The sequence below is a fragment of the Adiantum capillus-veneris genome, chromosome 3, assembly GCF_014529385.1.
Source record: "Adiantum capillus-veneris isolate H3 chromosome 3, ASM1452938v2, whole genome shotgun sequence".
Lineage (NCBI taxonomy): Eukaryota > Viridiplantae > Streptophyta > Polypodiopsida > Polypodiales > Pteridaceae > Adiantum > Adiantum capillus-veneris.
Window position 1 is genome coordinate 172,057,821 of NC_140933.1, and position 72,089 is coordinate 172,129,909.

Genomic DNA, 72,089 nt, shown 5'->3' on the forward strand with positions numbered 1-72,089 from the left:
CTCTTGGCTGGATTTGCATCCACAAGCCAAGAGTGTGTCGATGTAGGCTTCTATCTCACAAGCTTGGAGTAGGTGATGAGCTCTCCATTAAAGCTTGGGAAGAGATAGTCTTCTCTTTCTTCACACATGAGATTGTGTGAGTGTGTGTGTGATAATGCCTTGAAAAAATCATCCCTCTCTCTCTCTCTTGGGTGAGCCCTCTTGCTATTTGCTCTTGCAGGCTCCCCGTTGGACCTCCCCAAGTCAAGTCAATGGCTATTAAGCAGCATAAGTGATAGCCTTCTGACATGTGTCCCCCTTTCCCCTTTTGTGAGATCTTAATCAATTAAACTTAATTGATTTAAATGAATTAAATCCCCATTGGACCTTTCCCCATTTTGAGCAATAGTAATTAAGTAGCCCATTGGGCTGCTCAATTCCTATTGGACCCCTTCACAGGCTGTCCAATAATCATCCAAGAGACTTAATTTTAATTGGTTCTTTTTAATAAGTGTTTTAAAATTAATTAGGCTAAATTTACTCTAGCCTAATTCTCATTGGTCCACTTCAAGGGTCATCCAATAGGAATTGGGTACACCTTGTGGGCATCTGGCCTAGGGAGCTGACATGTGTCCCTCATTCCCTTTGTGTAAAGGGAGTTTGTGTGTGTGTGTGTGGCCTTCTCTCTCATCCCTACATGCTAGGATCGTCCCCTCCTATGTAGGGATATTCAATGACTTTTTTGGTCACACACAAAGCATCCAATTTCCCTAGGGTTGACCTTTGGACACAACCTTTGAATTTTGGAACCTTAGCATTTTGGAAGTCTTAATGGGCTGAACCTTAGGGTCTTTTTAGCCCATTGTTTCACATGGCTCTTTTGCAGATGGCCCCCCCTTTGGATCTCTAATGTGGTCGGTCTGCTAGCTTAACCAATATTCTAGCTTTTTCTCCCTTGGCACTTCCCCATATTAAACGATCAGTTTAACATGAGAAAATCATTTAGGAGAATTAGATATTGATTATTATGACATTACCTCTCTCTTGAAATCATAGTCGTCCTCGACTATGGTGTAGAGAAGATAAAGCATATTCATGAGTCCTTTTTTTAGCGGTAGAGGATCCCTATGTTACCCTACAACATCATTCCACAATGGATGACTTATCCATTTGGCTCTTGAGAGCCTGAGACTGCCGCAAGCATGTCTGCACATTAGTCCTATCAGTCTTCCATAGTAGAGTGACAAGCTCTACTTGGTGTTTGGGAGACGTCGTCTCCGCAAACTTGATCTAAGCATGCATACTACTTCATTTTTGTGCACAATAAAGAAAAAGAGAGTCTTATAAGACAAAAAAACTTTATTCATTTTTAACATTTTGTACATTTGCTTACTCTTGTTACCATATACATGTGGTAGTGATGTGTGTGAACACACTAGGACCGCCGGGGCATTTTTTCCCTCTTTAGGAGGTTTTTTCCCCTGTGCATTGTATATACGCCCATCACTCTAGGGCTATCTATCTTTCCATTGCACACTAAGTAACACACTCTCTATTGTGTGCCTTGAGCTTCCTTCGTCTTCTCCAAACTGTGTGTGTTTCTTTGCAACCCTAATTCCAACAATTGGTATCAGAGCAGGTCACGTCCTCCCGGGCTTAGTCGCCAACTGCTCCAGCACACGCCTGCTCACTTTCTCCGATTTGGGCTCATTTTGGCCTCCGTTTCCACTATAGGCAGTACTGCACAGGCTATTTCGTCATTTTGTGCAGATTTTCTGTCAGTGCCGTTTTCTGCATAACAGGTGCCTTATAGTCTTCTACAGTTTGTGCTATATAGCACAAGTTGTTCCCGCTCCATTTCTCCTATTTTCGGGCAGTTTTCACATCAGGTGCAGCATTTACCATGGCTGACAACAACAACACAGATGTGTTCAAGATGTTTGCTGCTGAGGACAGGTTGGATGGGGACAACTACCCTATGTGGGCTTATATGATGCAACATGTTCTTGTGTCAAAAGGTGTTTGGAACATTGTGCAGGGCATTGATGTACGTCCTGGTTCTGAAGATGTAGGGGATGTTGAGGATGTTGCAGGTCTTGCTGCAAGGATTTCAGCTGTTAGAGTTGTTTTGCCTACGGCAGAACAAGCTCGTTGGGATGTTAAGGATGCGCAGGCTCATGCATTGATTGCGTTGTCTGTGAAGCGCACCATTATTCCTCACATCCGTTCAGCAAAATCTGCAAAACAGGCTTGGGATATTCTAGCAGGTCTTTATGCAAGCCGCAATGAAGCTAAAATTGCTTTGCTGCGTAAAGAGCTAGAGTCGAAGATTATGCATGAGGAAGATGATATGGACACTTTCCTTGCTAGTGTCAAGGATATCAATGAGCAACTCATTTCTGTAGGTGAAGTCATTTCGGACAGTTCCCTTGTGCAGACTGTTCTTGATGCCTTACCAGATTCCTACCAGACTTTGCTAGTACTTGGAGATTGATGACCCAAGGAAATCCTGAAGTTGTCAAGTTTGATGCATTATGCACATTGCTGTTGCAAGAGTCACTTTCTAGAAAAAACAGGACTAGGCAGCATGCAGTTGAATAGGCTTTTATTGCTTCTCAAAGAAAGGGTGGTAACAGTAATGCAGCCACTTCTTATGGTTCTGCTGCGAGTGGCAAAAATTCTGTTCCTAATGCTTCTGCTGGCAGCACTTCGTCTGGCAATTCTGGTGATAAGGGCAAAAAGAAGATGCGTTGCCATTATTGTAAAGCCAATGATCACTTGATCAAGTCGTGTCCTAAGTTGAAGGCCAAAGAGGCTAAGAAGAAAGAGGGTGGTTCCACTGCAAATGTTGGTTCCACTACAAATGCAGCCATTGTTGAGTCTTCTGTGAAAGGAGATTGTGATGCTGATGTTGATGCAGAATGGGCTTTTAGCGCAGAGTGCACTTACAATCCTGCTGTCCATGATGCATGCTTGTCAGTTGCTGCAGATTCACATGTGTGGTATTTCGACAGTGGTGCTACAAAGCACATTACCTCACATCGTGAATTGTTTACCTCTCTCGAGTCTGTCCCTCATGGGAATTCAATCACTTGTGCTAACTATGCCTCTTATCCAGTTCAGGGAGTTGGAAAGATTGTGCTTACTGCTGCTAATGGCAGTTCCTTCACACTTGTTGATGCACTTTATGTACCTGGGATCAAGAAGAATCTCTTGTCTGTATCCGCACTTGCTAGACTTGGACTTGTAGTCAAATTTGTGGATGACAGATGTACAGTTCATGATCTCAGTTTTGGTGATGAAATTATTGCATCTGGGCTTTTGTGCCGTGGGCTGTATAAGCTCACTTTGTATGACAAGTGTGGACAAAATTTTGCAAATGCTGTTGCAGATTCAAGGGCTATTTCAGATGCAAAACTTTGGCATGCGCGTTTTGGTCATCTAAATTTTGCCAGTTTGCTGCGTTTGCAGAAATCTGATATGGTTGCTTCTTTGCCGCCTCTTGAAGCACCTGTCAAACATGTTTGTGAAGGCTGTATTCTGGGTAAAATGCAGCGTTCTAAGTTTCCAAAGGATGGTTCAGTTAGGGCCACATGCAGGTTGCAGCTTGTGCATAGTGATGTTTGTGGGCCCATGCAAACTCCGTCCTTGGGCAATTACCTGTACTTCGTGACTTTCATTGATGATTACTCCAGGCATGCATGGGTATTTCCGCTTAAAGCAAAGTCCGAAGTTTTTATGTGCTTCAAACAATTTTTGGCTATGGCTGAAAATGTCTCAAAATGTACTATGGGCACCCTCCGTTCCGATCGAGGGGGGGAGTATATGTCTCATGAATTTAATGCATTTCTGGCTAGTCGTGGGATAAAACACCAATGTACAGTGCCTTATACACCTCAGCAAAATGGTGTTGCTGAGAGGAAAAACAGGTCACTAACGGAAATGGCACGATGTATGGTCAAAAGTCAAGCTTTGCCGCATTCTTTTTGGCTTGAGGCCATCATGTGTGCCACTTATGTACTTAACAGGTGTCCTACGAAAGCTTTGCAGTCTATTACTCCATATGAAGCATGGCATGATAGAAAACCTTCTATTGAGCACATGCGTGTTTTTGGCTGTTTGGCATATGCTTTGGTGCCACAAGTGCAGCGCAGAAAATTGGATGATAAGGCTGTCAAATGTATTTTTGTTGGATATAGTGCTGAAAGCAAAGGTTACAGGTTGTATCATCCGCAAACAAAACGTATTCTGGTTTCACAGGATGTAGTGTTTGTGGAAGACTCTGTTCAGCCCTTGCTGTCATGTACTAGAGACAGTAATGTAAGCTCACAAGACATTTATGACACTTTGTTGCCTCTTTTCAGTGGTGGAAATACGAATGTAAGTTCCAATGAGGCAAATGTACAGCCTATGGGGGTTTCTGAAAATGTTTTAGAACAGCCTATGACTGATGCAGATGTACATGATGTACTTGATGAGGAAAGGGCTGAAAATGAGCAGGCTAGAGGTATGCAAAAATGGCTGGTGCACACTTTGCGTGATAGTAAATTGGATGCACCTTTATCTAGTCGTACTCGTTCAGGCTCTCGCCATGCATCTTATGCATCAGATTGTTATGCTTTGGCTGTGTCTAGTTTACATGATGTTGAGGAGCCTCTGTCTTTTGATGAAGCACAAAATTCAGAAAATTGGATTGCTGCCATGAAATCAGAATATGATGCACTTATAGAGAATGACACATGGACTTTATGTGATTTGCCTCCTGGCAAAAAGGCCATTGGTACGAAGTGGGTTTACAAGTTGAAACGCAAGCCAAATGGTGAGATCGATCGCCATAAGGCTCGACTTGTTGCAAAGGGTTATGCACAACAAAAAGGCATAGATTATGAAGAGACTTTTGCTCCCACTTGTCGTATGACTACTGTGCGTTTTCTATGTGCATTGGCAGCTCATTTTGGTTGGGATGTACATCAATCAGACATTGTTACTGCTTTCTTGAATGGTGACATATCTAAGGAAGTTTATGTAACGCAGCCTCGCGGTTTTGTCATAAAAGGACAAGAGGACAAAGTGTGCAAATGTAAGAAGGCTTTGTATGGGTTGAAGCAATCTCCTCGTGCTTGGTATGAGAAAGCTGACACTCATTTGGTTAAACGAGGCTTTCGTAACAATCCAACAGAAAGCACATTGTATGTAAAGCGTGAGGATGATGTATTTCTCATTGTGGTTCTTTATGTTGATGATTTGCTGATCACTGGACCAAATGAGAGACATATTTCTGAATTTAAGGCTGATTTGAATGCTACTTTCAAGATGAAAGATTTGGGGCTGTTGCATCATTACTTGGGTATACAGTTTAAGCAGTGTGATGGTGGTATTGCCTTGTGTCAGAAAAGTTACATAGAGACATTGCTATGTAAGTTTGGACTTGAGGACTACAAACCTATTGCCACACCCATGGAAACAGGTTTGAAGTTGAGTCTACATGATGCTGGCGATCCTGCTGATGTCACTCTTTACCAAACTGCTGTTGGCTGCCTCATTTATGTATGCAACACGAGGCCAGATATTCAGTTTGCAGTCTCGCAGGTCAGCAGATTTATGCATAGCCCAGGGTCTAAGCATTGGCAGGATGTCAAGAGGATTTTCCACTACCTTAGTGGCACTTTACATCTTGGCTTGTTTTATCCCAAGGGGGGATCATTGCCGCCAGACTTACATGCTTTTTCGGACTCAGATTGGGCTGGTTGTTTTGACACGCGAGTGTCCACAAGTGGTTTTTGTTTCATGCTTGGCAGTTCATGTATATCATGGTTGAGCAAGAAGCAACCTACTGTGGCCACTTCGAGTTGTGAGGCTGAGTACAGGGCAGTCTTCACAGCTACGGTTGAGTGTGTATGGCTCAGACGCCTTATGGCTAACTTGGGTGTTGGACAGGACACTGCCAACACTATCTACACTGACAGTCAGAGCGCATTGGCAGTTGCGAGGAACCCAGTTTTTCATGCTCGCACAAAGCACATTGAGGTGCATTACCACTATGTCAGGGAGAGGCTCTCAGCAGGAGAGATCAGCTTGGCTTATGTGCCAACACAGGACAACCTTGCAGATCTTTTCACAAAGGCATTGTCTCGTGAGAAGATTGAACCTTTCCGCAATGCTTTGGGCTTACTCCCCTTTGTGGACTGATTCTGTCCTCAGGGCATGGCACTTCCCTTTACTCATGTGCCAGCTCTTGTTCACCGCATCACTCCAGGGGGGATTTGTTACCATATACATGTGGAGGACCGCCGGGGCATTTTTTCCCTCTTTAGGAGGTTTTTTCCCCCGTGCATTGTATATACGCCCATCACTCTAGGGCTATCTATCTTTCCATTGCACACTAAGTAACACACTCTCTATTGTGTGCCTTGAGCTTCCTTCGTCTTCTCCAAACTGTGTGTGTTTCTCTGCAACCCTAATTCCAACAACTCTTGGGAAGCATTGACAAGGTTTAGGTTATCCTTCAATTGTATGCCTTGCATCCATCTAGCATCTTCAAAAGGGTAATTCTTAAACTTAATAAAATATCATCGGATAGTCTTACCGCCTCTTAGTACCTTGTCTTCATGTCGGAGAATGGACTCGGGCTGCAGCACCTCCTCTTGGTCCTCGATCTCCGGTGGGTCTTCAATAGTTGGTTCTTGAGGTGGCTCTCCCTTGTAAGGCTTTAATAGGCTCACATGGAAAGCATTGTGTATGAGCCAATGATTGGGCAACTCGAGTTGATAGGCCATCTCATTGATTGGCCTAAGAATCTGGAAGGGACCATAGTACATTTTTGCTAGTCCGTAGGATTCTTGCCCGTCGTGTGCCTTAATCGATCCTTGGGAAACTTTAACAAGACCCAATCATTTTCTTTAAAGGCTTGGGCTCTTCTGTGCTTGTCAGCAACAGCCTTTTGCCTTTGCTGTGAGATAGATATAGCATCCTTAATATTTTGAAAAGATTCTTGTAGGTCTCGGCTATACTCATTTGCAGCGAAGATCTTCCCATGTACTTTAAGTAGCAAGGGGCTTTTTGACCTTCCCTAGATTACCTCGAAAGGTGCTTTTCCCGTGGAAGTATGTACAGTGTTATTGTAAGCATACTCCACTAAGGGTAAGTACTTCGCCCATTGGGATCTTTGATCTACTTCCGTTACATAGGCTTTTAGTAGATCGAGAATTGTTAGGTTAGCTATTTCACTTTGGCCATCCGTTTGTGGATGATAGGCCGAAGAGAAGTTTAGCCTTGTCCCTAAATTCTCAAAGAGACCCTTCCAGAAATTACTGGTCATTCTAGGATCTCTATCTGACACTATGGACATTGGCAAGCCATGGTACTTGAAAATTTGTGAAATGAAGAGAGTTGCCATTTGATGGGCTTTGATAGTCTTTTTGACAGATATAAAATGAGCTTGTTTACTGAACCTGTCTACTATCGTCCATATTCCTATATTCCCATGGATAGACTTAGGCAATCCAAAGATAAAATCCATGGATATGCTCTCCCATGGTGAATTAGGGATTGGCAAGGGTTGAAGCAATCCAAGTTGCTTCCCTCTATCAAATTTTGTCTTTTGGCATATCACACATTTAGAAACATACTCTTGTATGTTCACTTTCATGGTAGGCCAATAGAAATATGTTTCAATTCCCTTTAAGGTAGACTGAATCCCTCTATGCCCCGCATAAGGTGGAGCATGAGATTCATACATTACTTTCTCACGTAGTGAGTTAGTAATGCATAGCCTATTGCCATAGAGAAGATAACCATCTTGTAAAGTAAATGGTTCTTCTTTCTTCCCTAATGCAAGGGCTGAAATCACATCTCTAAAATCTGGATCAATAGCGTACTAATCTATCATTGTGAGTTGCTATGGAGACCGCATTCACTCTCGACCATCTTGAGAGTGCATCAGCTACTTGATTATGCTTGCCAGCAATGTTAGCAATATGAAAATGAAATTGTGAAAGGAAATTTTCCCACCTCATTTGTTTGTCGGAGAGCTTGGTCTGCGTCATGAAGTACTTAAGACTTTGGTGATCCGTTCGCAGAATGAAAGGAGTCCCCAATAAATAGTGCTTCCATGAGTCTAAGGCATGTAGAACTGCAAGGAGTTCCTTTTCGTATATGCCTAGAGCTTGCTCAATAGGGTCGAACCTTCGACTCTCATATCCTATGGCGTGCCCTTCTTGGACCAAAACAGCTCCAAGGCAATCACCACAAGCATCACATTGGACCTCAAATGGTTTTGAGAGATCCGATAGTGTAAGCACAGGTTGAGAGATAAGCTTTTCCAAAGCATTGTTCTCCTTAGCAGACCATGTATACCTAACGCTTTTCTTTGTTAGGTCATGTAATGGTCCCACAATTTGTGAGAGCTTTTCTATGAAGCGTATATAGTATGCACACATACCTAAAAAGCTTCTTAGTTCATGAAGATTCCTTGGTTTAGGCCATCCTTTTATTACCTCTAACTTTGATGGATCCATTTGGATGCCATCTTGAGAGATAATGTGACCTAAATAATGAATCTCTTGCAAGAAAAATTCACTTTTCTTTCGATTAACATAAAGTTTATTCTCTCTTAAAACTTGAAATATTACCTGGAGATGCTGCTTGTGTTCGTCTAATGAATTAGAGTAGATGATAATATCATCAAAGAACACTCCAGTGAAGGTTCAATGAGGTCTGAACAGCTTCTCCATCAAGCGGTTGAATGTGGCTGGTGTATTGGTCAAGCCAAAAGGCATGACAATGTATTCATAAAGACCAAATGTGGTACGAAATGCGGTCTTTACAATATCTTGATCAACTATCCTTATTTGATGATAGCCACTTTTTGGGTCAATCCTACTGAAGTAGGTCGATCCTTGTAGCTTATCAAATAGGTCTTCTACCCGTGGAATGGGAAACCTATTCTTGATAGTGATCCTATTTAGTGCTCTATAGTCGACACACATACAATATGTGTCATCTTTCTTTTGCACTAATAGCACAGGTGAGCAAAATGGAGATGAGCTAGGCCTAACCATGCCCTTCTCAACTAGCTCATGCACTTGCCGCATAATCTCCTCTTGTTGAGCTTGAGACACTCTATAAGGAGGTTTGTTAGGCGGTGAACTTCCTGGAAGAAGTTCAATTGCATGGTCATCATTACCTCGTTTAGGAGGTAGCTCACAAGGGATGTCTTGAATAAAAACATCTTGAAACCCCTTGAGAAAATTGGATAACTCTAATTCCTTTTGGTTGCCTGTATTTTCTTTCGTTAAAGCATTAGGTTCATTTTGAGAATCTTTAACAAAAATCATGTACACGGAAATAGAGCTCTTTATTGACTTGTTGAAAGATGGTGTATGTACAATGCGGATAGTGTTACCCATTTCCTTAGCATCTATATACATGTATTTTTCCCTGAACTTAAAGGAGATTCTCCTTTCAGGAAATTTAACTTCGGCAGCCAGGCGGTCAAACCATGGTGCCCCTAGGATTACATCCTCATGCTTGAGAGGAGAGATAAAGAAGTCCTCTTTGGCTGGCGCACTGCAAGGCTGAAAAATCCCTATTCTACTTACTCACAGGCAATTAATAATACCAACCATTTATAGCTAGCTTGAGGACCTCCCTTCTTGAGTAAGAAAAGAGAAACCTTGTGCTCTGATACCAATGTAACATTTAATGGCCTAATAACTTGTGTGTAGCGGAAATTTGCATGAACATAGTGGGCATTTCATTAGAATAGATTCCTAATGAGAATTACAAGAGTGCTTGGGTGGAGAGAGCAACAAAAAGAATAACACCTAGTTAGATAGCATGAGCAATACTTCAAAAGAGAGAGAAATTAAGCTATTGACAACAGTTGAGGACCGGATTTTCATGGAGCCAGTCCCCCCTCCAAAAGGCTTTGTATTATGGTTTCTCCCATCAAAAGAGACATTGTACAATACAATTCTTTGTGTTCCTTCAATACTAGCTAGTGCAATGAAGATGAAAGCTTCATGAACTAAGAAAAACACTTAGTAAACACAACTTTAATTATCCCCGTTCTCAGACCCAATACCTCACACACCTTCGAAGATGGTGAGAGCTAGCAGGGTATGAGAGTACATTGAGAGGAAGAAGGAGTATCTTACGAGAAAGATGTACATCTCCACACATAATCACTCATATTAGCATAGATTTAGCTTAGTAATTAGCTTGGTAGAGGAGATGAGCATGCATTGAAGATTGGATCTTGGTTGGATTTGCATCCACAAGCCAAGAGTGTGTCGATGTAGGCTTCTATCTCACAAGCTTGGAGTAGGTGATGAGCTCTCCATTAAAGCTTGGGAAGAGATAGTCTTCTCTTTCTTCACACATGAGATTGTGTGAGTGTGTGTGTGATAATGCCTTGCAAAAATCAGCCCCCTCTCTCTCTTGGGCGAGCCCTCTTGCTATTTTCTCTTGCAGGCTCCCCATTGGACCTCCCCAAGTAAAGCCAATGGCTATTAAGCAGCATAAGTGATAGCCTTCTGACATGTGTCCCCCTTTCCCATTTTGTGAGATCTTAATCAATTAAAATTAATTGATTTAAAAGAATTAAATCCCCATTGGACCTTTCCCCATTCTGAGCAATATTAATTAAGTAGCCCATTGGGCTGCTCAATTCCTTTTGGACCCCTTCACAGGCTGTCCAATAATCATCCAGGAGACTTAATTTTCATTGGTTCTTTTTAATAAGTGTTTTAAAATTAATTAGGCTAAATTTACTCTAGCCTAATTCTCATTGGTCCACTTCAAGGGTCATCCAATAGGAATTGGGTACACCTTGTGGGCATCTGGCCTAGGGAGCTGACATGTGTCCCTCATTCCCTTTGTGTAAAGGGAGCTTGTGTGTGTGTGTGTGTAAAGGGAGCTTGTGTAAAGGGATATTGTGTGTGTGTGGCCTTCTCTCTCATCCCCTACTTGCTAGGCTCGCCCCCTCCTATATAGGGATATTCAAGACTTTTTTGGTCACACACAAAGCATCCAATTTTCCTAGGTTTGACCTTTGGACACAACCTTTGAATTTTGGAACCTTAGCATTTTGGAAGTCTTAATGGGCTGAACCTTAGGGTCTTTTTAGCCCATTGTTTCACATGGCTCTTTTGCAGATGGCCCCCCTTTGGATCCCTATTTTCCCTCCTTTGGATCCCTACTGTGGCCGGTCTGCTAGCTTAACCAATATTCTAGCTTTTCCTCCCCTGGCACTTCCCCATATTAAATGATCAGTTTAACATGAGAAAATCATTTAGGAGAATTATATATTGATTATTATGACAGTCGCACTTCCATCTTTTGCACTTTTAATTGATTCCCACAATTCATTTGGCCATGGCTCATCTATCTTTGGGATAGGTGCCATAAATTGTGATCTTGACCTTGCATCATTAGTGGTGTTGGCCACTACTTGATCATCTAGTTGCATTTCTAGGTTGTTGGTTTCTTGTGTTGCAGTATTTGCTTGCACATCCTTTTGTGATTCTAGCTCAATGTTTCTTTGAGTTAATGTTTCAACAACCTTTGCCTTAGGCATTTGAAATCCACCACTTTTTGGTTTTGTTTCTGGAGGTGGAATTGGTGCTTCAGGCTCCATCATTGCCTGTGCAGTTTTTACCAATTCCTTACAAATTTTCAACCTCTCAGTCTCTACCTCAGCATGAGGATATTTCATCCCTCATTGCTCTAGGGTTTGGTTGGGTTTCAAACTATCCTCATATGCTTCCAGTGCATCATCTAATGGCTCTAGGACTTTGTCTACCAACATAGATCCTCCGGAAGACGCCTTCCTTGGTTTCTTATCACTCACCACCGTTTTGTTTTCCCGTTCTTGTTTTAACTGCTCCTTTGTCTCCTGTAATTTTGTTTGTAGTGCAGTTTGATTTGTAATTGTTTTTGCTTTAATTTTGTCTCTTTTGGCTTTGCAGGATTTTCTCCCAGTCCTCACTGACACACTAGTTGTTTCCCCTTGTTTGGGTTGTTGATCTTTCTCCTCATTAGCTTGGTCCTCAGAATTTTCTTTTGCTTGGGCTCTAGTCACTACCTTCACAGGAATTTTGGGTTCTGCCTCTGATCCACTTGGAGAAGGTAACACTCCCACAACATTTATTGTTGTTTTCCCCTGTTTGTTTGGGTGTTTTGTACAAATAGGAACAATGTGTGTAATGGCACACTCCAAACAATATCCAATTATCTCTACACGAGAACAATTCTTGGCCCAATGATTACCTCCACACTTGTAGCATGGTCCATCTTGTTGAGTCATTGGTGGCACAATTGACGGTTGTTCTTGCTTAGCCAGAATGGTCTTTGGTCTACGCTCTTGATGGACTATGAACATCAGAGTGTCCTCATTCAATGAATAGAGTTTTCTCATAGGTTTTTGCCCTAGCCTAGGTTGTGATACCTCAGCTCTTTGTAAAAAGCCCTTGATACAACCCTATTTTGAAATAATGGTTGATTTGGTAATGGAATTTGTTTTTCTATTTGATGTCCAAATAGTATCCCCCTCGTGTAGGTTTAATTATAGTAGCACTCACTCATCTCATGATTGGTCCATTTTTGCTCAATGGCACACCATTTTATTTGTTGTGCTACTTGCACTGCTAGCTCATCTAAGTTGGTCATTAATTAAGACATAACCACTTGCCTTGTGTTGGTTTCACTAGATGCTAAAGGAGCATTATCCATAGTGATCTTTGTATCACCAATTTCCTCGCCATAGGCTTTACAATTGTCGTTACTAGGTATAACGCTTTTCTCATGACTTGTTCAAAGGAAGTACATCCTTTTAAGTGCAAATATTTCTTGAGAGTTTCATTTTTCAAACCCTCTATGAAGAGAATTGATAATCTTTCATCCTGTGGTAGCTCGCGTTCCGGACATCACTCTATATATTGTTTGAAGCGTAGCGATGCTTCATTCACTCTCTCATCTTCTTTTTGCTTGAATGCATAGATTTGGGACATTGTGTTATGCTTGATTCCCCTTTTAGAGAACTCCACAACAAATTCTTGCAACAATTGTTCAACGTTTGAGAAGACATTTTTGTCCAATGGTTGGGACCAATTCAATGCTATCCCTTCCAAGGTTAAGCCCAATCCCTCATACTGTGTATGAAAATAAAATACTTGTTTGGCTCTTAACACTTGTTTGAACAAGGATGCATGTACATATGGATCCCTTAATCCATCATACTTCTTCTTGACACATTTGGCCAATTGATATGGTCTCATTGGTTCTGGTTCCACCATGTATCTTAGCATGTTGGGGTCTCTCACAAAGACATCCCTCATTCCTTCTTCTCGTCTTGGAGCAAATCCTGGTGGAATCCCCTTTGAGACATGTTTTGGAAATGTTGATGGATTTATAAGTCTAATTGGTGGTCTCTTGGTTCCACTCAATGAGGTAGGAGCTACACTCCCGGGAATAGCTATTTTGGATGTTTCAGGTCCATTTGATCCCATAGTTTCAATGTTAGCTTCTTGCAAATCAGTCTCAAAAAACCTTGGTACGCTTACACTCGGTTGAAAATAGTAAGCAGAGATTGGAGTACCCATGTATGTATATCTTTCTAGCTCAATTGGGATGATAAGTTTGTACTCTCGTCCATACTTATCTACCATTAGAACTTGCACTCCCTGGTCATCTGTGTATGTGAAGGCATAAAGGTTCTTGTAGTCTGTCAACTCTTCCATGATGGAATTTAAACATCTAGAGAAGTTGTTTTGATCCCCAATATGTAACCTATAAATGCCATCATAAGTGTAATCCGTTAGAACTCTCGTGGCTTCATTGGTTTTGATGAACCTCACGTTGGGTTTGTTGATTAGAGGATGCTTCTCCTCTAAGTCTCCAACAATTTCCACTTTTGCTCTTCCAAACTCCCGCATTTTAGTTGATTGGTTTGGCTTCCAGTGAGCTACATGATCACTTGAAAAATATCAATGAGCCATGCCTTGAGATTTGACTTGATATGATTGATAAGCCTCATGGTCTTGTCTCAACCCTCTTGTTATAGGTGTTGCAGTATTTCTGGTTGTTTAAGTAGGTGGCATAGCTCTGAGTTGAGTGGGAAACCCTAATGATGGATGAGTTTTCATGTTTAAACCTCACTCAATACTCTCAAGATGGTCCTTGATAATAACACCTTGGCTTAGTGCACACAATCCCTCTTTGCCCCTGGTCAAGTCTCTAAAAAGTCAGGCTTTGGTGCCCCACTGACCTTTGGATACTGGTTTTGGGTACCCTAAAAGTTTGTAAATGGGAATCCTAGAAAATTTCACTCTAAAATAAAAACAAGGGTAGCTTCCTTATCTCACAAGATTTCTTCCTAGCTATAGGACACTCAATTTGGAGTTGTGTGTCAAAAGTTAGAGCAGTTTTGGTAAACTGCACTTGAAACAACACTCAAAACAATTTCAGGATCAGGACACAAAGAGATTTTGTGCTTGTATCTTGGCCCCCAGAGGGTATTTTTCACTCAAACTTGAGATTTGCGATGTACTCGAGTAGATCTACAAACTTATGAAGTCAAATACCCTCACTATGTAGAGGTACACCGATCGCGATCATTGACCCCATGTCACAGATTTGGAAGATTTTTGCACAGTAGCTAGCCCTTGATGTCTTGATGCCAAGTGTCTTTGTATTTTTGAATTTGGGATGTTTTAACCATTGAAAACCCAAATCGCACGTGGTTTTGCGGTTATTGGCTTGATTGTGTAACTGGGACTTTTGACCACTTTCTTTTGCTCTTTTTACCTTGCTCCTTTTGGAAAATATGTTGCACTAGATGTCAGCTACCTACTCACCAAGTCTCAACTCAAAATGTCACTGGGGTACACCGATCGCGATCGTAGTTCTAACTCCTTTTCAAGTGAAACTTGTGGATATGGTAGACAATGATGTGTACAATCTACTCCTCAAATATTTTTGAATTTGGACATGAAAAAGTCAAGTTTTTACCAGATCTTGGTCTGCTGCAGTGGTTTTCTGACTGTCTGCTGTTTTTGGCTATTTTGGTGACTTTTTTTGAATTTTGACATCTCCTGGTATCTTATATAACCTAGGTGTATGTGTGGGTCAAATCTGGGTCAGATCTAGGACTGAGGTACACCGATTGCGATCGGAATTTGGAGCCCAAATTGGATGAAACTTCACCAGATTGTTCACTAGGCTATTTTAAGACTACCTGCCAAACACTTTTGTATTTGGACTCAAAAAAGTCGAGAATTTACAGTTTCTTGGTCTGAAGTGCCTGATTTTCCAATTTTATCAGGTTTTATTGATTTTGATGTTTGATTTGGGATTTGAGAAATACCTAGGCTTGTCCTATGCACAGGCTATCCCTCTACATGGTTTCTTCCCGATTTTGATGTGTTTTGGTCTACTGAAAGTCAATTTCTATGCCAGTTTAGCAGTTTTTGACTTGGATCTGTATTTAGTAGTTTTGACCAGTTTTTTGTGGTTTTTGACCCTAGGTCCTTTAGACTTTTACGTTTGTATACCCTTGAAGAGTCTACTCATCAAATCTGGTACAAATTTGAGATCTAGGTACACTGATCGCGATCGTAGTTCTGAGCCCAAATTCAACCAAATTTGGCATGCTTGTAGACACTGAAGTTTTAAGGCTATCCCCCAATTCTTTTTACATTTGGATCACCAAAAGTCAAGATTTTATAGTTTCTGGGTCTGTCAGGCTAGTTTTACCCAAGTGGCCTGATTTCCTTGATTTTTGATGTTTTTGGGTGTGGTTGCTTTAGACAAATTTGTTTAGAATCTTATCAGGAAGGCACATGTCAAATCTTGTACAATTTTGACACTGAAGTACACCAATCACGATCGTAATACCAGAGCCAAATCTGATGAAATTTTATAGGCTCTCTCTGACAAGTATTTCCCAGTGTTTGGTGCTACCACTTTGTGATTTGAATCAATTTCAGCTCTGTTTGGTCAGATTTTCTAATTTCAGAGTCTTATGGCCATTTTGCCAAAGTTATTTTTGTCTTCCCTTGAGCCCACATCCATGTGACTCAAAGGATAAGAGAGACCCACCCTCATTTAAAAAATAGAAATATGCATAATCTTTGATTTCTTCAAATTAACTTGATTAGATCTAATCCTAATTAGGGCTTCTAAAACCTATAAATAGAGCCCTTCTGTCCCTTGTAAATTATCACATGATCTCACTACACCACAACATTCTCCACACATAACACACCACTCTTCAAGCCTAGTTGTGTAGAGTGTGTGCATTGTGAGTGCTCTATTCCATCACTACACATAGGTGCATGGAGAAGCTTGAAGTTAGTTATGCCATCTAGAGGAGTGGAGTGATGCCATACTCTTCATCACACTTGTAGCCTACTCTTGTGCATAAATAAGATTTATATTTTTGGGTGCAATTGTATGCAACAACTACGACTCTTCTCTCCGAATTGACCTGATAAGTTGGCTCATCAGGTGGTTGAAGGTATATTTTCCTTGAAGTATGTTGTGCCATTTCATGCTTGGTGGTTTGAGGGCTTGTTGAATTGTTTGCCTAAAAAGTCAATTGTAAGAGGCTGCTCAGTGAGAGGGCTCCGGTGACCCTAAGACAATTTGTGTATTGGCAACAACAGGATCAAGTTTTTTGTTGTCTCTTTGTTTCTCACCAAGCTTTGTGTGCATCTAGTCTTTAAGGCTAAGGCTGAGTTTCTCAAGTTGATTTGTGCTCTTTACCTCAATCTAGTGTGGTGAATGTTTGTGTTTTGTGTGTGTGGCTATCTTGCCTTCCCCTCTCTTTGTGTGTTTGAGTACAAGGACATGTCACGTGCGTCCTAGTTCGCATCTAGAACTAGGTGGTGCCCCTTTCTTGTTTGGTTTTTGGATGTGGGTTGTTGTTGTCTTTGATTGTGCTTGCCCCAGCCCATTTGAGTAGCACGGGAATCTCGAAGGGTGTTTAGAGGCCACTCTTCTTGTTGCCCGCCGCGAACCGCCTCAGTATATAGTTTAGTTATTAATAGTATGAGGTCAATAGTTTAGGGAATGATCTAAATCGAACATGGTGGTCCTGCTCTTGGTGTCAATTTATTCTTGTTGTGCTTAATTACAACATTTCTTTAATCTTCTATCAACTGCAAAAACTGACAACCACTATTAGCAAACTAAAAAAACTATCGTATGTACAAGGATTTACATTCCATTTGCTGCTGCCAAACCTCAAGTGGGTTGCCCCACCCCCTACATCACATAGTCTCCACCTGGATAAAAAATTTGGCACTGATTTTTGCCATCCATCTGTAGCACCTTCCAATAGTGTTTCACCCATGTCCATTGCCATCTATACACACGATATGCCCAAAGCAGTTGAGCATCTCTTTTCACATTTACCTACCTCATCAACACGCCTAGCCCTGTAAGCATGTTACCTAAACCAACCAATGCATTTGGATCTGCGACCACATCATCTATATCAGTAACCAACCAACACTCCCTCCCCCCCCCCCCCCCCCCCCCCAAAACCATGTAAAGAAGAGCTCTTCTCAATGGAACCTTGTATCCAATGGATAACATGTCTCAGTGTTTCACTTACAAGAATGAATTTCAACCATGTATTGCATACCTCTTTAGATAGCTTAGACACAGGGGAAAGTCATCCATGTGCCATATATAAACTACCTACTGCACTGGACTCTCCAACTCCTCTGAATGTGTGCTCTCTTCTTTGCTAGAAACACACTCGGTGACAACATCATCAAGTCCTTTTTCTTCAACCACCGACTCCTCAAGGTTGATTTTCTCCACCTGCCTATCATCTTCAAGTGCTTGTACTTCAATAACATTTTCTACCGCTGGATCATGCTCTACAAAAGAAGAGAGACTCTCCCCACAATGTATCATCCTAGTCCTCATCGGTAGATAAGGCCACTTCATCCCTTTGGAAAAACCTTGCATCCTTTCTACATGCATACCATCATCAGTGGGCATGGACTCCTCCAATCGATCCTCATCATCAAACATACCGGCTTGCACCACTCACTACTCTTCACACATATACATTGTATCTCCATGCACATACAAAAGATCAAACTCTTCATATTCGACTGGGTTGACTCTGTTTCCCAGCTTGTATCTACATCCATAGAACTGCACTCGCTTGGCTCAATTTCATTATCTATCTCTAGCTTAGGAATCTCCTCTAGCTTTAGGCGCCTCGACTTCATTTGCAAACCATACTGTCTGATCTTTACCAGTCTTCAAAGAAGACTAAACATCCATACCTTGATTTGGTGCTACTTCTCTTGCTTGATCTGGAATCGTCTTTATTTCTTCCACAACTGGAGCACCCTAATTGGCAACCTCGGCGTGGGAACCGCTCCATATTTTTGTACCCATAGAACCATTGGTTCTTCTTGCACCGGCACATTTGATTGCATCACCTTTGGCTCAATTTTCACCACTTCAATTGGCCTATGCACCACAACATTTGATAACCCCTGCTTGGCTTGTCGCTTCTTCAATATCTTTTTGGTTTGGCCTCTTGCCATTTCCACCGCCTCGGCATACGTCACGGGCCATCCGTCTCCACTTTATCCTTGAACACCTCATGAAGGCAATCAAACAACTTGCTCATTTTTAGAAAATCAATGCTCTTGGTAATAGTTATCTCAACCATCTCTAGAAAAAGAGCTTCAAATTCCCATATGAATGCTTGAAAATCTCCATCTAGCTTTTTCTTTAGATCATCTAGCTTTCTCATCACCTCATGCATCTGCACCATAGGCATGTATCCCTGGGGGATTCACTCTATATACAAAACGGGACGCCACGTGCGACCCAAAAACTTTTATTAAACCCCTATATATGACTCATATTAGGGAATATTAACCCCCTTTCTATGCTTATACCACAATCAATGAAGAAAACTATCATACCCCTATCTTATATATAAAATTTAGGTCTCCCATAATCTAGCTGAGTAAAATTAGTCAAAGAGTGTATAGCATAGTGGCTGGCAATGTACTAAGGAGCCACTTCTATTGATAACTATATGTACCCTCAATGTGTATTAGTTTGACTTTCAAACCATGTGCCCGATTGGCCTACACTTTGGCTATGTCTGACCCATCCAAAGCTGGTGTAAATCAACCCTTGAATTGCTCCAAATAAACCCTTATCTATGACCGGCTTGATGCAAAATTTGATGTGTGACCTGATAAAAAATTTCCCCTAAATTTATCTGAATTCTAGTGTACATCAGTGACCAATTATTACAAGTAATCAACCCGGGTAACGTCCACCCCCTTCCTAAATATGACAACCCCCTCCCTTATTTTAAAGCTTGAGAGATGAATTATTGGCGGCTTGCCCCCTAACTTATACACTTAATAACTTGCTAAAAAACCCCCCTCCCCTGCACTTACGTGGTGTAGTAAGGTTTCCATGGTGAATCCCCAGGGCACATATCGAAATCAAAAAGCAGCTTCCAAATTTTCCCAATTCATCTTTTCCTTTGCCAGTAATCCAACATGCCACCTTTTTGCATTTCCATGAACTAGTAGTGGAAAAATCTATACGTCACCTTCTTCAGCACTAATATATAGTAGTCTTGTAGCCACATTTTTGCATCCTCCACCCTAACGAAAGTAGGAGAACCCATCCAAGCCATCTTTTACAACACATGCTCTTCAAAGTTTTCACTTCACCTGCTTTGAAACCATGACTTTGTCTTCAAATTGGAGCAATCAGATGCTCCTCAGTGGGGGCACTAGAAGATGGAAAGGCGGAAAGGGGAACACACTTGGCACACAAACAAGACCTCTCTCTATAGACCAAGATAATCATTGCACCACGATCCACTAGACTTCACCTTCAAAACTCACACAACTAACAACGCGTCACACCAAGTTTGGCTTGCTTACAACCATGCAACAACACACACTGTTCTCTCTTTCTCTCTCTCACACATGTAGGCCTAGGAGGCACACTATTGACCCTTACGGACACCCTATCACCTTTGACGGACGCCTTATTACTTATTTCAGTCATGGATCGGGCTTGTCGGTCCTATAGGTGTGTAGGTGATCGCTGATGAGAGACGCACCACTTATCTTATTTTTAGAGTATTTTTGCAACGATCGGTCACTATGGGCACCCATGTGTGAATGGGTATGTCTATTTTGACGTAAAATCCTCATTCTTTGAGGTGCATGCTAAGAAGTGCTCCTGTTCCTTCTCTATCTTCTTCTCCTTTGTGTGCTCATGTGTGTGTGTGTGTGGGTATTCTTGAGGGGGGGGGGGGGGGGGGGAGAGAGAGAGAGAGAGAGAGAGAGAGAGAGAGAGAGAGAGAGAGAGAGAGAGAGAGAGAGCATTGCGGTAGCATCGATGGCGGTATCAGCGGTTGAGCGTGGCAACGATGACTCCTTCCTGTTCGTGGAAAAAGATCCTTCACTACGGAAGCATTGAGCAGAGAATGACACACCATTGCCCCTTTGAGCTTGCTAGAAGTGTCTAGTTGTGTGCTTGCAACCATTCGTGGCTCACACACGTTGTTTTGGTAAGTTCCCAACCTCCAACACGTGTGACAAAGTGCACATTTTTGGCACTATTGCCGGGTATTTCCTAGCACTAAGCTTGAGGAGCAATCGGTGCTACCTCAGGAAGCTAGGCTGAATTTCATCCTCTATCTCCAGCTTAGGAATCTCCTCTAGCTTTATTGACTCGACTTCATTTGCAAACCGTACTATTTGATCTTTAATATTCTTCAAAGAAGATTGAACATCCATACCTTAATTTGGTGCTACTTCACTTGCTTGATCTGGAATCGTCTTTATTTCTTCCACAACTGGAGCCATCCTAATTGGAAACCTCGGCATGGGAACCCCTCCATATTTTTGTAGCCATAGAACCATTGGTTCTTCCCGCATCGGCACATTTTTTTGCATCACCCTTGGCTCAATTTTTCATCGTTTTATTTGAGTTATGCACCACAACATTTGATAACCCATGCTTGGCCTGTTGCTTCTTCAATATCTTTTTGGTTTGGCCTTAACATACGTCCTGGGGCCATGCATCTCCACTTTATCCTTGACCTCCTCATGAAGGCAATCAAACTACTTGCTCATTTTTAGAAAATCAACACTCTGGGTAGTAGTTACCTCCATCATCTCTAGCCAAAGGGCTTTAAATTCACATATGAACACCTAAAATTATCCATCCAACCTTTGCTTTAGATCATCTAGCTTTCTCTTCACCTCTTGCATCTTCACCACTGGCACGTATCGGCATCAAAAAGCACCTTCCAAATTTTCACAATTCATCTTTTCCTTTGCCGGTAATCCATCGAAACACCTTTTTGCATTTCCACGAACTAGTTAAGGAAAAATTTGTACCTCACCTTCTTCTTTTGTCAACCTATTTTCAAGCACAAATAGAGAGTAGTATTGGAGCCTTCCACATCCTCCATCCTAATGAAAGTAGGAAAACCCGTCTAAGCCATTGTTTACAACACGTGCTCTTCAAAATTTGCACCACAGCTTTGAAACCATGACTTTGTCTTCAAATAGGAGAAATCAAATGATCTGCAGTGGGGGCATTAGAAGATGGAAAGGCAGAAAGGGAAACACACTTGGCACACAAATAGCATGAGAGATACCCTTGCCTGGGAATCTATGCACAAAATATACAATTTACACCTTTATTCAATTTTTCAATATACATTAGAGTTGCGAAAGCATTTGCGTAGGGGAGGAGTTCTCAGCGCCTGACCAAGCATGGAGTTTAGGCCATGAGCCGGACTGCATCCAGGGGTACCTAGTGACTAGTGCTACCCCTGAATGGGTGTTATGAATGAAATCGTACTCAAGAAAAATACAACATTGTGGAGGGTGAATACATGTGTACACCACGTTGCGGGAAGAGAGAGAGAGAGAGAGAGAGAGAGAGAGAGAGAGAGAGAGAGAGAGAGAGAGAGAGAGAGAGAGAGAATATAGTGGAGGGTGAAATAAAGTGCACAGAGAAGTGAAACAATGACAACACAGAATTTTTAAATGCCCCGTCTAAATGAAATAGGAAACCATGTAATAATGTAATGACAAAATCTGGGTATACCATAACATCAAAAAGTTTATGACAAAATAACTAGCAGAGCACCCAACCTTGTGTGGGGTTGGACCGGTCCACCCATCCACATCTGCCCTACTATGGACAAAGAAAACTTTACTTCATCGGGAGCGAGCCAGAACACCTCCAACCTACCTGAGCTAGACATAACATGAGGCCGTTTCGCCTCCCTCCATACCAGGTACTAGTAGGTGGTAGGGTACCAACACCAACCATACCAGTTAGGCGCCACATCTCTTTGATGCCCAGCACCGGGTGTTTAGGCAAAGCCAAGGAAAAATCCACGACGTGTTAGCCGTGTAGGTCATTCAACCCCCGATGCACTAACCGTGTAGATGAGCCTAACAAAAAGAAGAAGACCTAGGCAACACCCCCAATCTAGCAAAGCCCCAGGTCAACGACCCTTTAGTCTAAGGCTAAGCGATGTAGGTGATCCTAGTCTTGTAGCAACGCTACCATGAGAAACATAACACGTGAGTCCAATTAGAATAATACTTTCCATATGCACAAACAATCTTTTCCAAGCAGTTAGACTATACAAGGTCTCTACCCTTATAGACAATAGAGCTGATGTCAGCTTCAAATCCCAATTTGCTTCCACTATCTTGGTCAAGACATAAATTAGGGTCTTGTTAGTGCTCTCAACTTGGCCATTTGCTTGCGGATAATAAGGTGTAGACTTATGGTGGGCTATCATGAGGTTTGTTGCGAGTTCCTTTATCACTCCATTCATTAAATGAATACCATTGTCACTCACAATCTCAAAAGGACAACCAGATCTTGTAATAATGTTCTGAAAGAGAAACTTAGCAGTTGAGCTTGCATTATCCTTGCATGTCACCCTAGGTTCCGACCACTTTGTCACATAGTCAGTGGCAACAATAATATATTGAGATTGAGTGTTCCAAGAGCTACCAAACAAATGGTTTAGTCACTTTAATAGGATGTAAGGGCATCTTATCTTTTCATTTGTGATCTTGTAATGTTGGCATTCATCACACCCTTTTGCAAAAAGTGTTGCATCTTTGAATAAGGTAGGCCACCAATAGCCTAATTGTTGAAACAACTTTCTATTAGCTAGTTCCCATGAGAAATGTCCTCTTGCTATACCCATGTGGGCTTCGTGTAGTATATATAAATACTCATCCTCACGAGCACAACGCCTAAGAATATTGTCCTTCCCTAGCTTGTAGAGAGTTCCTGCAATTAGAGAATAAGGTTCACATTCTTTTAATAGTTTTTGAGCTATATCTTTACAAAGCTCTTTGGGTGGAAAACCATTAACTAAAAAGTTCACATTCTTCTCACTCCATTTAGGCATGGTTCCGACTAGGAATAGGGAAGTATCGGGCAATTCATCATTGATTCTAGTAGAGGCTTACCTATTGGGTATGTGAGACAAATGATCCTCCATGACATGTCTTTTATTGGTTCTCACCACAATGGTAAGAGTAAACTCAAGAAGATTTAAAAAATGTCGTGTAATTCTCCCTGTGAAACAAGGTTTATTCACTAGATACAACAACGCTTGATGATCCACATAGAAAACTGGCTCATGGCTAGAGGGTAATACCTCGGAAGAGTCAGCAGGGAGTGTAGTGAATGGAGTATTTACATGCACACTCTCCAAGAGAATGGGGTCTACATTGGTCATGAATGGTGAATTTACTTCCCCACCCCCTTCATTCACATCGTTAGCTCCATGTTCGGAGCGAGTGGCTCTACTAAAAGTCTCCTTCAAGCGGCTAAGTACTCTCAGTCTAGAACATGGTCCCATGGCATGCATATCTTGGCTTGAACTATCGGGGGTTGCAAAAGACGTGTTCGGGCGCTTTCGTCAAGTAACATAGGTGAGGCCACAAGATGTAGCCTCTGACAGCTCGAAGGATGATTATGCATACCACATTCCCAACGAGGCAATGTTTGAGCCCAAGATTGATGGTTAATATGGTTGCATAATCCATTGAAAAGCGCACAATAGTGAGGTGAAGAAGTGACTGAGGAGGAGTGGGAGTACTCTCAGGGTTGCACGACCAAGGTAAGTTTGCAATGTACGTCTAGCAACTTTCTAGATGTTTGAACGATCACTCATAATCTTTGTTGGTTCTAGTATAAGTCATACACAACAGCAACATGGTGTATAGGTTGACATTTTAGGGTGGAGCAGCAGCATGGTGTATAGGTTGACATTTTAGGGTGGAACGGATCGACAAAAAGCGTTTTACATGACTATGGAGTCATGCAAAATCTGGACAGTCTAGTCGACGACGGTCCTCTGATGCAGATCTTGTGGTGGCAGAAATCACTTACTTTGGCACGCTACAAGAGATTTTGACGATCGATTATAGAGGATTTTTTGTTGACTTGTTCAACGTGAAATAGTTCAAGATAAGCATGGAGGGTCGCAACGCTACTATGCGCAGAAGAGAGTCTGGTTTCTTTGAGGTGGATTCAACTAAAAAATGCATCGACCTAAGATATGCTAGTGTCTCTTAAATATCTAGCATCCAATTTTAGAAGTTATATGCTTGGAAGCTCTCATGTAAGTTATGTGGCTCTGGTAGGTGGTATTTCATCCTACAAAGTCTGCATCAAACTCGTGGTACGTCATAGAGGTAGCCCCTCGTAGTGAACGGATGTATGATGGCTACCATGTGCCAATCACAATAGCATCAATGGAGGAGATCGGAGAAGATGCTTAGTCAGAAGCCGTTGAGGTGACGGTGCCAGACGAGCATCAAGTTGCTACTCTCTATGGGGTGCATGCAGAGGATCTACAAAATGAAACGAAGGATATCTGTCTAGATGGAGAGCTCTATATAGATGTAGGGAGTTATGTTGAGCTATGCAAGGATGAGAAAGAGACCTCTTAAAGCCATAAACATTGTATTTGAACAATTTTGCTCCATTTTATAATATATATTATATTCATGTGGCTTTTTGTCCATTCCTGTCTATATGCTATACTTGAGAAATTTAAATTGTGTTTAATCTTCATTGCTTCCACTCTAGGTAGGCTCCTTCCCTCTCCTCCCTCTCATGTTCCCTTCCCCTCTTTCTCTCTCTCCCTCTCAATCTAACACACACACACACACACACACACACACACACACACACACACATTGATATGACGACTACATCAGCTCGAGGCCGACGTAGCACTGCGCTACGGGTGCGATGGAGACTGAGGCTACAATTGCGAAGGAGGTGATAGATAAAGATGTGTCGCAAGCAATCGAGAAAAATATGGCAAATAGAAAATAAATTTAATTTATGACTAGAGTGTCTTGTCATAGCTACATATAAAAGGCATGTTGTCCAAGACATAGCTTTTACAAGATACATAAAATGCACATGGAAGACAAATTCACAAGAACCCACAAGAATCTCTCTACACAGTAATCCCTTCCCCTTTATGATTCCTCTCTCTCTCTCTCTCTCTCTCTCTCTCTCTCTCTCTCTCTCTCTCTCTCTCTCTCTCTCTCTCTCTCTCTCTCTCTCTCTCTCTCTCTACACAGGAATCCCTCTCCCAATTATCTATAGTATGGATTATAACTTGTCCATGTTTTCTTCTCCAATCAATATCAAGATTAAATGTTTGTGTGTTTAATGCAGGTATGCATGATGATAAGTTTCTTTCTTCTTTGTCACCCCTGCAGAGGAGGTGATACAAGGAGCGTCATCGCTCTGGAGCACCATCACGTTGTTCCACTCCTTGAGTGTCTCCCACTATTTTGGAGCATTCACCACGCTCTGAAGCTTCGGTGTCGACGAGATGATCTTCACACTTGTCTAGGCACCGATGCTCTAGTGGTGGCGATGGCGGTTGCTGTGGGGATGCCGCCGTTGATGCCTCGACACTGCCTCGTGTTCAAAGGGGCTCCTTACCTTCCCCTTCTTTGCTCACTCCCACACCAGCCATGGAATCTCCATCTATGCCAAGTTTTGTGCGGCTATCGGAAGTTCCTGGCTACACACCACTAGCTACTCCTCTAAGAGTCACCCCAATTGACACTCCTCGCTTTGGGGCCCATAATCTAGTAGAGACACCTGTCATCCGTACCCCCATAGAGACACCACTAGAGACCCTTGCCGCGACACCTAGGTTCACGCGTCACAGGTGAGAAGGCTTGTCGTACTTGGTCGACATCCCAGCGGAGGCATCATCTTGGATGACGAAGGTAAGAAGGTGATCTCGTGCATGCGCGGCCTTTTCTCACAGGTGACACTACATACTAAACACCTGGAGTGAAGTGCCAAATGAATTAAAAGACAAAGTCATCAGCATGCTGCATGATGAGTTTCCCATGTCAAGTCGGGATGAGTGCTTCAATGAAGACCTGATGAAGGTTTGAATGCGCGAACACTACAAGAAGATGATTGGCTGGCCAAAGAAGATTGGAAGAATGTGAAGCGAGCAGCACACAAGAATCATGACAAGTGGAAGCAACAAAAGGAGACAGCCAAAGCGCAAGTAGAGGCGGGGAGCTCGCACCACTTGGGGAGCGATGGGTGGGCATCATTTGAGACCGATTTTGTAAGTGTTAATGCATTTCTCTTTAGGTTTGGTAGTTATGTCTATTTGTACTTTTAAATTATAACATAATGGATTCTTTGTATGTTTTGAACAGTGGTTGATGACAGGACGTGATCCCACACCGTATGAGCACGATTACGCAAGCAAAAAGGGCTTCAATGCCCTGATGGACATCCTGAGTTCTCACGGCGGCATGGTTAGTATTTCAGTTTACTCTTTTAAATTTTTTGTATTTTAATGATAAGCTAAGAAAATATTTTGTTTTGTAATTATATGTTTATACTTAGACAAAGTCTTATTGTTTTTTTTTGCAGAGTCCGACAAATACGCCGCTTGGACACGATGAGACGTCTAATTAGACAACTCACTCTAGCCATAGCCAAATAGCATTAGTTTTCTTTTGTCATAGCATGTATAATGAGATTACATGTACACATATGTTTGTAACTATTGGAAAACCATGTAATTTGTCAATAATGACAATTGTTTGTAGCTATTACATTTGAAAAGCTTAACAATCAAGCAATTTTGCCTATGATGTGTATAATTGTCATCGATTTACTTTCATCCAATTACTTTTGTTAGTTTTGTATCTTTATTCTGCAAACAATACTATGCATGATGGAGTTAAAGGTTATATTGTCTTGTGAGTCACTACTTTGGGTCTATACCTTGCACTTTCTTTAAAGGTGAATCTGGGATTATCTTGGATTCATTTAGGTTTATTCTATTCTAGAAACATTCAATATGGTTGATGGGTGGCAAGGCATTCAATGCCTTGCCACCCATAAAATTTTACTCTCAAGCATCGCTATCAGCGTATTTATATAAGGTTCTACAACGTTGCTATAAACGTCGCTATAGAAGGACTGCAAGCATCTCTATATAGCGATGCTTGCATATAGCAACGGTCTTAGCGACACTGGGGAGTATAAAAACCCAATGGATTTCCGTCGCTAAAAGCGTCACAAGTGCACATAACCTCTTGTAGTGTTTGGATCATGTTTATGGTGTTGTAATGTTATCATATGATGTATGGAAACTTATGGATTGATGTGGATGCCTCATATGCATGGGTATGATTGCTTTCCATCCTTGTAGGTTAAAACTAGCTCTATGTGCTAGGGAGGTGAAGTGCAAATGTGATGCATCAACTTTGCATGGTTGGATGCTGTCAAAATTTGATTTGTATATCAGGATTAGTTGCTGGTCGGACTCTTTTTATGCATGAAAGAATCACGTCTTAAGAGTCACATGTGTATGGACTCCAATTGATTACAGAGGATATCTCAAACTCCAAGTGTGGGAGTTGGTTCAACGTGGTTATGATTTATAATTAAGGATTGAGATTCCATTATGGAATATGGTTGTGATTTTATGGTGAAAGCCGATGTGGCATATAGTTTATTTTTGGATATGGTTATGCTGCCAAATTTTTTGGAGCCATGTTATGTTCTAAAGCGATTATGCAGGATTGGTCATGCCTCATCCAAGTTGGGTGCAGTGCTCGCTTGTGTGATGTGATTGGATTATGGTTAATGGTAGACGTGTAAGGGTAGAGACCTTGTATAGTCCAACTCCTCGGAAAAGATTGTTTGTGCATATTGAAAGTGCTATTGTGATTGGGATTACGTGTTATGTTTCTCATGGCAGCGTCTCTATAAGACTAGGATCACCTACATTGCTTAGCCTTAGACTAAAGGGTCATGCCTCATCCAATTTGGGTGCAGTGCTCGCCTGTTGGTTGTGATTTTATGGTGAAAGCCGATGTGGCATACAGTTTTTTTCTGGATATGGTTATGCTGCCAAATTTTTTGGAGCCATGTTATGTTCTAAACCGATTATGCAGGATTGGTCATGCCTCATCCAAGTTGGGTGCAGTGCTCGCCTGTGTGATGTGATTGGATTATGGTTAATGGTAGACATGTAAGTGTAGAGACCCTGTATAGTCCAACTCCTCGGAAAAGATTGTTTGTGCATATTGAAAGTTCTATTGTGATTGGGATTACGTGTTATGTTTCTCATGGCAGCGTCGCTACAAGACTAGGATCTCCTACATCACTTAGCCTTAGACTAAAGGGTCATTGACCTGGGGCTTTGCTGGATCGGGGGTGTTGCCTAGGTCTTCTTCTTTTTTCTAAGCTCGTCTACACGGTTAGTTCGTCGGGGGTTGAATGACCTACATGCGTAACACGCCGGGGATTTTGCCTTGGCTTTGCCTAAACACCCAGTGCTGGGCATCAAAGAGGTGTGGCATATAAACTGGTATGGTTGGTGTTGGTACCCTACCACCTACTAGTACTTGGTATGGAGGGAGGCAAAGTGGCCTCATGTTATGTCTTGCTCAGGTAGGTTGGAGGTGTTCTAGGTCACTCTCGACGAAGTGAAATTTTCTTTGTCCATAGTAGAGCGGATGTGGATGGGTGGACCGGTCCATCCCTACACAGGGTCTGGTGCTCTACTAGTTATTTTGTCATAAACTTTTTGATGTTATGGTATACCCAAATTTTGTCATTGCATTAATACATCGTTGCCTGTTTCATTTAGGCGGGGCATTTAAAGATACTCTATTTTCATTCTCTCACGTCTCTGTGCACTATATCTCACCCTTCACTATATCCTCTCTCTCTCTCTCTCTCTCTCTCTCTCTCTCTCTCTCTCTCTCTCTCTCTCTCTCTCTTCTCACAACGTGGTGTACACACATATTCACCCTCCACAATGTTTTATTTTTCTTGAGTACTCTTTCATTCATAACACCCATTCAGGGGTAGTACTAGTCGGTACCTCTAGATGCAGTTCGGCTCATGGCCTAAAGTCCATGGTTGGTCGGGCACTGAAAAATCCTCCCCTACGCAAACACTTTTGCAACTCAAATGTATATTGAAATATTGTATAAAGGTGTAGATTGTATTTGTGCATAGACCCCCAAGGAGGGGTACCTGTCACCTAGTATCAGAGCCTATGCTTGAGGTTACGGGGATAGCCTAAATCCTGATACTAGTCACGTTAGTTATGCATTATACACGCATTCATGTAAGCTGTTTGAGAAAGGATATCGTATTCATGATGCATCGACAAGTGACATTGGTTGGTGGTACTTGTTTGACTTGTCTTCTTGAGTGGAAGTGTTTGGTTTGAGTTATGGTGAAGTGGTTGAAGTGTTCAAACAACGTCATTGTATTTTTTTTTGAATGTTTGTTTTGTAGTAACAAATGGCTCCCAGAGTGATGTCTAAATGCTTTAGCCAAGGGAAGGAGGTTTTGGCCATAGTGTTCAACAATATGGAGACACGATTGTCCAAGGATGAACAAGAACTCTTTTTCTTAGAAATTGGGACCAAATTCTTTGGCATGCCAAGAAGCACAATGTGTTGGAAGAGTGTTGACTGTAGTTACCTTACTCGTTACCAAGAACCCTTCCGTCAATTCTTCATCTATATTGACGATCGTCCAAGAGATTGGTTTGCCAACCTTAGACTACTTCAACTTAGAATATGGTTAGTCCTAGAATACATGTTCTACAACTTGGTGATGCGCTCCCAAATGTTAAGGATTGACGAAGTTGCTAAGAAGTTTGAAGCACTTGCAATTGTCATAGGAAAAGAGAAGCTAGAGGATAACTACAGACCACGTTGTGGTGTGGGAGGTCTGAGAGAATACCTTGTCATGAGACTTAAAAGAATATTTAAAATAAGTTCACATGTGTACTAAGTTTTTCTCTCTCTCCTTGTCTTCTTTTAGATGGATCTTCTTAATTGTCTAGATCAACTCCCGAGTGACATTGCATAGAGAGTCTTTTTCAATTATGCGGTTGGATTCAATCTCCATTGGGGAAGTGAATTTGTTTGAGTTTTGAATGGGACTAGATACTACATTGTACCCAACATTTACGTAGCATGGAAGTTACGTTGAAGCTCAGTGTGAACACCAAACACAAGTGCTTGATAGGTTTATGACCAACCCACAGCTTTGGGCAAAGGAAAAGATCCAAGAAAGAGATGTTAAAGTGCAAGGATATGTTCTTTACCTTAACCTATGTTCTCTTTTGGACATACCGAGCCGTGAACTCATACTCAGTAAGAACGTCCTTATACTAAACCAAAGATACGATTTTTGTGAGAAGGTCATAATCAGAGTATGGAAGAAGTCAAATGGTGGAAACCAATTCTATTATGTAGAAGAGGATTGATTCAATAGAGTCTATGGACCTATTCTCAAATACAACCCTCACAAGGTCACCATTACCTTTGATGACTACGAGAAACCAAGGTGCATTGGTTTCTTTGCCCAAGCACAACCAATGGCAGTGAACTCAAGTAGATGTTTCTACAGAAATGATGTAAATAAACAACATGCTCATGTGTCAACTGCTTTAACAAATTATCATCCAGGGATGTATCACGGGGGGAAGAATGGTGCGAAAAGAAAGACGTGACTTTTATTGCACAAGTTGAAGTGCTAAACTTTGACACCCGAGATATGAGAAAACATAGGGGTAGAACCTCAGTTGTAGGAAACAAAAATTGGTTCATAGGACCCTTTCGTATTTATGTATCTTGCTAGAAACACTATGTATATTTTTGGTCTTTTGTGGTTATAGAATTTTGATTTTGATATAACACATATTGCTTTGAGGATATAATATTTGAGTTGAATCTTGTTTTATCATTCTAACTAACATTAGTGATGGCGTGTGTGTGTGTAGATGACTGACCGTTTACCTTGAGGGATATGGACGGATATACTCTCCCATTTTATGCTGGAAGAGCATTTCCAAACTGGAGTGGAAGTACAAAGGCTTGTCACTACCATGCATAACGGGTAAGAGAAGAAAACGTTGATGTCTACCAATTTTATTATACCTAATACCTTTCGAGCATGGTATCATTATGTTGTAGGGAACCCTAAGTCGCCTATTGGGAGTATCAAGTGGATACAATCCAAGTTGGGAGTATTGAGTGGATACAATCCAAGTTAGGAACGGAGATTGTTGTCACTAATCAAATTAAGTACATAAATGCTTTAAACTCACCCTAAGACTGACAAAGGAAACATGGATGGCTAGAAACATACTTCCTTTAGTAATGGCTATGAGATTCTTTGACATTGTAATGTTTAATGTATTGGGTTGGCAATGTAAAAACAACGACCAACATTCCTTTAGCCCGATACCTTGGAAGTTATTCTTTGACTTATTTAGAAAGTCATTAATCTACAATCTCGCAATATAATTTTTTTACAATGCCTACAACAGACCTCAGTGTCATGTAGATTTTGTAAATATACACAACTCATCTGGATGGGACACGTTAAATGTGTTTCCAAAAGAATTAGTTTTCTTCAATGGTTACTTCGGGTACAAGAAGGCAGTTGTTCACACCAAAATGGGGGTACCTATAATGAACAAATACCTTACTCAAGCATGGTGTGACTCACACGTCAAAATGAAGAGATGTTCCAATCAAAGATCACAAAGGATTATTGGAATCACCCACCCAAAATACTCAAGGAATGGGACAACGATATTCCTTTGGTGGAAGGATGTCACGATGGATATTACCAAGTAAATTATGTTAGAGACATTAGGATTTATCAGAAACATTTGAGACACCTTATAGACTTCCGGAAACCAAAAGTTTTGTGATATAGATATTGAATTAATTTATTCGTTATTCTTTCTCCTAATCTTATCTTCAACTGTCTATTCTATTTGGTTTAAGGACTTCGGGTGGATTAGAATATTTTACTAAGTGTGACCTTGGTTGAATGGTCCAGTTACCATGCCTCCTAGAGGAAATGCACCTGCTGCTAACATAAATGCACTATTGCTCCTCAACACACCATTATTGATAAAGACATCGATGCTATGCTTCGCAAGCCTTAACCTGGGAATTTTAGTGGGAAGGCAAAGATGTAGGAAAAGTTCTTAGAGGTTGGATTGAGCACATGGATGACTACTTTGATTCGGCTCATTAGCCAACAGTAAACAAAGCTATCATCACTAAGTTCAAACTAGAGAAAACAGCCAAGCATTGGTGGAGAGACCATTGCACAAAAAACAATGTTGATCCTAATGCTGCAACTTGGGATTACCTTAAAACACATCTCAAAAAGAACTATCAAAACAAAGTTTATCATTCAGACCGTATGAATGAGTTTGTTGACTGTACTCAAGGAACCAAAGATCTAGAATCATACTGTCATTATTTATTAACCCTTGTCAAGTATGCTTCAAAAGGGATGACTCAATAGGTCAAACTATCTCGGTTCGTGTTAGGGTTACATAATCCTATGAAGACTAGACTCCAGAGTCTTTGTCTTACCAATTTTACAGATGTCCTTGATGTAGGTAAACCCATTGAAATAGAGTTATCTACTACCAAAAAGAGGAACCAAAACCTGTTCCTGTTCGTGAAATCAAAAAGCCTCGTCCCAAGGAGGAGGAACAAAGGTAAATCTGGAGATCCACAACAAAGAAGAGAGAACTTATTACATATGAAAGCTAGACATGATCATTTGTGCTACACTTGTCTTGATCGTAGTCACAATCCAAGGATTGTCCATTTAACAATTCAAGCTTCACAGGATTGGTGGACAATTATGAACATAGAAACTTCAACCGGAATCGGAATTTTGAAAACTTTGGACCCAGACCATCAACAGTTCAAAGGAACTTCAATCACCAAAACTTTAACCAAAACCAGAGGAAACCTAGAATTTTAGACCAGGCAATCCACCTTTTGTTTGTAACGGACCGCCTATCAATAATAACAAAAACGGAAACGTTAACCATAAACCTCGTCCAGGAGGAGGAGGGAATCAAAGACCTCAAGGAAGACCTCAAGCTATTAGAGCTCAAGGGACTAGAGGTGAATGGAATTAGGCAAAATGCATATGTTCATGTTGCAATTGAACATCAAGGAGTGAATGAGCAATTTTTAGTACTTCAAATTCCAACAAAGTATCAAGGTAACCATTTTACCTTATTGATTGATTCAGGGAGTACACATTCTTTCATATCTTCTAAGTGCATCAGAAACCTCATTTTACCTGAATAGCCTGATACAGACCTTACAATATAACTAGCTATGTGTAGAAAGGTTAGATCTTCTACTTCAATGGGTAGCTTGAATTTTGTTTTGGATGGTCATAATACTTCCGCAAACTTCAGAGTCTTACCCATAGAAACCTGCGATGGAATTCTAGGAATAGATTGGCAATGATGCTCACATACATTGTAAAGATGCTTCATCGACCTTTGAAAATGACCAAAACTCTAGGGTTATAGCTACTAGGAAGTGGAGAAAGCCTAAGCTCAAACTAGTGAACTTTACCAAACCTATGAAGAGTCATAGAAAAAATGAATGAAAATACGCACTAAAGCTTAACCCTAAGGAGAAGAAGATAGATTCACCTGAACCCAAATGGATAACAAAATTTGATGATGCATTTTCCAAAGAACTTTCACAGCTACCACCCAAGCGTGATGTTGATCATGCAATAGAGCTTACTCCAGGAGCTCAACCAGTAGCTTGTAGACCTTACAAATTGTTAGTACCTAAATCTACAACACTCAAGGAGCAATTGACTCAACTTCTTGAACAAGGCTTCATTTGACCCGCCGTTTCTCCATGGAGTACTCTTGTTCTCTTTAATAGAAAGAAGGATGGTACTCTAAGTCTTTGTATTTATTATCATGGATTGAACCAGGTAACATTCAAGAATAAGTATGCAATACCAAGGATTGATGGATTGCTTGACCGAGTACATGAAGCTTCTATCTTCACAAGAACTGATCTTAAGTCCAGGTATTACCAAATTTGTATCAAGGAGGATGAAATTCCAAAGACACGATTTAATACTTGTTTTGAACATTATGAATTATAGGTATGCCTTTTGGACTTACCAATGCTCCTGCAAATTTTAACCGTCTTATGATCGATGTGTTTCGAGAGCATCTTGATGATTTGTTATTGTCTTCTTTGATGATATCTTGGTTTACTCAAGAAACAAAGAAGAACACGAACAACGTGTGTGGCGAGTACTTGAACTTCTCCGTCAAAATCAACTTTATGCCAAACGCAGCAAATGCATCGTCTTCACTGACAAGGTGGAATATTTGGGATTTATCGTATCCAAAGATGGTGTTTCTACTAATCAAAGTAAGATCGAAGCTGTTATAGCTTGGCCTACACCAAAATCAATACGCGAAGTACGTGGCTTTCTTGGTTTAACAATATGATATCGTACATTTGTTGAAGGTTATGCTAAGATTGGATCTTTGTTGACTCATACGCTTAAGAAGGCTAAAGTGTTTACTTGGAATGAACGTGCTCAAGCTAGTTTTGAGAAACTCAAAAAAGCTTTGGTGAATGCTCCATTACTACAACTTCCAGACTTCTCAAAGACATTCACTATGCTCATCGATGCAGGTAGACAAGCAATCGGTGGCGTTCTATCTCAAGAAGGAAAACCAATAGCTTATGAATCTCATAAGGTACATATACATGAGTTAAATTATCCTGCACATGACTTGGAATTGTTGGCCGTTGTCCATGCTTTTAAAGGATGGTGACACTATTTTCTTGGAAGGAGATTTGAACTACATACCGACCATAAAAGCCTAAAGTGGATCTACACCCAAGCTGACCTTAATATGCGGCAACGAAGATGTATTAAGTTGTTATACAAATATGATTTTGGAATTGAATGTAAACCTAGAAAGAAAAATCTTGTGGCTGATGCCTTGAGCATGAAGAGTATTGTAGCAGTTGTCACAACCTCTATAACTTCCTTAATTAACCTTATTCGAGAAGGTATGACTCATGACCTGTATTACATAAAAATCCAGTACTTTCGTGGTTTTTGGAATTTTTGAAAAGCAATGTGCTTTTCTATGATGAACTAAACATAAATATATTAATTTTAGTCTCCGTCGGATTTAAAAATGATCACCCGCAGCAAAAAGAGACCAAACAAGATGTGTACAGGAATTTTGTTTTTCTAAAAGCGGTATCATAAATACGCCGGGACAGTACAAGAAAGTCATAATTATATCAAGACATTACAGTATGGCATAGTCTAGCTAAGGTTCCGTTAGTTGGCCAGATACTGTTTAGTTGGCCAATTTTGCTGTAAAAATTGAATGGTAAGTGGGAGGGTTGACCACAAAAAGCAAAGGCATGTTTTTAGAAAAGTTTCCAAAAGCTTGCATCTATTCCTGGATCAAAACCTAGCACTTATTTTTTGCTTGGGAGTTACTCCAGCCAATTGCAGAGCCTATAAATTCACTTGCAAGCCTCATTTTTCAGTGTCGTTGTCTGTTGTGTCTACTACTGCAAGGCTATACGTATCAACTATACGGAGTGGTGTAATCTCTTCATCGCCATCTCCATAAGCTCTTCTCTCAGGAAGAAGAAGTAGAAGGATACTCACTCTCTACTTGCTTACTTTCTTCTCTCTTGTTTCACGGTGTACGCGCTCTCTGGAAGCTTTCTTGGCAGATACGTCTACGTAGCTCTCATTACCGCTCTCTTGTGGCAAAGCAAGAAGCCTTTCAACAGCCCCTAATTGATTTTAATGCACAGTGAGAATCTCTAAACTCCATAGTCATCATCTCTCTCTATCTCTGTCTATGTCATTTTTCTGAGCAGTCACCCTCTCGGTGATTGTTTATTCGTATACGAGTGCATGTATGGATTAATCGAGTACATACAAAGTTGCCCCATGATTATTCCATCATGTTTAACACACTCATATATGGACATGATGCGTTTATGATCATGTGCGTGCATAAAAAGCGCTTTTCGTTTCACATCATAGAAGCGATAGGAACACTGTTTTGGTTATAACTCACAAACCGTTATGAATCAGTCCAAACCCTTTATACCAAAGATATAGTAACATCATTTAGAACATTTTCTCTCTTAGGTGTCATGTGAAAATCATGCATGAGCTAAGAGATATGGTCAAAAAACAACTTGCTATCCACTACACAACCAAAAATTTTGACTCTAGGCTCCTTGGAGAACCACTATATAGATTCACCATATTGGAAAACCCACTTAACCAATTGAAGAGCTTGATGAAACCTCGTGATAAATAAACTCAAGTCTCTGTTATCACCTCGGGAATGCGATGTATTAATCATTCTATAACCGGTTTTACCTACACGTACAAGGGTGCTACCCAAGGGGGGTACCATATGACGTGGTGAGTTAACCGAGCCGTTTATGTATTATTTATGGTTTTTTTTGGTGAGTTGATTTCAACTATTAGATGCCCATAAACTTATGTGAAGGTATATGGTTAGACATCCCAAACCGCATAGGTAGATATGATTAAAGTGGCTTTCTTTTTGGGTTACCGTTTGTTGTGTAAGTACCATATGAGTAAAGTGATGTGATAGAGTGATAGTTTATATTACAAGGCTGAACTTGATGCATTAGTTTAGAGTCAAACAATTTGTTTGTTATGCACCCTCCCAAAAATATCGAAAAGTTTTTTTTTGCATATGTGTGAAATTATAGTTTCTGGTTGACCTAAAGGTTGGAGCTGTTTTGCATCATGTTCATGGTGTTTGAATGTTATCATATGATGTATGGGAACTTATATATTGATGTGGATGCCTCGTATGATTGCTTTCCACCCTGCTAGGTTAAAACTAGCTCTATGTGCTAGGGAGGTGAAGTGCAGATGTGATGCATCAACTTTGCATTGTTGGATGGTGTCAAAATTTGATTTTTATATCAGGATTAGTTGCTGGTTGGACTCTTTTTATGCATGAAATAATCATGTCTTAAGAGTCACATGTGTATGGACTTCAATTGATTACAAAAGATATCTCAAACTCCAAGTGTGGGAGTTGGTTCAACGTGGTTAAGATTTATGGTTAAGGGCTAAGATTCCTTTATGGATTATGGTTGTGATTTTATGGTGAAAGCCGACGTGGCTTATGGTTTTTTTTCTAGATATGGTTATGCTGCTGAAGTTTTTGCAGCCATGTTATGTTCTAAAGTGGTTATGCAGGATTGGTCGTGCCTCACCCAAGTTGGGTGGAGTGCTCGCCCCTGTGATGTGATTGGATTATGGTTAATGGTAGACGTTATCATACTACTTACGAAGTGTCTATTAATTGTACATCATTCAAAATGGTATATGGCCCAAGAAGCAGTTATGCCATGGGATTTTGTAATTCCTAGCTTGCGGCGGGTAGCTTCACAAGAAGGTTGGGAGGGTAACCCTTTAGTTGATCATTTATATATCCTAGAGAGGTTATATGAAGAAAGATAATTGGATGTGCAAAATGCACTTGTGGAGAAAGATAGGAGAAAAGAAATGGTTCCTGCAAATGACAAGAAAAATGAGTCCATGTATAGCCTTACACGAATCACGTTGTTGCAAGGAAGAACTATTACACTGCCAAAAACACCTCTAATTAACATCTGTAGATATTTATGAAAAAACCCTTCAAGCGTGAAACACACTCAAAACTAGGAGAAACCAACAAAATCGTGACAAAGCTTGTCTCGTGGAGAGGTCCGTAGAGTATCCATAGGCAAATAGATGAAAGATGAAAGAGTTATGGACACTCAAAACCGGGGATGCACTCTCTTTTGCTAAAAAAGGAGCTCTTTGGAAGTTGTGCAGGTGTTGTAGCTATTAAAATGGGGATATTTCTCATCTTTTATTCACAAAATTTTTCTCTCTCTTCTCAGCCGACAAGGCTCTCTTTGTAGGCCTCTTTTAATTGGTTCATTTTTTGCCTCTTTTGGGTAGAAAATGAGGTGTCGGTGACCTTTTGACCAAGGGAATGGGGTGGGGCAAGTATTGAGGGACCAAAAATTGAAGCCAAGTGCCTGTTCAGCTGATTGGGAACCCAAAAAATGCTCCCCTTCTCCCCCATGAATCGACGAGCCCCACCATAGCCAAGCCCTGAGAGCTCCTCTCACCTTGATACACCCATAATGGGCTCCCAATGTGCCCTATATACCCTCCACTCTCCCCCTTTTCGCCTCCCATGTGGGATAATTCCCATGCCACATGGAAACTTCCTCCCCAATCCTCCCAACTCCGTCATGCCCAACTAATTTCTAGCTCCCCCAAGAAAGAAAGATTCAAAAGTAACCTTCCCCAAAGCATAACTTGCTACTCCGGTCACCGAATGACACACCGTAATGTACGGCTTGGAGTCCATCATCTTGGCTACTTCTAAATCTTAAATTTAAGCATTTACAATTTCAATCATCAAGTTGGACCAGTTGCCTTTGTTGCATGGAGCTGCAATCACTTTCTAAGTTGAGACCACCCACTTCGAATGCACATAACTCATGATGTACAAGTCCGATTCACAAGCTGTGAAGCACGGCTAAAAATTATTATTAAAAACTAGGTCATGGAGACTTGAACAACCCAAAACCTCAACACCCAAGCCTACCAAAATCAAACGTTTGTACATGAATTTTTACATGGTCAATTCCAAGACTCGAAGCACTATGTACACATATGTACATGAGGCTAGTTTGCATTCATTTTAGCATGATTTAATGAATTTATGCTCATCCAAAAAATTCTTGACATAGCTTGACATCCCCCCTAGCTTGCTTGATCACTCATGACAAGCAAAGGTTTCTAGGGCAAACAACTGCTGTAGCTCATTTCCAAAACCCTCATTCACATTCTCAGATGTCTTTACATTGTTTTCCTCTATTGATAGCATCTCCTATGTCCCCATTTTCATCAAACGTGCTAGAAATTTCTTCAATCTATTACCATTAACACGGTATTTATGTTGTGCACCACCCAAATCTTCCAAATAATATGTGCCATTGTCAAACTTGTTCATGATTGTAAAAGGACCTTCCTATTTAATTTGGAACTTTTTTTGAAAGGTATTGTCCAACTTACTATTTTATCTCAACACAAGATCACCCAAGTTTTCAATTTCCTTATTCTTTACGCATTCATTAGCCTTTAGCTAAGCTTTCTTTGACACTTCTTCATAGTAGCTCAAAGCCAAAATTCTGTCCAATTGCAAATATTGTAAATCCAAAAACCTTTTCTGTCAAGTATCTCTTTGCTCTTCATCTCCCAGTGACAATAATTTGAGTGCATGAATCTCCACCTATATTGGAAATAATGCTTTCTTTCCATAGACCAAGTAGTAAGGAGAAAACCCTGTGATCGTTTTAATAGCAGTTATGTAGGCCCATAATGCACAAGGAAACTCTGAATCCCAAGTTTTCCCATGTGTCTAGGTCATCTTTGTTAAGATTTTCACCAACTCTCCATTGAACCTCTCATTGATACCATTGCATTGTGGTTAATAGGGAGAACTGTACTTGTGCTATATATAGAGCTCCTCACATAGGAAATCAAAAAACTCATCTTTAAGCCCCGATCCTCTATCAGAAAGTAGTTCTAGTGGCACACCAAATTTGCAGCATATATGCTCATATACAGACTTTCCCATTTCCTTACTAGTAATATTTTTGACAGCTTTGGCTTATGCCCATCGTGACAAATAATCTTTGGCTTACTAGTAATCTTTTTGACAGCTTTGGCTTATGCCCATCGTGACAAATAATCCATTCTTGTCAAAATGTAAGCATTCCTTTTGCTAGTCATGGGGAAGGGTCCAATAGCATCAAGCCCCATTTTTCAAACACATCAAAACCTAAAATTTTCTTTCGTGATTTGGGCTTCAAAATTCTCTTTCCCATATTCTTACAAGGCAAACAAGACTTGCACCAATGGTTAACATTTGGTTGAATGCTTGGCCACACATAGCCTTCTTGCAAAATTATATGCAACATGATCTTCATGGCAAAATGGCCTCTACATGATCCCTCATGACTTTCTTCCAAATCTTGTAAATTTTCTCTTTTCAAGGCACACGAAAACAAACCAAATCACTTCGTTTCATGTAAAGCACATCATTAAACATTTTGTACTTCCTAGCTTTTCTTATAAAAGCATAATTTTTGGAGGATGGTAGACTTTCAGTTAAAACACCCTCAACTAAAAATCTATCTCCTTTGATAAAACTTCCCTCCCATGATATAAAGGGGCATTTGCCTTCAACACAAACATACAAGTAATCATTTCTTAGGCGTAGCATCATGTGCTTCTTCATTTTGAGACCTCTCAATATGCTGCAAACTCCATGCTTCCAAATTTTTGATCAACAATTTCACCTTGAAACATAAATTCTTCAATTTAAAATTTTTATTCTTCCATACTCCAAGTACTTGCTTCACGACCATTCAGGCATCTCCTTTGATCTGTAAGCATCTGATTTCCAACTGTAAACAGATGTGCAAACCACCTTCAAGAGCCATGTACTCTGCTTAATTGTTACTTTTTGCATCAAGTTTCAGCCCTTGTTTCCTTATAAGTTCTCCTTGTGCATCATAAATGAAAATGCCTCCCGAAGAAACATCATGACTTCTTGGATAAGATCCATCAGAATATAACAGTGAAGCATCACTGATATGGCAAGAGTCTCAACTTACTTCTTTCACACCACCTCGTCCTTAACCAAGACAAGAGTGTGTCTTTATAAGTGAGTAAATCTGTTAGGGTAGCCCGAGTACTCTCTTCTACCAAAAAGGTGAGCTAAAACTCCTGAAGCTCAATAATCCATTTCATCAGTGTCTGGATCTACTTCTATCCCATTTTTTGCAATCACATGTCCAAGAAGCTTCACCCTTGGTTGCACCAAGTGGTAATTCTTAGGGTTCAAATGACCCCTGCAATCATCATACCTTGCAAAAGTCATTTCAAGATTTTGGACATGCTCTTTTCTTGAATTGTATACACAAAAATCATCTATGAATCCTTTAAAAAACTTTCCAAGGAACGGGGTAACGACCCAATCCACTTTTATTTCAAAATATCCACGTCCATTTGTCAACCCAAAAGGAAGGTGGAAAAAGCAGAAACACACCCATTCAACATTATCAACTAGCACAATGAATCCTGCATCCAAAAGTTTCTTCAATTCTTCTTTTAAAATATTCATTTTTTTCCTTACCCATCCTTCTTAATTTCTATCTTATTGGCTTTGCCCCTTTAACTAGTTCAATCTTCACAGGATCTCCAACAAAAACCCTTATTTCTTAATATGAAGTGGTGAAAAGATTTGGAAACCTATCCAACATTGTTAAGTACTCCCTTCTTTCTCCTTGTGTCCAATCAGCACTCATCATGTTTTGAATCAACTCTTTCTTCACTAGCAATTCCTGTTTAGGCTGCATCAACTCCTCAAGTTGCTCTAAATGGCTTGAAGCATTTATATTCCCTAACACCTGCAATATCTCACCCACTTTCCTCTTCTCCTTGTCCAACAACAAGAATGACACTTCACCCTTATCACTAGAATTGGAAGCAGTGCTAATTTTTGAATCTTCAGAACTTTCTTCACTGGTAACTTTTGATTCATCATTTTCACTCACATCTTCTAGTGCCAAAGGTTGCTTGGTAGTCATATCAAACACACTCTTTTCACCCTTCCTGCCATACACACAGATTGTTCCCTTGCCCCAATCTTGCACAACACCAACAACTCTCAACCAAGGTCGTCCCAAAATGATAAGAAATGTGGTATTCCCAACCCGCCAATACCAAGATCGGGATGGGATCCTTGACAGGTCTCTAGGTCTGATAAAAATCAGAGTCTCTAAACAAGAAAAATCCAAGGAATAGACCTTTACCATTGACAATGGCTTGGGTCTATAGACTTAGAAGAAGACCTAGTCCTGTCTTGCAGTGGAAATGAGACAACGTATTAAAAGTCCCAAAAACTATTTCAACCCTATAACTACCACAAATTGGGCTAAGGTATCCTCAACCAACGTTTTTTTCCCCCTAACAGATGTGAGGACACAGCCGCTGGTGGACTCCTCTTCCAAGTGAAGAAGTTTCCTAAACGTTTTAGTGCGTAGGGATGGATAGTTACCTGACTAATCCGGTCCACCCGTCCATGATTGACAACCTTAGTCAATCCCCACTTATCACCATGCACTCACACATGATTCTTTTGTTTTCTAATTACTATCACATTGTTTTAACACTTAAAATAATAGTTTCTTTTAACTTTTTGTCACAATAATTCCTTCAATCAATTATTAAAGGCAACATTGAAAGAATTCTTTTAGAAAACAGACATCTTTAAACTTAAGACAGGGTACTTTCAATTAAAACATTGTCCATAATAACCATGACCAGTACTCTTCTTGTCTCAAGATCAGCTAAGGGTGAAAAAATGGCACCCATTCCTTATTCACAATCCAGAGTGGACAAACCCCCACCCAAGGTTCTGGGTGCCAATACACCAAACCACTTGCCCATACAATCGGGCGGCTCCCCTAGGATAAAAAAATGGTATCCTAACTAACGTAGAAACATCAAGACATGACACGGAGTAGAAACTCATCGTTCATGGGGGTAACCGACTTATCCGTGGCTGGAAAGCCATCATTATTCTTCAAAATATACCAAGGAGTCGGAGGTGTCTTGAGACAAGATGTCTTAAGGATGATCAATCATATCTTTCCTAATTCAACCAATTTTAACCCAAACAATTCTTTCCTACATTATGCACGTTGGAAGTTACCTTCCGTTTTTTGGTCAATTATTCCTTTTTTGATTCTTACTCACTCCTTACATATGCACTATTAACTTATGAAAGAACTTAGACTATTTAAAGACTTAATTGAATAATGAAAAACCCACCTAGGACTGATCGGCCATCTGCTACTGCACTGGTGTCTGAAGACTCTCCTCCGTAGGCCTATTACTAGGCCCAGCTTCATCGTCGTGTGACACTCTAATTCTTTTTAGAGCTCTGTCCTCATCGTCAGATGTAGGATTTTCTCTGGTCCTTTTAGGTGCCATAACTTCTTTTATTAAAAAAAAAACGTCTAATCATTAGATAAATTATTCGAAAGGTAGACTTAACCTTTATATTCAACCGTAACCCATCCAAGGTTAAATTTATAGTCTTAATTGGTGAATTCTTGACCTAGTAACTTATTATTTGCCTATGTGGATATCATAAATTTTTCCAAATCTTCCCTAAGGGTTTTCTAAGCTATCCTAATTTTCTTATGATTTTGTATATCGTTTTTCTAATTTTCCTATCGAATTTTAAGATTGGAATTTGTTTATTTTGAGCTTAATATTTATTCTATTTATTTTCTCTTAAAGATTTCATTTTCTCAACTTTATATCATAGGTATACACTTACTATAATATTCCTAAAAACTTTTGACCTCAAAGTCTATTTATTTTAATTGTCTTTTGCTAGAAATAGGACTTTTGGTCAATTATAATTTTCTAAACACACTAATTAACTATGGTATAATTATCACAAGTAGATAAAGATATTTTGACCTATGGTAATTATCTTTTAATCCTCCAACTTAATTATCTAGTTTTCATCTTTAATTTTTAGCTAGTATTAGTATAATTTGACTTAGATAAATATCTATACTAATTCTCTAACCTTGACATAATTATCACGGCTTTTTATAATGTATTCTAACTCTAATAAATAGCATGTAATCATATAACATGATTTACTAATTTTCTCCTTTAATTTATTTTTAAAAATAGGGTCTTTTAACTAAGATAATTAGCTTAATAAACCTCATATGGTTAAGATAATCATCATAGGTCTTTAATGATGTATTTTAACTCTAAAAATTATCTCAAAGCTATTTAATCTAATTTGCTATTTTTCCCCTTCAGTTTATCCTCAAAAACAGAGTTTTCTACTAAGATAAGTAACTAACTAATTACTTGTAATTTAGCTAATTATCACTAGTTTCTTAAGATGTGATTTAACTTTACAAATTATCTGCAAGCTTTCTAGTATAATTTTCTAATTTCCCCCTTTCTTTTTTCCATAAAAATAGTGTTTTGCTACTAAGATAATTAGCTAAACTAATTATATATGGCTAATATAATTATCATTGGTTTTCTAAAATGTGTTTTACCATTGAAAATTATCTCAAAGCTTTTTAACTTAATTTGATAATTTCCCCTTTAGTTTTCCCTTAAAATTAGTGTTTTTTTACAAAGATAATAAGCTAAATTAATTATATATGGTCAAGCTAATTATCATGGGTTTTCTACAATGTGTTTTATCTCTAAAAATGATCTTAAATCTTTTTAGCATAATTTGCTAATTTTCCCCTTTAATTTTCCCTTAAAAATAGTGTTTTCCTACTAAGATAATTAGCTACACTAAGTATCTATGGTTAAGATAACTATCACAGGTTTCCAAAGATGTATTTTATCTCTGAAAATTATCTCAAAGATTTTTAGTTTAATTTGCAATTTTCTCCGTTTAATTTTTTCTTAAAAACTGTGTTTTTTTTACTAAGATATTTAGCAAACTAATTATCTATGGTTAAAATAATTATCCCAATTTCTTAAGATGTGTTTTCTACCTTTGAAAATTATCTCAATGCTTTTTAGTCTAATTTTCTAGTTTCTCCCTTTACTTTTCTCTTAAAAACGGTGTAGTTCTTCTTAAATAATTATAGAAAGTATTCAAAAAATTAAGAGATAATTTTCCTAGCACCTTGATAGTTTAAAACAGCTCTGATAATTATGTTATCTCAATCTAAGTTTCATTAGTATAATTACCATTAATTTATGATTAAAATGATTAATTACAGTCCTAATATAACATAATAATTAATTAGATTAGTATCCCTAAGCTTAATCTCAATAATCAACAGAGAACTAAGAACTAGGAGAGAATTTTAGAGTGTAAGTAAGTTTAATCTTCCTGATTAATTAAAGTAATTAAGAAGATGTAAGTAGATCATCATAATTCTACTAATAAAAAAGGTTTAGTGCTAATTATCGTGGATTAACCAACTAGAGTTTTGCTCTCTAGTGATTTCTGAGTATAGATCTCTCTAAGTAAGAGAGAAATGGCCAGGACTCTGAGTCTCTTTAAAATATGAAGCAAGGGGTCTTATTTATAGGTTTCTAGGCTCTCATAAGCTCTCATAGGCTGAAAATGGCAGTTTCTTGCAGCTCAAGCAGCCCTACCGTTGAGGATGGTGCCCCCTATTGCTAATTGTGTCCCTGACAGGTCAGTGATGACCCCTCTCATTACCTGCCAGCTTTAAAATACCATTTCTGCTATATTTTGACCTATTTTTGCTTAATTGATAAATATCTGGTAAATATTTGGGAGCCTTTAGTAAAGTCTATGCTTAAATGATTACTACAACCATTCAAATTTTCTTAACAGTTTAATTTACATTGAATCTTTTGGAAGGACTAGCGGGGTCAGTTTTTGTCCCAATTTAAATCTTAAAATTTCTAGCCCGGGGTTTGTTGTGCTTAAGATTCCAAAAATATCATTTTTAACTGCTTTTGAAATAGTGCTTTACCTGTTTGTAAGTCCAGTGCTTTCTCCTAAAACTTTGAGTTCATCCCTCTGCAGCTAGAAAGGTGGAGACCTTACAATCACCCCAACTTAAGAATTTGAGATGCCCTCATCTCAACCGAAATTAAGAAAGTCTTTGAGAAAAAGAGGTTACATTTTTCCAAGTGGCATCCTTGGTGCAATAATCTTTCCACTTTACCAAGTGTTCCTGATTACTCTAAGAATTCTTTCTAGTTTCAAGAATTCAATCCGGTTGGAGTTTCTACAGTTCCTTACTAATTACTTTCTACTCAATTTTATCGTAAGAAACTCTTAGTGTTGAGCCCATCTTAAAAACCTTTACAAACCGTTAGTATAATCTCAAAACCAAGTTAAACCAATTCCACAAAAGATCCATATATCCACCTTGTCAACATGAACGTGCTCGGTCTAACTGACCATTCAGAGAAATCATCATTCGACAAGTACCATGTTTTTCAACTTTGCCAATCTGAATGCGCTCGGTGTGTTCTTGCCATCTTGAGCAATCTGCATTCAGCACAACCTTCCACTATTGCACCAGAGGTACCCCCTCTGTGCTCTAACCTGGTCGACTAACAATATGTAAATGGTTTTAAGAAGTATCATACCAAGAGTTCTTTTTGGCTTTCTATTAGTCTCGTAGATTAATACTTTCATATCTATGTCATTTTTCAAGAAGGGCTATCATGTGCACAAAGAATGTGAGGTGGTTTCTTGATAACTATCTCATTCTCAAGATTCAAATTCTTTTCTTACTATCGAGAACCTCTATCTCATTTGCTAGTTCAACCCTTCATTTCTTGATTGAATGCTAATTTAACTTTAGATTCCTTAACACTAGACTTGTAATGAGACACAAAACTAGCTGAAGCCATAAAAATGACTCCCATGAGGATTTAAGTAAATGAAACATAACTTTTGTATATGACATCAAAATTTCATGATACTTCTTAATTATCGGTTCAAGATATGAAAAAGATTTCCAAATACACAATTTACATGAAAAGCTCAAAAATAAAAAAATTACTTTTAAAAAATTAGCATATTTTATGTAAAACTACAATTCACTACTTAACTTGGAGAAGTAAAAAATGTCAATATGGGTTTAAAAAGCTTGGTACATCTATCACATACCTATTGAGGGATTTTTCAAAAAAATTTGGACCTACTTAGCAATGATTTGATTTACTTTCAAAAGAAAATATTAAAAAAGTGTCCATCCGCATAAAATAGTTGTAGAGAATGGCAATGGAAAGACACTTTTAGACCTTCATTTAGCTTTGCACTATTTTATATCAACTCATATTGAGTGTTGGTCATAATTCCCTGAAACCATTTTCTATTTAGATAACTAACATAGTGTTGGAAAATATTTTGCAAAAGTCTCCAAAAGCCACAAAAGTGGCAAATTGTTTTAAGAACTAGTGTTAAGTAATTTTGGGAAACAAAATAATGTATACCATTATAATATATAAGTAACTCAAAGTTTTACATTATCGATTTATAGTGGTTTATAAAACTCTAGAATTGCTAACTGTGGCCAAGCGAGTGGCTCTTTTATCTTCCTCATTCATAAGGTTGGTTTTCCCATGATTGCATAAGATCTGGCTCCTCTTGCTCTTCCTCTACCTCGTCCTCCATTTCTACCTCCTCTTAGATTATCTCCTTGATTTTGAGGAATGTCTCTAGCAGTAGTTCGAGGATTTTTCTCTTCAGGACAATTATTTTTATAGTACCCCATTTGATTGCATCCATAGCACCTAGCGTTTGGGAAGGTATGCTCCAAATTCACCGTTGCAGCTACTCCACGTTGTTGACATCCTTGGTTGAAAGTTCCTCTGGCTCTTCCCATAAATTTATTAATTCCATTAAAGTTCCTTGTAGAGTTGGTTCCTTTGACTGCAAGAGGCTTAGCCTTGAGAAGGCCATCCTGTATTGAAGTAGGCCTCGTGGCTTTGAGACGTGTACTTAGGGGTTTGTTGAGGCCTTGACAAAAACGGGCAATTTGTTGCTCCATGGTCATCTGAGGAGCATAGCGTCGTAAGGACACAAACTTGGTGTAGTAATCTTCTAATGAAAGTCCTAGCTGGCGTAGACCAAAGAATTCGTTTATCTTGATAGCCTACTGTGCAGGAGGGAGATAGCGTTCTTTGATAGCCTGCTTCATTTTCTCCCAAGATGGACTACTCGTGGGATTATCTCTGCAGTGTTTCTTCCACCAAAGTTTGGCATCTCCGCTGAGACGGACCATACCCAACATTGTTTGGTTTTCCTTAGCAGTTCCTGCAGTTTTAAAATAGTCGTCCATAGCATCTAACCATGCTTTGACATCTCGCTATAAATTGGGTCCCTCTCCCTTGAAAGTAGGGAGTTGAACTTGCTTTAGTAGTAATTTTTTCTCTTGAGCAACAATGTAAAGGCTATTCACACGAGTATTTCCCTGAGATGAAATTAGTGGAATTTAGTACCAAATGAAATCTCCCTTACTTATGCTTTTAACTTCTTTGCACACAGGATGAAGACAATTGCCAAGCCATAAACAAAACTGCTTATAGCATACCCATGAGAACCATAATATGTACAAGAGTTAATACAATCCATGAAGGTCCTACTATGTACAAGGGTGACGACAATCCTATACTAGAATCTTGTGGACTTCAGGTGGATCAGACATAGGATCAAAATATAAAATATATTTTGGTCCATTAAAACTAGGGCCTAGACCGCCTAATTCTACCTGGGTAGATTACTTTAGACACCTGATCAAACACCCACTCATTTTGTGATACTTGGACATCATCTATTACAAGGGTTTCCTCTAGATTCTCCATTCCAATGAGAAATTATACTTCAATCACTTGAAGATATTCGGCCCATTTGAGTCTCTTCATAGTTAGTTCTAAACCTTCTAACTCTCCCGCATCAATGAAGAAAATTCCACCAGATCCTGACCAGCTAATCCTCCAAGTGGAAGGAGAAAATCTCTTATCTAGCCATGAATTTGCAGTGATGGAAATCTTCCTGCAAAGATGGGGATAGTTCTCTCTTTATTTCTCTCCCTCTTTTCAATTGAATACGTCTTTAATGGAATTTGTCAAAGATCACTTATTTCAACCTAAGGCCTTAAACTTTTCTCTAGGTCCAAGGCTTTAAATAACACACGCTCTGATACCACTCGTGGTATCCCCAACCCGCCAATACCAAGATCGGAATGGGATCCTTGAGAGGTCTCTAGGTCTGATAAAAATCAGAGTCCCTAAACAAGAAAAATCCAAGGAATAGACCTTTACCATTGACAATGGCTTAGGTCTATAGCCTTAGAAGAAGACCTAGTCCTGTCTCGCTGCGGAAACGGGACAATGTATTAAAAGTCCAAAATACTATTTTGGCCCGATAACTACCACAAATTGGGCTAAGGTATCCTCAACCAATGATTTTTTCCCCCTAACATATGTGAGGGTACATCCGCTGGTGGACTCTTCCAAGTGAAGAAGTTTCCTAAATGTTTTAGTACATAGGGATGTATAGTTACCTGACTAATCAGGTCCACCGTCCATGATTGACAACCTTAGTCAATCCCCACTTACCACCCTGCACTCACACATGATTCTTTTGTTTTCTAATTACTATCACATTGTTTAACACTAGAATAATAACCTAACACGACATAAAAGTGTCCTTTCAGGGTTTTGGGAAAAAATTCCAAAACCATAGTAGATCCACTCATTTTAAAAAATCCTTTCATGAGCTTATAGTTCAATAACTACTACATATGGAAAACATGTAATTTTTCTCATCACTTGGTCACTACAAGCCTCCAAAGTTGATAGACCAGTGCATTTTGTCCAAAACAGCAATTTCTTACAGTTGATTGCATATAAATAAGAGTGGGGATTTTTGTAGGACATGAGATAAAATTCCCTCTTAACTTCAATGGGTTGGTGACCAAAACATATGGTTGCTTTTACCTCATTAATTTTCTTTTGGGAAAAAAAAATAGGTACAAAAAAGTTGCATTTTTGCCATTCTGTGGACCTATCATCAAAGTTTCTATAGTCACGCTCAATACAGATACTATATACATGTTTTCTTGGTTCCCTTTGGGACTTTGGATTCAAAAGGAGCCATGGAGCATGTCAAAAGGATAATGGATCTCTTAGAATTGGAACCTTGGGTGCAATGATAAAGTGCTAAATACAACAAACATGAAAAAATTGGGTTTAGCATTATGACCTCTAGAAACCCATAGAAACTACTCAATATCTACCCAAGTTTGTAGTCTATGATTAGATATGGTTACTACCTTCAAAATACACACAATTGGCCTAAGAAACTAGCAATATTGAGAAAGTTATACTTGCTACTCTAAAATGTATCGTATTCTTCAGCAATCAAAAAACTCAACCATCATCATATATTATGCTATATAGCATATTAGGTCCCCCAAAACTCAAGGAAGATTAGCTTTATGTTATACATTACACATACACAATCAAAATTGAATTTGGATATCAAGAAAGCCACCAAAAAAATCATAAAAGTGCTAATTTTGGCCAAAAAACAGGATTATGCAATTCTTGTAAATTGGTCATAACTTTCAATTTTAACACTTAGCTCTCCCTACAAGCATCAAAACATGTTGAGAACTATGAAGGCCTAACCTCCAGCCATCTAAACCTCACAAACATGAAGTTTAGAGTGGTATAGTTGCCAAAAATTGAAAAAAAACAAAAAACAGGACCCGTTTTTTCACATAGTTTAGGTTCAAAAAGGTTGTGCAAGAGTAAGGTTAACGGTGAGATCGATACTCCAAAAAAAATGCTAAGTTTTTTTCAGCTCATGAGGCAACTTTGTGGATATATAGCACCTAGAAATTAATTTTCATACTCTTCAAATAATTCAAGCAAAATGGTCACTTAATAGGACACAAAAGTGTCCAAGGACATAAAAGTGTCCTGTTACCATTCTAGTGTTAATTAACTTAACACTTTTGTGTCCTGTTAAGTGACCATTTTGCTTGAATTAGTTGAAGAGTATGAGAATGGATTTCTAGGTGCTATATATCCACAAAGTTGCCTTATGAGCTGAAAAAAACTTAGCATTTTTTTTGGAGTATCGATCTCACCATTAACCTTACTCTTGCACAACATTTTTGAACCTAAATTGTGTGAAAAAACGGGTCCTGTTTTTGTTTTTTTTCAATTTTTGGCAACTATACCACTCTAAACTTCATGTTTGTGAGGTTTAGATGGCTGGAGGTTAGGCCTTCATAGTTCTCAACATGTTTTGATGCTTGTAGGGAGAGCTAAGTGTTAAAATTGAAAGTTATGACCAATTTACAAGAATTGCATAATCCTGTTTTTTGGCCAAAATTAGCACTTTTATGATTTTTTGGTGACTTTCTTGATATCCAAATTCAATTTTGATTGTGTATGTGTAATGTATAACATAAAGCTAATCTTCCTTGAGTTTTGGGGGACCTAATATGCTATATAGCATAATATATGATGATGATTGAGTTTTTTGATTACTGAAGAATACGATACAGTTTAGAGTAGCAAGTATAACTTTCTCAATATTGCTAGTTTCTTAGGCCAATTGTGTGTATTTTGTAGGTAGTAACCATATCTAATCATAGACTACAAACTTGGGTAGATATTGAGTAGTTTCTATGGGTTTCTAGAGGTCATAATGCTAAACCCAATTTTTTCATGTTTGTTGTATTTAGCACTTTATCATTGCCCCCCAAGGTTCCAATTCTAAGAGATCCATTATCCTTTTGACATGCTCCATGGCTCCTTTTGAATCCAAAGTCCCAAAGGGAACCAAGAAAACATGTATATAGTATCTGTATTGAGCGTGACTATAGAAACTTTGATGATAGGTCCGCAGAATGGCAAAAATGCAACTTTTTTGTACCTTTTTTTTTTGCCCAAAAAAAATTAAGTGAGGCAAAAGCAACCATATTTTTTGGTCACCAACCCATTGAAGTTAACGGGGCATTTTATCTCATGTCCTACAAAAATCCCCACACTTATTTATATGCAATCAATCGTAAGAAATTGCTGTTTTGGGCAAAATTCACTGGTCCATCAACTTTGGAGGCTTGTAGTGACCAAGGGATGAGAAAAATTACAAGTTTCTCATTTTTTCCATATGTAGTAGCTATTGAACTATAAGCTCATGAAAGGATGTTTCAAAATGAGTGGATATAATATGGTTTTGGAATTTTTTCCCAAAACCCTGAAAGGACACTTTTATGTCCTATTAGGTTACCATTCTAGTGTTAAACACTTAAAATAAAAGTTTCTTTTTACTTTCCGTCACAGTAATTCCTTCAATAATTATTAAAGATAGCATTGAAAGCATTCTTTTAGAAAACAGACATCTTTAAACTTAAGACAGAGTACTGTCAATCAAAACATTGTTCATAATAACCATGACCAGTACTCATTTTGTCTTAAGATCACCTTTAAAGGGTGAAAAAGAGGCACCCATTCATTATTCAGAATCCGGAGTGGATAAACCCCCACCCAAGGTTCCAGGTGTCCATACACAAAACCAGTTTCCCATACAAGTGAGTGGCTCCCCTAGGATAAAAAAATGGTATCCTAACTTATGTAGAAACATCAAGACATGACACGGAGTAGAAACTCATCGTTCATGGGGGTAACCGATTTATCCGTGGCTAGAAAGCCATCATTATTCATCAAAATATACCAAGGAGTCGGAGGTGTCTTGAGACAAGCTGTCTTAAGGATGATCAATCATATCTTTCCTAATTCAACCAATTTGAACCCAAACAATTCTTTCCTACAGTATGCACGTTGGAAGTTACCTTTAGTTTTTGGTCAATTATTCCTTTCCTGATTCTTACTCACTCCTTCCATATGCAATGTTAACTTATAAAAGAACGTAAACTATTTAAAGACTTAATTGAATAATGGGAAACCCACCTGGGACTGAGCGGCCATCTGTTGTTGTGCTGGCACCTCAAGACTCTCCTCCGTAGGCCTACTACTAGGCCCAGCTTCATCGTTGTGCGACGCTCTAGTTCTTTTTAGAGCTATGTCCACAACATCAGATGTAGGATTTTCTCTGGTCCTTTTAGGTGCCATAACTTTTTTTATTAGAAAAAAACATCTAATTATTAGGCAAATTATTCAAAAGGTAGACTTAACCTTTGTATTCAACCATAACCTATCCAAGGTTAAATTTGTAGTCTTAATTGGTAAATTCTTGACCTAGTAATTTCTTATTTGCCTATATAGATATCATAACTTTTTCCAAAGCTTCCCTAAGGGTTTTCTAAGCTATTCAAATTTTCTTATAATTTTCTATATCTTTTTTCTAATTTTCCAATTGAATTTTAAGTTTGAAATTTGTTTATTTTAAGCTATTTATTTACTTTCTCTTAAAGATTTCATTTCCTCAACCTTATATCATAGGTTTACACTTACTATAATTTTCCTAAAAACTTTTGACCGCAAAGTCTATTTATTTTAATTAATCTTTTGCTAAAAAAAAGACTTTTGGTCAATTAGAATTTCCTAAACTCACTAATTAACTATGGTATAATTATCACAAGTAGATAAGGATATTTTTGGTGTTTGGTAATCATATTATAATTTTCCAACTTAATTATCTAATTTTCATCTTTAATTTTCAACTAAAATTAGTATAATTTGACCTAGATAAATATCTATACTAATTTTCTAACCTTGAAATAATTATCATCGCCTTTTTATCATGTATTCTAAATCTGATAAATAACATGTAATCATATAACATGATTTACTACTTTCCCTTTAATTTATCTGTAAAAATAAGATCTTTTAACTAAGATAATTAGCTTAATTAACTTTATATGGTTAAGATAATTATCACAGGTCTTTAATGATGTATTTTAACTCTAATCAAAGCTATTTAATCTAGTTTTCTAATTTCTTCCTTCAGTTTATCCTCAAAAACAATGTTTTTCTACTAAGATAATTAACTAGACTAATTATTCGTAATAACATTTAAGCTAATTATCACGAGTTCTTTAAGTTGTCTTTAACTCCGTAAATTATCTCAAAGCTTTTTAGTCGAATTTGCTAATTTTTCCCTTTAATTTTTCCTTGAAAAAGTGTTTTCCTACTAAGATATTTAGCTAAACTAATTTTTGTGGTTAAGCTAATTATCATGGGTTTCCTGCAATGTGCTTTACCTTTGAAAATTATCTCAAAGCTTTTTAGCCTAATTTGCTCATTTCTCCCTTTAAATTTTCTCTTAAAAAGTGTGTTTTTCTACTAAGATAATTAGCTAACCTAATTATATGTGGTTAAGCTAATTATCACGGGTTTCCTAAGATGTTTTTAACCTTTGAAAATTATCGCCAAGATTTTGAGTTTAATTTGCTATTTTCCCCCTTTAACTTTCCCTTAAAAATAGTGTCTTTCTACTAAGATAATTAGATAGAATAACTATCTGTGGTTAAGATAATTATTACGGGTTTTCAAAGATGTATTTTACCTTTTAAAATTATCTCAAAGCTTTTTAGCTTAATTCACAAATTTTCACCTTTAATTTTTGCTTAAAAACAGTGTTTTTCTACTAAGATAATTAGCCAAACTAATTATTTGTGGTTAAGATAACTATTACGGGTTCCCTAAGATGTGTTTTACCTATGAAAATTATCTCAAAGATTTTTAGTTTCATTTGCTAATTTTCCCCTTTACTTTTCTCTTAAAAACAGTGTAATTTTGCTGAAATAATTACAAAAAGTATTCAAAAAATTAAGAGATAATTTTCTTAGCATCTTCATAGTATGAGACAGCTTTGATAAATATCTCATTTCAATCTAAGTTTAATTTAGTATAAGTATCATTAATTTATGATTAAAATGATTAATTTCAGTCCTAATATAATATAATATTTAATTAGATTAGTATCCCAAAGCTTGATCTCAATAATCAGCAAAGAATTAAGAATTAGGAGAGAATTTTAGAGTATAAGTAAGTTTATTCTTTTTAATTAATTGAATTAATTGAGAAGATGTAAGTAGATCAACATAATTCTACTAATTAAAAAGGTTTAGTGCTAATTACCGTGGATTAACCAATTAGAGTTTTGTTGTCTACTGATTTCTGAGTCGAGATCTCTCTAGGTGAGAGAGAAATGGCCAGGACTCCAAGTCTGTTCAAAATATGAAGCAAGGGGTATTATTTATAGGTTTCTGGGCTCTCATAAGCTCTCATAGGCTGAAAATGGCAGTTTCTTACAGGTCAAGCAACCCTACAACTCAAGATGGTTCCCCCTACTGCTAATTGTGTCCGTGGCAGGTCTATGATGACCCCTCCCATCACCTGCCAACTTTAAAATATCAACTCTGCTATATTTTGACCTATTTTTGCTTAATTGATAAATATCTGGTAAATATATGGGAGCCTTTAGTAAAGTATATGCTTAAATGATTACTGCAACCATTCAATTTTTTTATAATTTAATCTACATTGAATCTTTTGGAAGGGCTAACGGAGTCAGTTTTGGTCCGAATTTAAATTTGAAAATTTCTGGTCCGGAGTTTGCTGTGCTTAAGATTCCAAAAATACCATTTTTAATTGCTTTTGAAATAGCGCTTTACCTGTTTGTAAGGCCCATGCTTTTCCCTAAAACTTTGAGTTCATCCCTCTGCAGCTGTGGAGACCTTAAAGGAAAAGCTCCCAAGCCAACCGGCATAACATGAAAGTTTACTATAACCTTCACGTTAAAGACTTCAACTTCCAAATTCTTAATCAGCCCCAAAAACTTCACTTTGGTATGGTTTTCTTGTCAAATCATAAACCGAGAGCTCCCGCGTGTAATTGGACCAAGTCTCTCAACACATGATTGTGTGATCATACAAACTTTAGCACCTCCATCAATGTAGGCCTCTCCCATGCCTACACCTTTGTGCCAAGCGTTCACCACAGGACAAATGGCGAGCAGCTCTGCCACAACCAACACTCTGACTCATCCATGATTTGGCTCTTTCTCTGGATTAAAACTAATGACTTCCACTACCTCTTAAATTTGGGAACCATATTCATCAATTGTCCAAAAGTACAATCTACTTTTAATTACTCCCAATTAGGTCTTTCTTTAAAGTGTAAGCTGTTTGACCTTCTCCCAAAGGTAAATCTGCTACTTCAAATCGTCTACGGGGTATTCTCTTCCTCTTGGCTTTCACATCTTCACCCTCTTTCTCTTTCCCTTTCTTTTTGCTGGGACCTGGAGCGGCATAGCCTTCCCTCTCTCTTTTGCCTACATGCATCATATCTATTTCTTTCTTTTCAACCCGCACAATACCCACATGACCACCAGAAGTTGAGGCTTGATTTTCCTATTCAGTACCCTGATCTCCCCGTATCTCCAATGCATAATCATTAGCCTTATTAGGAATTTGTTGGGGAAGTGGAAACATATCACCTCCCATTCTTATTAACTTTGAACAATAAGTGTTGATATGACCAAGTCACCACAATTATAGCAAGTAGGGATGAACCTCTTTTGCGGCTCAAAGACGCCTTGTACATGACCCACATTAGCATTGGGTTGGACCTTCACACGCCTAAGCCATCCCTCTACCACAACCACCTCCACCTCCAAAAACACTGAGCTGCAATTCTTGCATCATGGTCATCATATCTTGCATATTTCACAGTAACTATTCAAGCAACCATTGGAGTAGGTTCAGCTCCAACCTTTGCCTGATTTCCCTCATTTTGGCTACCATTACCTTGCACAGGGACCGCTTTATCATACTCATTGAGTCTTTGAGTCTTTCAGTCTTTCTCCTTGGCAATAGTGACTACTTCCTCGAAGATAGGGAGCCTTTTCAACTCAACTTTGAACTTCAGGCTTCTTCTAATTTTGCCACAAAGTGGTCCTTCTTTATTATGGCTGGAGGGATTTTATTTCCCAAAGCTCAAGTGCATTTATCCCATAAACGGGTGAACTGCATGACAAAATCATCAACACTTTGATTAACCTTTTGAGTGTACACCAAAATTTCATGCCAAACTTCATCAGGTACTTCAATGGATTTGTATTGTGCCACCAAAGCTTTCTTCACCCAATTGTAGTTCAAAACCACTCCTAGAGTTTGTGCCTGGACCAACTCCTCATTATTTTGTAACCAAACCTTTGCCTCATCCTGTAAACTGTATTGCAGCAGCCACAACAATATAGCTTGATCTAGTATATTTCACAGTAAGAAATTGACTTTCAATCCTTCAATAAAAGTCTGTGCATTGTCGTTAGGCAATCCATGAAACTGTGGAAACTCGTCCACCATGTTTGATTGCCACAAAAACACTTACATGTCACGTCGAAAGTTCAAGGGATGTCGATGGATTGCTCCAATACCTAATTCACCTCACACTGGGTAACCCCGCCCCTAGTGCTTGGCTTCACAAAATCTCACGACCCTCTGAAGACTAAAATCCAATACACGACCACCTCAAGTGATGTCCACAATTTGCACATACATAGGCAGTTGTTCATAAATACCCACATACCCTTTACATTCCGTGTCTACAAAATAGACATACTTCATAAGAACTGGAGCATAGGAGTACTTGCTCCTCCATGGGGGCACCAAAATGACGTTAGTATGCAAACAACAAGAAAAACGAATGCCTCTATAGCCTTGCATAAATCACACCGTCGGAAAAGAGAACTACTACATTGCCGAAAACACATGTGACTAACACCTATAGAGATTTATGAAAAACCCTTCAATCATAAAAAACACTCAAAATTAGGAGAAACCAACGACATCATGATGAAGCTCTTCTTGTGGAGATGTCTATAGAGTATCCATAGGCAAACTGATGAAAGAGTTATGGCCATTCAAAACCAGGGGTGTCCTCTCTCTTGCTAAAAAATGAGCTCTCTGGAAGTTGTGCAGGTGTTGCAGCTATTGAAATAGGGATATTTCTCATCCTTTATTCCAAAAAAAATTCTCTCTCTTCTTAGCCAACAAGTCTCTCTTTGTAGGCCTCTTTTAGTTGGTTCATTTTTTGCCTTTTTTGGGTAGAAAATGAGGTGTCAGTGACCTTTTGACCAAGGAAATGGGGTGGGGGCAAGTGTCAAGGGACCAAAAATTGAAGCCAGTTGCCTGTCTAGTTGAGTGGGAACCCAAAAAATATAACTCTTCTCCCACATGAAGCCTATGAGCCCCTCCATAGACAAGCCTTCGATCTCCTCTCACCTTGATACATTCATAATGGGCTCCAAATGTGTCCTATATACACTCCACTCTTCCCTGTTTCCTTCCCATGTGGGATAATTCCCATGCCACATGGAAAATTCCTCTTCAATCCTCCCAACTCCCTCATGCCCAATTGATTTCCAACTTCTCCCCCAAGCAGAAGAACTTCTTGGACAACCTTCCCCAAAGCATAACTTGCTACTTCGGTCATCGAATGACACACTGTAACACACGGCTCGGAGCCCTTCATCTCGGCTACTTCTAGAAATCGTAAATCTAAGCATTTCCAATTCCAATCATCAAGTTGGCCCATTTGCCTTTGTTGTATGCAGCTGCAATCACTTTCTAAGTTGAGACCACCCACTTCGGATGCACATAGCTCATGATATACAAACCCGATTCACGAGTTTTAAAGAACGGTTTGAAAATACTTATTGAAAACTAGGTCTTGGGGACTCAAATAACCCAGAACCTAAACACCCGATCTTGGCAAAATCAAACCTTTGTACATGAAGTTTTACATGGTCACTTCCAAGACTCAAAGCAAGCAATTTAGCATGATTTAATGACTTTATGTTCATCCAAGAAATGCCTGACATCGTCATCTAAAGATATAAAGGTTGGGGATAAATTCCTTATGTATGGAGTGCACAATGAGAAGAAAAAGTTAAAATATAACGGAAAAGGACCATATAGAGTATGCAAAATCAGCCCACAAGGTACCATTCGTGTGGAAACTCTTAATGGAGTTGAAACCATTGGATTCCTCAATGGGAGTAAATTTAAGAGAAACTATGATCCTTTAAGCCAAGAAGAGCTATGTTCCATCCATCAAAAAAAGGTAGCCAAGGCACAAGCAGAATTGAAAACGATACAAGCTCTAGCTAAGGCTAAGGAGTGACAACAACGTATAAGACGCCAACAAGAGGCATACCTTGGAGTTGCACATGCATTTCACATTGAAAGAGAGGATGATTGGTTGCACTCTAAAACACCTCTACAATACCCTATTGAGCTAAATACAGTGTATGTGAAATTGCTATATAACACCCTATTGGACACAAGTGCTAACTATAATATGCTATCTTATGAAGTGTGGTGTCAGTTAGGAAAGCCATCTCTATATGAGAGTACTATCCAAGTCAAGGGTATCAATAAGAAAAAAACTATGGTTTTTGGAACCTGGCACACTTCTACCAATTATGACAATGGGGTTGTAGCTCAAGACTTTTTGGTCATGCTTGCTAGAACTATGGAAGGCAATATAAACCTAGGATGCACGTGGATGATAGCGACCAAACATACTATTGATTAGGGGAATGGGAGTGTCACAACATAGAAACCAACTCTTAGCCTGCCACTCATGTGATAGTCCCTGAGATATTACCCCTCGAGAAAATACAACCCTAAACAGTGCATGTCCAAGATATCGAACCATCTATAACTATAGCCCAACCCTCTAGAGATTCAACTTCTATAGCTAAAACAAAACTCGAAACACACAAGAGCCATCATGATATAACAAAGAAAACATACAAATGGGTCCCTAAAGATTCTTTAGCAACAATTTTTTATGCTTTAAAAAAAGAGCCTTGTAAGAGACACCGGCTCCAATAAATGTAAGCATTAGATTCCTAAACAGATATTGGAATCCCAAGGCTAATATGAAGGGAATGATCAAATTGGCGTGCCAAAATGTAGATTGTGTTCTTATCTATCACCTATAGACCCATGTGAGTCAAATCCTATAACGATAAAGCCAATTGAAGATCATGGGAAGGGAAAGATCATAAAACACTACACACATCATCTGTAGCTAGTTTAGGTACCTAAGTGAGAACGACTTTTTTTGCTCAGCTCAATTATAGAAAATACAGATGAAGCTTCTTGATCTTTATGTAGTTCTTCAGCAAAAATACAAGCTTTGAAACAACCTCCACCTACCATTGTAAATATCCATACAAACCAGAAAGAATTTGCACCTCCCGTTGTAAGTTCACCACCTATAACAACTTTGCAAGTAAAACCATGGGAGAGTGCCTTACCACCCTTGCAACTAGATGAAATGCTAGGGCGGTCAAAAACTATTGGTGAAAGTCTTCACCCATGACAACTTGGAGCAATTGGTTTCAAAAGGTGACGACATCGTTCCAAAAGGTATGATCTACCCAAGGGAGAGGGGAGTGCTTGCTGACATCCATCATTCAGTTTCTTTCTTCTTAACCTTCCTCCCTGACCTCTCAATCTTTCAATCTTAGGGAATGTATATATATAGCCTTATACTCAAGAAAAAAAAAAAGAAGTAAAAGAGCAAAAGTCACTAAACAAAGAGATTGAGACCTACAAATTCTAGTACAATTCCAAAAATCATAATAACACATTATGCACAAGGACACGACCTTTTTACATGACCCTTATAATATTTGCACACTAACCAAAATCTATCTGTATGTACAGATATGGCTAGTACACTAGAGTCATCCACTCCTACCTTGGGTGAGAGGTACCCTCTTTACTTTGTGTTTCACATAGTCTATCCGATGCTTGCCTGTGAATGGGATTTGGTAGATACGTGTTAGCAGTAAGCTAACCCATGTAACTTTTTGGGGAGCTTTTATTGTAAAAACAATTATTCTTTTGATAAATCGAGAATATTGTAACTCCTAGTTTCCAAATGGATATCGTAAGTGATGAGATGGAGCTATAAGCTTCTAGATTGTATCAAATTATCCTTGGTTAATTAGAGCTCCCAGATTGTTGATTTTTGACCAAAGAAACCTTGGCTAAGGTATAAAAGCCAATTTTTGTAAGTTATTGTTAGGTTTTGGATAAGTAATACATAGTGTGAGCTAACAACACTCACTTCTGTCCTTCTCATGCTTCCTACTCCCTTGTTGATTGTCACATTGCAGTGCTGTCTGTTGCGTTACAACTGCAAGTAAGAGCTCTACGCATTGACATAAACATATAGTGGTGACCCGTAGCTTTTGGCGTCATCGACTTGCGGTCTAATTTAAGCTAGGAAATCACAAATTAAGCATAGGTGGGACATTGGGGCATCATTGCTAAGCATTTAGATGCATTCAACGTCAAAAACGACTAGGTCAAAAACTCACTGCTATTAATAATCGCGTTTTTTGCACTTCATCAAAAGTGAGATTTGAGACCATAAGCATGTGTGCTTAGGTCTTATATACTTTTCCTAAAAGCTTTATAACATTTGGATGTCATTTGATGATGTAACGGTCATGTTTTGTTTGCCGATCAATGACTAGCTTTTGATGACTTTGGTCATTTGAGTGTAGCTTGTGCTAGATGCGATTTGTCTGTCATTTTCCAAGATATTGACACCCTCTTGTAGCCTCTATTCACTAGTTGAGTTAGATTTGTCCCATGGATTCACAATTATGTTCGTGTTTCTTGCTATGTTTGCAATAAGATAAGGGCAAGGTTAGAAACACATCCCACATTTGGCGTCACTGTCGTGGACGAATAGACCTAAATCAGGGAAAACAAGAGAGCCTTCTGTTGTTGTCCTTTAACTTCCTCTAGAGTCCCCTATAGTAAAACTTTCTCTTTAAAACCGCATAGCTTAACAGTGTTGTATTTTGCTGCTAGAGGTAGCTTGGAAGTAGATTGTACTTGATAAGTACCTTGTATGATTGTAGGATTAGGTTAAGATTTTGAGAATGATTGATGGATAAGACAAGTTTTAAGATCAATGCTCAGGAAACCATAAAAACAAGAAAACAAGTGTTTGTGGACACTTTTCACAACCCAATTGAAGAAGAACCTAGGATTAGGGTAAGTAGAAACCGAGGTGGGATCTCAAATCATTGCTCACTCCAAAAGAATCATCTATGAGTTGTTTATGTGAAGTTACAGAATTTCATGTCTACGTCTTGAAACAGCACCAAAAGACTATCAACCATTGAATCCAACTGGAGATTGTGCTCATAAAAGTTGTATGAACTAGTGGGTAAGCTTAAAGAAGCATTTGAGGTAAATTTTCAAGAGTATGCAAAAACTTAGATTATGTATATTTTCTTGAGAATTTAGGCTGAATTAAGTTTTGACTTGACTTAGAGGCTTAAAACATGTCATAAAAAGACTAACCAGTGAAAGAATTACAAAAAGTGTTCATTTCAGGCAAAAAGTAAATAATTGTGATTACTTACTTTTAGCTCAAAATTGATGAAGGTTGATACGAGAGACTCTATCTATGTTGCATTTATACGCCCGTATATCAAAAATCATACTTATATTTTGGTTATATATGCTTATAGCCGTATTATATGCATATTTTAGAATTAACCTTATTCTGATTGAACTATATTTTGATTGAACTATATTTCCATCTAAATATAGTTCAATCAAAATACTGTTTGTCTTATAAAAAAAGGCGTCGTGACAGTTCGGACGAACTGTCGTACTAGAGAGAGAATTTCTAGAGAGAGAGCGGTGATAGAGAGAGAGAGCCGAGCCAAGTCGAGGAGGTAATTATTTTTTTTTGAATTTTATTTGCTAACACTATTGCAGCTCAGTGTTTTTGCTAACACTATTTGCTAACCTCGTGTCATACTACAAGGAGATTGGATCTAATGAATTCTTCGTCTCTGGTTGTTGCTGACCACCTGTCACACTGGAAGGGAGGGGGTAGATATTTTACATCCTTAAATCTTGAATTCTTTGACCATCGCATCACACTACAAGTTGCTTGGATTTAATAAATATCTTGTCTCTAGTTGTTGCTGACCACCGTGTCGCACTGTAGAGAGAGGTTAGGTAGTATTAATCCTTTGTCCCTAACAACTCTTGCCTTCCACATTACATTGCAAGGATATTGTTAACATACTTTTTTCGTCTTTGGCTATTGTTAACGCCCAGTCGAGAAGATTCATGCACGAGAAGCCAATCAACAAGATCCTCCTCGCAAGAGAGGTTACAAATATTTCCCCAAAGATACCACAGTCATTGAGTAGCTTGCAACCCAAGGCATGGATTTGACAAGTCAAGGAGAGACCCCAGCCATGCTATGCGCTCGTATAGCAGAGCTAGAAAGAAATTTGGCATGGTATGAGGCAAGGTATGGGCCTGTTATCGAAGAAGAGATCGGCAATGCGGGTCTAATTGATTCATTTAGCAATTCAAAATTTTGTGTATCTAATTCTCTTTGGAGAACAAGCCCATGATTCAAATTAAATCTCTACAATAATACTAAGATCTTGTTGTATCTTATATCTCAAGCTTTGTAACTAAAACCTCTTTTTGGTATGTAAATCTTTATTTATTGGAACAAATGGACATGACAGATGTTGTTGGAATTGTGTAAGTAATGTTCTCTCTTCCTCCCTCGTTTTGACAATGATAGCGAGCATATGGAGAGAATGAGAGACAATGAGAGAGGAAGAGAGTGTGTGTGTGTGTGTGTGTGTGTGTGGGAGAGAGAGAGAGAGAGAGAGAGAGAGAGAGAGAGAGAGAGAGAGAGAGAGAGAGAGACATAATGAGAGACAATGAGAGAGGAAGAGTGTGTGTGTGTGTGTGTGTGTGAGAGAGAGAGAGAGAGAGAGAGAGAGAGAGACAGAGAGAGATTCTGAAGCTAAACTCCACATAAATTTTGCATTGCAAAATTAATTGAGAATATAGTACAAACTTTATAGCTCATTTGTCCCCTCAATCACAGGCACCATGTCATCAATTTCTTTGACATCAAGAAATTTCAGATCAATATCTTCCGGGTTCCATTCCATTTCATCATTGGAGTTGAGCTTATTTATTTGCAATTGCTTCGTGTGTTTGAAAGTACTCGAAGCTTTTTTTTGTGGCATGTGTGGCTAACTTTGCTGGCTTCTGCATAAGTCGCATGTTACAAAATATATACACCAAGTCTTCAGCTCGTTTAGGACTTGATCAATTTTGTTTTTTAGTATGCATGAATGCAAACAAAGACTAATTTTTTTCACAACTACCACTTGATGGGGAAATAGAAAATACTCTCACAACCACATGTTGAAGTTCCAAATTTTCTCCACCAAGCTAGTGCGCTCATTGTCTTGATAGCATCTATATGCCAAGGATCCCCAAACATTCCTTCTCTGCTAGTAGATGCCATTTTCTATGTGAATGCCACATGTCCATCCACGTTGCCTAATAGTTGAGCACACACTTTCTTGAATTCACTGATTATTTTATTGTTTGAATATTTCTCGTGCATCTGGAACTTGGGATCCAAAGACAAAACCTGCTCCATGTAGAGGAGTATGCAGTTGCCCCATCATCTTTTGACAAATAATAGAAATTAATAATATACTTGGATTACATTTGAAAGAGTTTGAAAGATTATCCAAGTACATTTAAGAACTACTCTTATAGCATGAATGATAAAATACTTTTATATGATAGAGATCATGTTAAAATATAAAGTAATTAAACTTCTAAAATATTATAAAAATTCTTATGTTCAACCATATATAAACATTAAATTGGGTGTATGCAAGATAGAGTGTACCAACTTCCCGCAGTCCTCACCCAAGCGTGACCTCCTCAACACGACTAACTCACCGAGTTACCCTCGTGCCCAAAGCAGGACATTTTGACGCGTGGCATGTTTCTAGAACTCGGCGAGTTACCGGTAAGAGGCTCTTGTAATTTGCTGAGTGACCTGGTCATGCCACAAAGGCAAAAAATTATTTCATGTACATGCACACATGGCATTTCCACGTAACTCACCGAGTAACGTGGCTATGCCAACATAGGCAAGTCACATAACTTCGCAAGTCACGTGGCAATGCTACTAGATTGTCACATAGGCAGGCGTTGAGTTACGTGGATGCCTTCTTGGAAAATCTCTCAACAAAGACATGGCATACACGTCAATTGTCCACGTAACTCGGCGAGTTACGTGGTTGCCATGTAAGTCGGCGGGTTACATGCACATGTCTCCAACCGTTTGCATGGCATGCAACTTGACAAGTTACGTGGAACTCATGAGACTTACAGAGATTATTTAACATGGACCCACATGTGTGCATAGACTTTTTAATTTGACAAGAATTGTATTGAGTGTCTAGAGTCAAAGAATGTCTAGATCAAATATCTGTCACTCCTTGTCTCTATTGAGACTCTTTTTCCCCTCTCTTTCTCTCTCTCTCTCTCTCTCTCTCTCTCTCTCTCTCTCTCTCTCTCCTCATACAATGTGTATAAGACTCCATCTACCACATGATAAATTCATATCCAAAAATACATCTATTTCCAACCAGCTTCGGGGGCACTACTCCCGAACTCCCCTGCCACCCCCCTTGGACCCCCCTAGCAACAAAAATAAACACACACACACACACACACACACACACACACACAAGGAGAGATAAAGAAAGAGAGTTTTCTTTTTGAATTTTAGTTGATGAAAATATAGGTGTCCATATAGATGATGAGCTAGTTGTCTAAGTATACACCAATCTGGTTGACCATAAATGCGACAATAAAGATGATGATATATAAAATAATCTAATATAGTTAACCATACAAAGAACCATTTAAAAGGGATTGGAGCAATCCTACAAGAAACCATATAGAGGATCATGCCATCAACCGTATAGATGACGATATATATCCCTATATAGAAGATCAAAGAGCTGGCCATATAGACTAGCATAGAACTGGCCATATACATGTGGTCTATGAAAAAAGGATAGCACTACATTTATATGACCATGTGGATGCCAATGTAGAGGACTATCTAAATTTGCATGTAGATAGTCATAGAGACAACCAAATAGAGTCCAATTTAGAATTACATAGAGCCACATAAAGACGATCATATCCTAATCCATCATATAGAAAGATAGCAATGAAGATGACCCTATTGATGAAAATAGCTGCCGATCATATTGATGATCCACATAGACAACCAATTTTTACAAATTTAACCATGTATATGTCCATGCAACAAATTTTATTGATGACCATAGAGGCAACATTGTAGATACACTTGTAGAGGACCATGTAAACAACCCATATAGAAACTATAAAGACAAGCATGTCCTAATCCATTACAAAAGGATACCAATGTACATGAACATATAAAGGTCCACATATGCGGCAATCAATCTAATCATATAGATGAAAATCTAAAATAACATATAAAGACCCATGTACATGGACAAAGATCCATTAATACCAGATGATCATATCCTAATCCATGATAGAAGAGCTAAAATGGGTTGTATGTGCCATATGTCCCATTTTAGCACATAGTATGGCCCTTGACCGCCCAAACCATATTGGATGGCTGTGTGACTTTTTATAAGTGGGTGAATGGTTCTCTCACCCACTCATGCAGTGTCATGGTCATCCAATATAGTTTGGTTGGTCTCAACCCATACTATGCGCTAAAATGGGTTATATGAGCCATATGTCCCATTTTAGCGCATAATATGGGCCTTGACTGCCCATACCATATTGGATGACTGTGAAAATTTGTAGGGATAGATAAGTGGTGCTCACATCCATTCGTGAAAATTCCCATGGCCATCTAATATGGTTTGGACATTCCCAAACCATATTATGCGTTTAAATGGGCCGTATGGCTCATATGACATATTTTAGCACATATTATGGGCCTTGACAACCCATACCATATTGAATGGATATGAAACTTTTCAGGGGTGGTGAAATGTTTCTTAGCCCTGCCCGTGGAAAGTCTTGTGGTCATCCAATATGTTTTGGGTGGTCGCAAACCATACTATATGCTCAAATGGCCATATGGCTCATTTTAGCACATAGTATGGGCCTTGACCACCGATACCACTTTGGATGTCTATGCAACTATTTAGGGGTGGGGGTGAGAATCATTTTTCTACTTGTGCAAATTTTCACAGTCATCCACTATGGGTGCGATCAAGGCCGATCTTATGCATAATGCACTAAAATGGGTTGTATGAGCCAAACGACCCATTTTAGCGCATAGTATGGATCGGGACTGCTCAAACCATATTGGATGGCTGTAAGACTTTGCAAGGGTGGGGACAAGTCCCATTTTCCCACTTGTACAAATTTTCACATCGAGCCAAACTGAACTGGGTGGTCAAGGCCCATACTATGCGCTAAAATAGGTCTTATGACTCATATGGCCCATTTCAGTGCATAGTATGGGTCAAGAGCTCCCAAACCATATTGGATGGTTGTGAAAAATTGTATGGATGGGAGTGGTCACTATTCTTCTATCTGTGCAAAGTTGCACATTCATCCGATATGGTATGGGCGGTTAAGTTTCATACTACACTACAAGAGGCTATTCATATTAGCAACGCTCACACAGCGACGCTCAAAAAAAAAAATCCCGGCATCGCTATGAGCGTCGCAAATTTACAAGTAAATTTGCGACGCTCATAGCGACGCCGGCTGGGCTAAAAAAAATAATAGAGAACGCCCAAAAACTCAGATCTCAGATCTGAGTTTTTCGGTGCCCTCAAGCAAGGAGCAGGTAACGCTCTCCCTCTCTCTCTCTCTCTCTCTCTCTCTCTCTCTTTCTTCTCCACACACACACACGAGGAGAGGAAGGAGAGCCAGGTATGCTCCTTCCCTCTCCTCACTCTCATGTTCCCTTCCCCTCTTTCTCTCTCCCTCTCTCTCTCTCACACACACACACACACACATAGTGTTTTTGAGAGAGAGAGAGAGAGAGAGAGAGAGAGAGAGAGAGAGAGAGAGAAAGAGTACAAACAGAAACAAAAACGCACACACGCATACATAAACAAAGAATGCACACACACATTGAGAGAGGAAAAGAGAGAGAGAGCATGCATAAACAAAAAACGCACACATTGAGAGAGGAAAAGAGAGAGAGAACATGCATAAACAAAAAATGCACACATTGAGAGAGGAAAAGAGAGAGAAAACATGCATAAACAAAAAAACGCACACACATTGAGAGAGAAAGAGAGAGAAACTAATTTAACATCGTAGGAAACTAATTAAAATTAAAAGACCTAAAGATCTAGCCAACGAGGAGTTGAACTCAAGACCTATTATTCAAGAGGGAAATGGCATAACCAATCTATCATACTTGGCATGGGTGATAGAAAGGTTATACCATTTATCTCTTTTTATTGACACACACATCCACACACGCGCGCACACACAAGAAGAAGAGAGTTATAACGTCGTAGGAAACTATCCTAAAAGACGTTAAAGATTAGGTTAGATGTAGAATTACGTTAAATTAGATTTAGGTTTATTTAAGTTAAATTAGATTAGATTAAGGTTTATTTTTAGTTAGATTTACGTTTATTTACGCTAGATTTAGATTTACGTTATATTAGATTAGATTTAGGTCTCCATAGAGTATGATGCCTGCATGAAGCGGGTGAAGAAAGCCCTCAATGGAATATAGGGTATTGCTGCCTTCACTCATGGTGGGCTCCGTCGATCCAAAAGTACTGGTGAAATGTCCTCAGAAGATAGGGAAGAAGGTGGATCTTCAGGGCGGCAAGAGTCACTACATCCCCGACAATGACCATCTAGACAACCTCTAGTCATTCAACTGCAACTTCAAAGTTAGTAACAAGAGCAAGAACGGTCCAAAGGTCCAATTGCTATCGTCAGATGTGGATGGAGATGAGGCAGCGTCACCGCCGGAAGTTAACTCTCACATCTTTAGTGATGAGAATGCCAACTCTTGCCGAGTTATGTGAAAAATTATGTGTTAAATCAGTTTTAAGGTTCTTATAATCCCTGTTAGTTTAGTTCTTTGTTTTTAATATAACATAATTTACGTTAGATTTAGATTTATGTTATATTAGATTAGACTTAGGTTTATTTAGGTTTACCCACACACACACACACACATACACACAAGAAGAAGAGAGTTTTAACGTCGTAGGAAACTATCCCAAAAGACGTTAAAGATTAGGTTATATGTAGACTTACGTTAAATTAGATTTAGGTTTATGTTTAGTTAGATTTACGTTTATTTAGATTTACGCTTATTTACGTTAGATCGAGTCCACACAAGAATTACTTACGGTTTAGGGTTTAGAGTTGGACGAACAGTGAAAAGATCTACTGTGAAAAGATGTTAAGATGCTGTGAAGTGCTACAGCTAGAGAAGAGGCAAAGGGGTTTTGTCCACTACATGCAGTATCATGTAGTCGTGGGTCTGTAGATTTGTTGTACCCACAAATATAGGTATTGACCAATAACGACGAGATTATAACCCGGTGGTTCTGATCTCCGTGCACCTCTAGACCGAGGTGTGCGCCGGGGATTGGACATGACTAGAGAATGTGAGGTAGAGAGAGAGAGAGAGAGAGAGAGAGAGAGAGAGAGAGATAAGACGAAGAATGCCAATAGAATATTAAATTTGTTGTCCAGGTTATAAGATTTTTATCCTCATTATGAGTAGTGACGAGGATGTGGGACCGTCCAACCGAAACACCTATCTCTCAACGAGGGTCTTATGTCCTTGTAATCGATGCAAGCATGCTGTGAGACGGACAAGACGTGTTTCTTTGCAGCACGTTCGCGAATTTGGTGAGTTCGATCCATCTATTATAGATCTAGTTGTTGCCAATTATAACTCGTCGGACTCTGACGCTGGCCAACAAGCAACAATCTCTCAACCCAATAGACGTGTTCGCAGGCGCTTTGGTCAAGCAGCATATGTGAGGCCACAAGATGTAGCCTCTGACATCTCGGGGGATGATCATGCAGAGCACATTCCCAACGAGGCAATGTTTTAGCCCGAGATTGATGAAATGATCGAGACGATCATGGATTCAGAAAGGCTTATCTATGATGATATGAAAAGTGAAGCCGATATGCCATTGTATATAGGAGCACATATGTCTAGATTGAAAGCACTCCTGGTTCTTCTCAACATTCAGGCAAAGTTTGGATGGAGTGACACTAGCGTCACAGCGCTTTTCAAGTGATCTATTACAATTAGTTTACTTTAATAAAACTCTAAATGTATAATGATTTGATAGATTTTTACACGACTGTATCGTATTTTTATGTTGTGTAGATTGCTTAAAGAGCACATACTACCAGCTGACGATGTGATGCCAGATTTCCAAGATGAAGCAAGAAAGATTTTGCGAAACTTGGGGATGGATTATAATTCTATCCACGCTTGTCCTAATGACTGCATTCATTTCAGAGGGGAATACATAGACATGGAGAAGTGTCCGAAATGTGATTCCGAAAGATATCGAGTAGATCTCCACGGGACAAAAATTCCACAAAAGGTTTTGCGAAATTTTCCTCTGCTTCCTCACATCAAGCATTTCTTCGAATGTCAGTCCATGGCCGCCCTAGCATCATGGCATGAGGAGAATAAATCTTCGGATGGTGTGCCGAATTCCTGCAGATTGCGCAGCCTGGAAACATATAGATGGAACATGGTCGGATTTTGCCAGGGAAGCTCGAAATTTGCGCTTAGGCCTGGCTATGGATGGCATAAATCCATTTGGTCAAAGATCAACATCTTACAGTGTATGGCCCGTTGTCATCGTCAACTACAACATTCCCCCGTGGTTGACTACGAAGAAGGGGCACCTATGGCTAAGCTTGATTGTGCCAGGGCGATATAAAGTGGAGAATATGGATGTGTATCTTTGTCCACTATTGGAAGAGCTACAACAATTGTGGATTGGCATAGAGGTGGTGGATATGAGCCAACACACAGGACGACGGAATGCTTTGATCAGAGGCATTCTAATGTGGACCATGCATGACTATCCCGGGCTAACAGAATGCTCAGGTGATCTATTGACACTCCTCACTCAGACACTGTAAATCTTGTTTTTTCCCATAGTTGATCTATTATCATGTGTATACATGCAGGGCTTCAAACAAGTGGATACAGAGCATGTGTCACATGTGGACCTAGACTGAATGCACATAGGGCGCCCTCACTGAAGAAGCAAATCTACGAAGGTCATCAAGCGTATCTTCCAGAGAATCATGTGTTACGCGACGGCTTTTTGGGAAGAGAGCCACCAAGGATGTCTGCACAAGCATGGTTAGAGCAGAAGGAGATGTGCGATGACGGATTGCCTCCAGGGATGAAGAGACTATCTCTATGGTACGAGTTACCATACTGGCCCCGACTCATGATCAATCACTTGCTCGATCCAATGCACATATTCAAGAATGTGGGTAATCTACTATGGGACCATCTGACCGGCAAGAAAGATACTTTGGGATCCAGAGTTGACCTTAGAAATGTGGATCGTATGGAGCAATATTGGCCGCAAACAGCGTCTGATGGATTGATAAAACTCCCTAAAGCACCATGGATTTTCACAGGATCCCAAGAACGCAAAGTAAAAGAGACCATTCGATCTTTGCGGACCCCCACTGGCGTAATGCACTCGCTCCGAACGTGTTTTACTAAAGAAGGAAAGCTTACCGGTTTGAAGTCACACGATTGGCATAAAATGTGTCAGGTACGTTCATAGTGGACTTTAATATCATTGCATAAAATGTGGAATTTAATATCATTGCTGCACATACTTTATAGTTTATTTTACCGGTTTCCATTGAGGGATGTTTGTCTCTCGACATCCGTAACACAATCTACAAACTTGCAAAGCTGGTGCAATGGATCTCACAAAAGGAGATCAACGTAGACTCCATACCATTCGCAAAACTAAACGCTGCGGAGGTTGTGTGCATGTTTGAGAAACATTTTCCTACTACCATGCTAACCATTCAGGTGCATCATCTTGTTCACATAGTTGATGAGGTGGAAATAGT